This window comes from Prinia subflava, chromosome 3, assembly GCF_021018805.1.
Source record: "Prinia subflava isolate CZ2003 ecotype Zambia chromosome 3, Cam_Psub_1.2, whole genome shotgun sequence".
NCBI classification, from domain to species: domain Eukaryota; kingdom Metazoa; phylum Chordata; class Aves; order Passeriformes; family Cisticolidae; genus Prinia; species Prinia subflava.
In genome coordinates this window covers 23602986-23675074 of record NC_086249.1, presented here as the reverse complement: position 1 = coordinate 23675074, position 72089 = coordinate 23602986, and the positions used below count along the sequence as shown (strand labels likewise).

The 72089-nt window shown below is 37.6% G+C and overlaps 1 long non-coding RNA gene across 2 annotated transcripts; it reads left to right on the top strand.

Annotated features, from left to right (window-relative positions):
• Window positions 1-31209: 31209 nt before the first annotated feature.
• Window positions 31210-56874, top strand: LOC134549032 (uncharacterized). Of its 2 annotated transcripts, XR_010079969.1 has the most exons (4): window positions 31210-31903; window positions 36085-36250; window positions 36892-37065; window positions 54145-56874. It is a non-coding gene; the product is annotated as an uncharacterized LOC134549032 (long non-coding RNA). The 2 variants fall into 2 exon arrangements; XR_010079970.1 differs by lacking the exon at window positions 54145-56874 and having other exon boundaries at window positions 36892-39108.
• Window positions 56875-72089: the final 15215 nt, after the last annotated feature.

The following is a 72089-nucleotide window of genomic DNA, read 5'->3' as shown; positions in this document are numbered from 1 at the left end:
TTGTGCAGTGGTCATCCAGAAAGCCAGAGATGCCCTGACCATGTATCTCACAGGCAAGACTAGCAGACACAGGGCACAATTATTCTTTTTATATTTTAGGTATCTGCAGTGGCTCAGAGGAATGAAGAAGGAAATTCTGGGCAGGATTTACCCTTCAATAGACATCTGAAGTATATTAGACGATTTATACTCTCAGTCTTTGTGAAATGGAACCTAGGGTGACTAGCACAGATACACAGGACAAAACCTAAAATCAAGCAAGTTGTCTCATCCATAATTACGGCAGCATTGGCTGTGGACATTAAATTAGAGATGAGTGCTGGTTATGTGCTTGTATTATTTGGGCATAAAAATTGCTGACCATAAGATCTTTCACCTATTTTTTGAATGAGATGACTGGCAAGTGTGAAACTATATCAGCCATAAATGACAAAGGTTTTTCTGTGAGTAAATTATGTCACCTCTGATATGTATCCCTGTCAGATTTGAGACTGGAGGAAAGTTTGGTCTAAGAAACAGGCTCTTCACTATAAAGTGGGATGTGAATACTTTTGATTTCAATGAATATAATTAAAAAAACACTGCAGAGACTCTAGAGATCTGTGATTCATTTCTGCATGGAATTATGAAATAATATCAGTTCATTTCATCTTTTTCCTTTGAGCAGAGGGACTGGAATAAGTTGTACCCAGGATGCCAGCATTTGTCCCTTTAATTTAAGGCTGGTTTTTAATCTTAAAAAAAGAAAATATGTCTCTGTGTGTGTGTGTGTGTGTGTGTGTATGAGCTTTAATGAAAATGGCTCTCACCTCTACACATAACATTATGAATGCCTCAGACACTAACAGCAAAAATAATCTCTGCCAATAATCACCTTAATAATGATTTTCATTAATCTTTGTTCAGAGCTATTCTGTTTGATTGAGATGAAGAGAAGCAGTAAGCAGTGCAAATTCAGAGCAATGCCAGGTACATTCAGAAGATACTCTAAGGCTTTACATTATGAAAGCCTCTTCTGATCTGCCATGTGTACAGAGAAATTTGCATAGTTCCTCTTAATAAAAGAGTTAACACAAAGAGCTTTTATTGGAATAAAGGCTGTGTTCTTATTAGATATTGCATCATGGCTTCACTTACTATGAGTTTTTTATCTTTTAATTTTCTTTCTGGGTTTTGTGTTCCTGCAAGGTAGAGGAAGAAAATATTCATGAACTGTATGATGGTTTTACCAGGATTTGAACTTCTGACTGCTCTAATGTAAAGCAGGATACTTTTTTCTGCTTCAGAGAGACTGTGAGACTTATGCTGCTGAAGAGGGAAGCCCAAGAACGTCAATCTGAAAGGCAGACTGCAGAGCTGAGGGCTTAGAGGGCTTGCTCTGTGCCTTTATGTTCTTTGGCTTCTCTACCCTGGTTTGGAGTAAAGGCAACTCTTCTTATAGGCACTGTGTGCTTAAGTTGCTTGTCAGTCAGGAGAGCAGACCAAAACCTCAGCTTTCAATCCAATTCCCTCACCAATCAATAAAATTGAGACAAACTCTGGGATCTGGGATTAGACAGTGTTCCTGATCTCTAGACTGGTGCTTAGTAATAATGCCTATACTGTAATAGATTGAACCCAAGTCCTACTGACAAAAATCTGTACAAAGTTCAGTCACATTTATAAGTCTATCTTTCCATACTCTAATTTTCTGAGATTGGCTAGGGCTGGAAACAATGGGAGCGGCCTAGGAACACCAAGGACATGAGTGTGCATACTATTTTTGTTTTTCTATTTTTTTTTTGTCCCCAAGACTTGAAATCCTGTATTCATTTGGAAACTATATATAATCTCTTCCTTCCCTTTTGGAGTTCAGGAGACAAAATCCAAGTGATTCTCTTTAATCTCAGGTTGTGAAAGCAGCATCTAATCTGTATTTCCCATTTTGCTTCATGCTCTTCAGGGACTGTAGCCTAACAGCTATGGCCCCAAATAGCCCCACAGACAGTACTTTCTTGGCTCTGGCACCTGGTGTTTATTCTCAGGTGGTACTGTCAACCATGAGAATCTTGGGAATTACTCAACTATGGCACTGCTATCAATACTTATGTTCATACCAGTAAATTAAAATTTGACAGAAAACATTTCTGTGCACTGAAACTTCAGTTCCCACTATTGAACTCCAGTTTAATAGTCCTCAGCACAGTTTTGGCCAGCAGTTACCCATGACTAGGGAGATTTTTTGAAGGAAAACTTGCTCCCAAAGACCATTCCAAAGAGGGAGTCCACAAGATAGGAATTCTATGCTGAAGAAGCAGAAGCAGAAGCAAGAAGAAGAAGAAGAAGCAGAAGCAAGAAGAAGAAGAAGAAGAAGAAGAAGAAGCAGAAGCAGAAGCAGAAGCAGAAGCAGAAGAAGAAGCAGAAGCAAGAAGAAGAAGAAGAAGAAGAAGAAGAAGAAGAAGAAGAAGAAGAAGAAGAAGAAGAAGAAGAAGAAGAAGAAAGAAGGAAGAAGGAAGAAGGAAGAAGGAAGAAGAAAAAACGTTCTATGCCTGAGAATTTCAGCACCAGGCATATTTGATATATTAGTATAGCTCTTTTTGTTCATAACTTTTCCCGTAACTTACAGTTCTCCAAGTTATTATTTTTAATTATCTGTATTTTATTTTTAAAAAGGTGTTTTCAGCAGAACAGATAATTACTTTGTAGATTTATTAGTTTCTAAAGATAATTTAATTTATTAAGATTCATGCTTACTATTTTAGTACCTCCATCTACCTTTTAATTACTATGAAATTAATTTTTGTCTATTCTTAAGCCATACTTGTGTATCAAACTTGCTAATTTTTGTCTGTACTGTTTAGATGAGTATTTGTTTATTTAAATTAAGAAGTGAAGTACTGTATAAAAATCTTATAAAACAGCCTGTAAGAAGAAGGTAGAGTCAGCAATACATCTGTTCTTCTTGACAGATGTTTGTCTGGCATGTATTTGATATTTTCAGAGATGGGAGTTTTGCAGTCTCCCCAGACAAGTCTTCCCCAGGCTCTGTGTGCTTTATCATATCAAAGCTTTTTGCAGGTCTGACCTAGATCTCTCTGGTGGCTTAAAGCTGCTGCTTTTTGTCTCATCACAGCCCTAATACTTACTGTCTTTTGTCACAGACTATTTCAGACCTCTGATCCTTCCTGTTCCACTTCCTGATCGCTCTCCATATATATCTCTTTGTTTCATTTGATTGATGGATTTCTGTTGTTGTTTTGTGTTTTCCACCCTAGTGTCAGTCATGTCTGGTTAAAAAAGTGCTGAACCTTTGTCACCCACCTTCATGCAACTGTCCACAAAGATAAGATGTGACATAGCTCTCCTCAACATGAATTATGAAGATGGATGTTTTTGTGACACCGTGCCTTCTTCCTTTACTGTATAACTGAGCTGAAATCAGGAGATCAATGGCAAAATTAATGTGGGTTCTTAAGAGGCCAAAGACCTCCTCTGTAAGCTCTGAGGTACACAGCAGTGGGCAAGTGACAAAACAAACTAATTTAGATTGTCCTCTTGCACCAGTCTTGAAAGGCAGATACAGGTGCTGCCACTGTTAAGAAAACACAAATTCCATGAATGTGTGGGTCTGAGTAACAGGACAGATCAACACATTCAAGCACAGAAGCAAACAAGCTGGGAGTACAATTTTAATGATAAATTTCTATGCAGCAAAGATGTTTCTGCTCAATCTTTCGATATTAGCTTGCTTCTGTGGGTGTTCTGCCTTTACCAGTGTTGCAGGAGATCAACAAATGTAGGTCTTGAACAATGTTTCAAAGCTAATGTGCAGAAAAATCAAGGTAACAGGAGAAAATCTTGTAAAAGCTCCTGTAATATTGTTACAGGTTATAATATTATTTCTTTGTTTATATGTATCTTTTTTGTATTCATAGTGTATCTATCAGATGTCTGCAGAACAAGCTCACTACTATGTACATTCTTTACATTAACTTCCACCCTTTTAAACATTAATTACAGTGATATTCTGGAAGTGTTGATCCTGAGAGGATTTGTCTGTGCTTGTATTATACCAGTAAGCTATTTTGGTTTTGCAGCTGTAAGATAAAACATCAGTCATTTAATTTCTTTGCTATACAATCAAACACAGAAAGACTTATCTGCAGTTCCTGCTAATTGGCTCCTGTTAATTCATATAAAGGCCTGTTTGATAACAGCTAACATAAAGACAAGAGAGCAAAAGTTGAAGCTGTGACTCAAAACATTGCTGCGCTAAATGACTCCTCGGATTAGGTGGTGTGTGCATGGAAGTGGAACCAGCTATGTAGGGAATGGGACTGAAGGTTTTATCCCTTTAGAAAATGGCAGTGAATAAACACATAACTCTGGGGACACTCTTCTGCCCCTGAACAATGTTGTGGTCATTTGTGAGCACAGACTGTGCATTTGGTAATAAGGGATTTAGGATCAGAATATAAGCGTAAAGCATAGCTTTCTGTTTGAAATGTACCTATACCTGAACAGTGACTATATACACCTTTGTTATACCAAATTCCATCCGAGTCTGCAATTACTTGTTAGGGCAGAATTTCTTAAATCCTGCTGATCATGTCAGCGTTTTACAATTTTTTTTCCCTGCCAATTTTAAGCACTTTTTGAGCACTGGCTAAAAATCTGTCCTCTTTTAAGCCATAATCCAGCTCTTTGGCTGGCCCTCTTAAAAACTATTGCCCTTAATTGTTTTCCATTAGCAGAAGAACATTAAGGCCCAGCCAGTGATAGCTGCTCATTAGACAAGGACCAACAGAGTGTATGATCTCTGAGCTGTGAAGAAGACAGGGCCTGGATAGACAGTACAGAGTCCTGAAGGTTGTGCACTCTGTGCCTGATCTGCTTTCTGTGCAACTAACACAGACCATGAAAACATTACTGGGGCTTGAGGTGAATCACCTTGAAAAAAAATATTTGTGTAACCATTTTTGAAGTGTAAGAGAAGTTAATAGGGAAGCGTTTTTCCCTCACTAAGTAAATGATGAGTATGTGTAAAGTGCAGCTGGAGCTGAGAATCACACTGGAACCACATGCAGCAGCAATTTGTTAAACTCTGCAACCTGCACACCAGCTTTCTAACAGGTTAAATGTAGCACAGCATGTATAACATTATGGCAATTAGAACATCTCTGCGTTCTATTCCTGATCACAAAGATGGCTGTTGCTGTATATATACCCAGCTGTCATTAATGTTTCCACCCTTGAACTTTCTGTTTGCTTTGTCTATGTCCTGTCAATTAAGTACAGTTACACTTCTGGTCCCTCACTTGGTGAGCTTGCCAATTTATGATTCAGTAGATGAACATGGGGAGGGCAATTGGACCACATTGTTCAAAGAAGAAAAATGCCATGTGAAGCACATAAATCTAGGCAACTTTACTATCCTTAGGACAACAAGGGATGAATAGGAAAATACCAATATTTTAGGGAAAAGGAAGTTGAGCTTCCCTGTGCCCCACTTACAGAGATCTTTTCAAATGCTACTATAAAAGATAAGCCAAAACTCTAGGGCATCCAAGAGCAAGAATTGTGAAGACACACCAGCAGCACACAGAAAAGATAGGATGCTGATAGCCTCATGGTTTTTTTTTGATGTCCCAATGTCAGGAGGAAATACCCATTTAAAACTGAAGGTTTGTGTTTTTTTCAACATTTTTAAAATAAAAAAGCATATTTAAATGGATTTCTTTAATTTTTTTCCAATAAAAGCTCTCTTAGCTGTACAGGAAAGCTGAGTATGGCAGGTCACATTAAGGGAGAAGGAAGGGTGGTTGTAAGACATGGATGAGGAATCGATAGCTGTAGTGTGAGGAAGAGGAGGAGGAACCTAGCTTCTTCTGTGGAGGAGGTGCAGGACAAGAAAAGCACATAGTTACATAAGGATAAAGTGCTGCTGTGTGGCAGGATGATACTAAATATGCATGTGTAATTATCTGTGTGTGTGATCTCCAGCAGCAAGAGTCCCAAGTGTAAATACAGCTGCTACAGGTGCCAAAACAGACATATCCTCTCTCAGTGGCTGTGCAAGTTTGTTTCAAAGAAGTTCTGACTTCCAGATCCTTTAGGGCACCAAATTACATATGCTTCCTCAACCCAGTGATGCATGTCTCTTCACTTTAGAACACTGAGTACAGCCTGCTCTGACAACCCTCAGATCCCTGTAGAGATGTAGGAATAGAACACTCTCCAGCTCTCCTGGGTCTGCAGCAGTCACCTAAAAGAGCTCAGGTGTATTGTGCCTCGTGAGCTCCTCACTCAGCTGATAGCAGACTAAAGAGGGCATGCCACTTGCTAGGAGAGGTGAGGTGAATCCCTCTGTTGAGATCAGCCTTGCTCTCCTAGCAGAGCATACCACAAATACCTCAATTCCAAATCCATGGATGCAATTTTGAAAATGATGAGTCAGGGCTGTTTTCCACCAGGAACCCGTTTCCCCAGATGGGCAATGATAAATACATTACGTTCCTTTACAAAAGTGTTTGGAAGGTATAAATACCTAACAAGTTTTATCATATCCCTTTTGAAGCAAAATCCAAGGCTTATTTTAGTAACCTCCCAAATTTTTTTCTGCTTTTGACTGTTTTCAGGATTACACTCCTGATTTTATTGATATTTCCAGGCTTGCAACCTCAAGCCTGAAAATCGCTGACTGCTTATCTCTTGTCCCTGCAGCCAATAACTCAGCTTCTGCTGTCCCTACTGACACTTGTGGGGAAATGTCAAACAGGCTGTGCTGTTTAAAGAAAAGAGGGAAAAAGTCCAGTTAAACTTGATTCCTGGTGTTACAAACATCAAAAGGCTTGTCTGTTACAAGTTAAGGCCACAGGTACATGTTGTCAGGATGGCTGTCTTAGTCATAATGTTGGTTTTTTTTTTTTAAATTATGAGAATTTCTGCCAGATGTAGTTTTCTGTTTTATCAACATCAGTCCCTGAGGGCTGGACTGTAATCCATAAGTGTTTCAAGTAAAAGGAAACAGATTTTCCTTCTAAAAATCAGAAATTACCAAGCTGTTGTTTGGAGCAAAATCCTGCATTTAAAGCAATCTTCTCCTGACAGTTCGAAAGAGGCTTTTATTTTCTGTGCGTTTTTCTTAATTCCAAGCATCACCTGAGGTCTATCTCCTTGTCTGATAATTGTGGTTTCCTCCATGTCAGTCACTAAGGTGTCAATACTGCACAGTAAGATCATATTAATTTTCTTTCCCAAAATATAAATGTTAGTGTTGTCTAAGCACACAACAATTTTTGTTACAAAAATATGCTACAGTACTTACTGTTTTGTATGACTGAAGACATAAAAGAAAGAGAAGTGCAGACTTGCAGCTCCCCTTTCCCATGAGGAACTCCTTTGAGGAGCTGTCATGTTATGCATGGTGTTGCTGTGTCTTTCAAGAAAGAGGCAGTCAGTAAATCCAATGTGCTAAACAGTGAAGATGTTATACCTGATAAACTCTTGAGCTGGCACTATCCTCCTCTGCTGGAAAAAAAATGTAATAGTTATTCAGCAGCCAACTGTTTCTGAAGAATCTAGGAAAAAACATCTAGGTAATTAGTGTTAACAGCAGCATCAGGAGGAGGCTGATCCTTTTGGAGGTTTCTTGCTGGCATTTCTTATTTTTTTGGTTTTAGATATTCTTTCTAACTTCCATAGGTCATGTATAAACATTAATCATAATACTGGCTCAACTCTGGCAGAAATGTTCTTGGCTGTCTCCATCTGCCAAGGGTTTACAGTCCAGAAATTCCCAGAGTACATCTAAATTCTTAGTTACTAACTGTCATGCTTCCAGGTTGTGTTTACCTGGGAACAGCCAAAGTGCACCGAGAAAAATCCCTTAGCTGAGAAGACTCCGAAAAAACAGAGTATGTGCTCATGAAGCCCAAATCTTCCATTTAAATAGGGATCTAAAAACTGGGAATTAAGGATAATTTGCACTTCGTGTGTTGGATACACTAGAACTCCCTATAAAAAAATGATTCTTTTATATAAAGCATGAAACAAATTTTCTTAAATTTCTATTAATTCCTTCCCTGCAAAATCTTCAATCACTCACTGAAATCAATGAATTATAATTTGTTGGGTCACTGAAATGAAAAAATAAAAAACTGTAGATAATAACAGTATAATGGCCAAAAAAACCAAAGCTGCAAAAAATGAATAAATGTCAGTACAGAGGGTTTGTTTCAGCTGAGAAAAGATATGCTTCAGCTGCTTGTCTAGCATGAAGTGAATGACTGGAGCACTTGTGCTCCCTGTTACAAAGTGATGTGACATCAAATAGTTCTTGTTTAGGTGTAACAACAGATCTTATTAATTCATACTCAGAGCCATGCTAATCCAAGATGATTTATGTTCAGTTTGTGCCTTTTTATTCCTGTACTTGGGCACCGAGTCTGTTGCAGATGCATTAGATAGTTTGTGCCTCGTATACTGAGATTTCTCACTGTAGGTGAACGTATGGTATTTACTGAACAATTAACACCCTCAATATGCAAATGCTATAGCCATTAACTTAATTTGGTTTTTTCCTTATAACTCAGGAGATATAAACCATGTATCTATGCAGCTGTTATAAAGAAGACTGTACTTGCAAGTCTGTAAAAAGTGCAAGTTTCCTGTCAAATATAGCCCTCTTCAGAACAGGTAACAGCCAAGTAGGTATTTTTGATAGAGACCAAGGGATGGAGACCAAGAGCACTAAACCTGAGGACAAGAGAGACTTCTAGCCTGGAGCTGCCTCCAAGAACACGTAGAACTTGGGGCCCTAAACCACTAATCTCTCAAGTTTGACAAGGATTATGGTTGTCTGACTTCAGGAGTCTAAAAGTCAGGCATCTGTTCTGAAGTAGCTGTCTCATTTCCCTTTATGATCAATGGGGGTAGATCAGCAAGGTGATGATTCATTCCGCTTATCTCAGGCTGGCATGAATCATTCTTTCTACTTCTCCTTCTAAATTATTTTCTCTATCCTATGTGTGTCTTCTCTTCTTTCAGTTGCAAAACACTTCCAGCTGTTTTTCTCAAAGCCAGAAAAAAGCCAGGGACTTCTACCAGTGAAGAAATCACACATTTATAGAAAGCCCTCACTCTGCTGCAAATCCAGCTGCATATGCTTCGTTGAGAAGAAAAATAGGGCTGTCCCTGCACCATGCTGTGCATCACACCACATGGTGCCACATAAGGGTCTAGAGGAAGGTCTAGAGGACTCAAAATGGATATTCAGTCAGGAGGAGATGCCAAGGCTTCACCTACTTCCAGAGAAAGCTCAAAGATGAGAGTGCCTGACCTAGAAATTTGTAAACTAAGGGCAATTAGAGCAAGGAAAATAAGAGGTTAAGCATACAATCTGTGCCCTGCTTTAGCATCTTCCTCCAGACCTTCCAGAAAGAGATTTCTATACAAACAACAGATGCTGTTGTCTTAGCCTTTGTCACGAGCCAAAGGATGGTCGTGATGGTTCGTTTTGATTTCAGAGTTACAGCCTTTTCCACAGAATTCCCTTCTCTTGGCTCTCTGTCTCCTCACTGGTTTCTCGCTCCCACAGTGTAGCAACTTTTTTCCCCAGCACACATAAGAAACAATAATCATAACTACAGTATTCACATCTTGTGATATCTACAGTGATTCATGTCAGGTAAAGGACTAATTTTCTTTCTTAATTCCAGTGACTTTTTGAAAGGCTTTCCCCCATCTCCCCACCCCATATCAGCAATCAGAATGCATCCTGTCCTCTCCCTAATTAATGATCATTCCTTTCAGGCATTGCAGATGTCTTCACATATGGCTCATTACCCTTAAGACAGAAACGATGTAAGAGTTAAAGGTTTATTTCACAGGGTGCTTTGGACAACCATGAAGGATGAAGTCATTAAAAATTCTTGTAACTAAAGAGAGTGCTGCTTCCCAGCCTCATGTTATCCTGCTTTCACAATATTATGTGATGGTCGTACCTTTTGGATCAAGGTTTATTAGCTTTTATTGTGGTAAATTTGCCTAGAGCAGAAGGTAATCAGAACAATTGTGATACAACATATATATATACATACTGTCTAGGTTCCAAGGAATTTACTTTTTTTTGGTAAACTTTAAATCAATAAAGTAAATTACTTAGAAATGTGTCATGTGTATTGATGAGCTGGCAGATCTTACATGAGTATTCAGAATTCTGGATTTATAAAAGAACTACTGAAATCAAAAAAAAAGAATAAAGGTTAAAGTTAAAATGGTTAAGTCTCATCGTCATCGTAAGTTTGATCATTGTTTTTACAGAGTTGAATCTCTTGATAGAATGATTGCTTTAAATTTTTACTTCTTATTTGTACATCTGAACTCTGCAGGCCTCGTGCATTGATGGTCATTCAAGGTGACTTAAGTCATCCTACTTTGTGAACTTCTGCAGTGTTTTTCAGTCAGTATCCATCAAAGGTGACTGTGCCTTCTGCTTCGGTGTTTTCAGTCCTTCTAGAGTGGCAGAAAAATGAAATCTGGCATGACACTTTTCTTTTTGAAGATTTTTGGGTTTTTCTACGTGAAATATAGATAAGACTGAAGATTAGTTTATTGTTTCTGTTGATGGTTGCAATATCTGTGATAGTCTTAGTTCTGAATGTTTAAATACAGGCCTCAGAAAGTTTCATGTCCAGTTATATCACATCAGTGGGGTGCCACCAACAAAAAATTAGGGCATTAATAATTGTTGTCTCATCATACAACAAGATCCTCCAGAATGCCCTAGGTAAAAAAAAAAATCTGATAAAAAATAGGTGGAGGCAGTTTTTTAGCACCAATAGTATCAGTCAGGAATCCATGAGACCTATAAGTCTGTCAAAAAATCTGGTGATTTTCAGGTACGTATGTTTAATTTCACAGCCTGTGTTACTGTCATAAGATGCTCACCTTTATCCAACTTCTTGATGGGATTTAGCTTCAGCCAAATGTACATTCCCATTACCTGACCTCACCTAGCAAGGAGTCTTTTTCAGGAATGATTTAGTATATCCTGCGACTGTGAAGTACAGGAGCTACGTGTCTTTGTACAGTTCCTGAACTCAGTCTATACATGGATGTCACTTGAGCTCAAGTTTCCTCAGCAATTAACTTGGCTTTTCCATGTGTGCTTTAAAAAGTATCAAAGAGAAAATTGGACCCTTTCTAACCACTAGGTAGAGGACTCAGGTCTCGCAGGAAAAGACCAAATCTGAAGTGACAAGAAGAGTATGAATATTTTTAGGAATTTTAGCAGATTTGTGCCTTTCACCTCTTTCAGACAAGTCTGAAGTTTCAAAGGTTCCAGAGGTGCCAAGGGAAATGCATTTATGTATGGAAATTATAAAATTTTCCATCTGTGGCTTTAGTTCTGAGTCCTAGTTTGAATCCAAATCATATCAAGCTTAGAACTGAATGTAAATCGGGCTATGGCTATGAATAAATATAACACATCTGGATGTCTTGGGTTTCTTGGATTCTAATATGTTTATAAGGGTTTTTTTTTCCTTCAAATGCTGATCTACTTCTTTCAACTGAAGTTTGCCTTAATTGTTCATAGATCTTGAGTTAAGTGTGAAATAATAAGGTGCAGTTCCTTTTACCAGTCCTTCTGGGTGTTCAGGGTTCCTGACTGTATTGAAGTCTGGACATGGAGCTGTGTTGTGGGCTGACAGTTATAAGCAATGTCCATAAGCAGAGTCATTCTGTGTGGAAAGGCTTTCCAAATATCAATGCTCCTTTTAGTAAAGGACCGTAATTCACCTCAGGAGTTCTCCTGTGCTCTGCAGAGGTTTGTAGGCACTCAGAATTGATGAAGCAACTTAACACCCAAGATAGTTGCTAGCTAACTGCTTGGAGACTCATTTGGCAGCTTCAGCTGGGGCTGACAGGAAGGCTGTGGACAGCCTTCCTGTAATGGAACCTTACTGTTGCTACTTTATAAAATGTATTATGTTTCTTCTGATTTCATCTGGTGTGGCTAACATTTCTGTCCCTTAAGCAAAGGGCTTCAGAAAAATAGTTGATGAAAATAAAGACCTTCTTGGAGAATCAGTATTGGGTGAAGATAAGGATTTACTGTCCTGTTGTGAGAAGAGTATTATCTTTTTGTATGTTGTTGGAATCCATTTCCACCGAACCAGAATAGTTCATCCCTGAGACTGGAAGGTCTCTTGTTGTCATTCAAGACAGTATTTTATGATGTCCTCATATGATGGCTGAGACACAAGCAGTAGGTTACCATTCTATTTAAGCAAACATGTTTGGGTAATTGGAGTGTCTGCAGCCTTACATACATTGAAACCTTTCAGGCTAACTGGAAAAGAATGTGCCACCACTGTGATGAACAAGCCATCAGTATTTTTTTTTAATGTGCCATTTTTCCTAAACAATCTGTAAATAAAGAAAATACCAGTTTTAATAATTGGACTGTCTTAAATTGAACAAGATGTTCTTATCTAGGAGCATTTCTTCACAGTATGTCTGAAGAGTTTTCTTACCATGTGACAACCTTTCATGATGCAGGTAGATGGAAGAAAAGAATTCAGAACTTGCTTCATCTGGTGAAGTATTAGTGGGGAAGACTATACTCGCTGCTTGACCACTGCTGAGATCCTAATGTTTATAGTAGCTCTTCTTACATCTATGACCTGATCATTTATGTGGCATGTGCCTGGTTTGCATGTAGGCCATGGTCTTGTGCAGAGATCAGGTGTTAGATGCCAGTAAACAATAAATAAATGCCAGTGCATTTATTTCAAACTCAGCTGCGTTAGGTGAGGAATGCATAAGAAAACTGGAGATTGTTTTTACTAGACACCCTAACATACAACCCCAATGTCATGAGAGCGCCAGTCTCAGTGCTGGGTTTGTACATTTACTGAGGCTGGGGAGTGGAGGGAGCTAGAATGATGGATTCCTGGAATACCAGTGGCTGATATGAAAGTTGGAAGACCATGATATGGAATTTAACAGGAAGGATGTCACTTGTCTGGAAGGGTTTTTATTGCTGAATATGTGGTAGAGAGTGAAGGAACCAAGGTAATACTTAGTTGTGCATTAATTTCTATGGAAGGCTACCAGAGAAAAAGCACACTGGAAAAATGATCATTGCATACCTGTAAACCTAATGCATTTTTTTTCCTGGGATTTTAATTTTAATTTCTGAGGATTGAGATTTATATTAAATGCTCTGTCCTTGTAAGATGGTTGCCAGGGCTTTTACTATGTCAAAATATGCTCAGAAACGAGGCACACCAGTGAAGCCAAACATGCTGGAATATGGTGTAGTCTAGTCTAATATCTCTCAGGGTTTTGTGAAAAGGTTTATTAAACTTAGAGGCTCATTAACATTTGTTCCTGGATACTGAAAGGGAAAACTTTGGTTATATAAGAGAGTCAGTGGGATTACTGACTACCAAAGTAAGGTCTCCAAGAAATCAATTGCTTTAGTTGATGTCAAGAGTTGGACTGTAATGACCTGAAATACAAGGAATAATCAGAAAATATCTCACTGTTCAAATAAGACTGCAGCAATGTCCAGAGCTAATATTTGTGTATGACCAAGCTAAAGTTTCCTAGAAGACAGCTTAAAGTGTCATGTAGAGGCTCTCTTGAAAGCAGGTCCTTTCATTTCTCACAGCAGGATAATCCATGGCATTCAGTTCAAGAGACATGTTTGAGTTGAGTGGCAGAGAGAAATCAGTGCTTCCCCTCTTAACCTTAGAGTGTATACAGTTTTCAGAAAGAGCTTTGAACTCTGGCCAGAAGCATCAGTCTGGCCAGTTGCAAAAACACCATACAAGCAGTTAGAGAGTAATTTTGCACACCAGAAATTAAACTCTGAGCAATACGGTGTATTTCACATCATGTACTTTAGAACTATCCATCCAGACAATGAAAAGCATGAGGACTACCTGCTAGGTCAAGGTCTATCTGCTCCTGTTTCTTTAGATATACCCATGATCTAATTCGTCATGGCAGGAACTGAAGGGAAAGGATAATGGCAATACCCTCTCAAGCCACCTTCAGAAACAAAGACTTGATGGGACTGTGAGTATAAACAGTGTGCTCTGCTTTGGTGGCTCTGCTTTTGAACAGGAGGTGAGGGTGGTCAGATTGTAGCAATGATTGAACTCAGAAGCAGCTGAGCTGAATGCAAAGTAAAAGTGTGATTATGAAGAAGGTTTTTGGGGTTGAATTGCTTGTGGTTTTTTCTTCTATGTTTTTTGTTTGTTTAGCTGATTTTTTTTTTTTTTTTTTTTTTTTTTTTTTTGTTGTTGTTGTTGTTGTTGTTTTATGTCAGGGAAGTAAATAGAAGAAGAACAGAATGTTATTATAAAGTGAATATCCTTTTTGGAATTCTGAAGGGGCTCTCAGGAGATTATACACAGAAGTAAACCCAGAATAGGTTTTCTTTTAATTGAGTGTTAATAAGAGATGCACCATCCTAATGAGCAGGTGGAGACAGGGATACAGTCTATTTTAATAAATACATTGTAGTTGTGATAATGAGAAGCTATTAGTATTTTTCTTGATAACAATTAGTCTGTTGATTGGTTTCTATTCCCTTTGCACCATCAGCACTTTTATATATCAGCACAATGTTGATTTAACTTTTAGTGTTCCTACATATCCTTTTCAGCTGCTTGGGTGAAAAACAATTGTATCGACTCAGTAATGCTGTGCTTTGCAAGCACACTTACGTATTTACAATTCAGTTTTATTCCTGCACTGTAATAGCACTTGAAGGCTGCGGAACTAAGTGTTCAAAAATTGAGAAGCAAAATTTAACTTTTGAGAGTTAATTCTGCTTGTGAGAACATGCCATGATATTGTGAACTGTAACAGGGACCATACAGAGTATTTGTATCTACAGGAAAAAAAAAGAACAGGCTTCAACACAGCTTTAAACTGGACATTGTCTCTTCAGTTTACCAGGGATGCTGCTGAGAGTTTCCCACAGCACAGTGTGGCACCTAGTGGCTGAAAATACAGTGAAAATAATTCTTTAGGATAGCTCACGTCCTCTGAGCCATGAATTTTCTTTAAATGAATAATCACAGTCCTGTGTAGACCTTAATTAATCAATAGTTGGACTTGATGATCTTAGAGGTCTTTCCCAACCTTGAAGATTCCATGATTCTGTGATTCCAACTTTTGATCCCTACTCAATCAAGCACTCAAAATGAAGATGACAAAACTGCTCCCTACCTTGCCAGCTGATTTGCGACCAGGGCTTAGTGACTAATTATTTTCCTTCCATCTTTCTAGAAACACAGTCCCTCATGAAAAGAAACTACATCTTGGTCAATTTTCACCCAAATATGAATATCTGAAAAACTCAAAAATGCTAAAGAAACTCAGACTAGCAAGAACACTGTTAAGCATCATTGTTACTGAAAACAATCCAAAAGAAACTCTGAAGAAAACTTAGGTGCCGGATTTCCCTTAGTGCATATCTTTGTGGTGCTATTGATTTTGATGGACCTCTTGTCTTTTCCATATTAGAACAAAGCAAACCTTACAGTATTCAACTGTCTTATATGTCTGGTATGATAGTATGAATGCACAAACATTTGGGAAAAGAACATCAGGTATCATTTGGAAGTTAAATGAATTTGAGACTTAGAAATATATCTCTCCTCATGCAGGGGATTGGTTGCCCAAGCTGGAGTAGGGAGAAGTTTGTGATCTTCAGAATTAAATGTTCAGCATCTGGAGTTTTACAGCAGGGTATAGCATGGTACTTACAGATCTTTCATCAGTGCAAGGTTTGAATGTGTCTTGAAGAAATATAGGATAATAATAATACACATCCTAAGTTAAAATTTCCCCTCACCAAGCCCCTGGGTTCAATTCTGCGTTAGAAAGCAGCACTGTTTGCAGGTGATCAGCACTGAGTCGGCTGAGTTGGATTCACTGCTTGTACTCAGCTACATCACATTTTGCTATTTTATTTCTTTTCTGTGTCTGGCTAAGGAGAAATTTATTTGTCATTCAGTTGGATTTCATGTATGGTTTAACCCTTTCTGACTGCTCCTATTGCCCAGTCTGAGCTCAAGACAACCAAAGGAAGCACGGTGGGTTCCAGTGCCCACCCCCTCCCCTCTTCAGAAAAGTGGCCTATGGCAGGATGGACAGTTTCTACAGCACTGACACCTGCTCTGTGCAGGTGCCCAGGCAGTAACCAGCTGTGACATTTACAACCTTTACACAATATTCACACTGCTCTCTGCCATTTCTGCAGCCTGGCTTAGGAAAAGGACACCATCTGCTGTGACAACTCCTTCCCAAGGACTGCTTTAGCACAGGCTGGGTGCAACCTCTGTCTTTTGTTTTAAAAAGACACTGTGGCTCATGATGTTGCATTTTGCATGCCTTTAAGGGCGCTGTATGAAGTAAGGCAGATGTGAAATGTGGTCCTGTTTTTCGACACTCAGTTCCATTGTGGGATTTCCCGTTGGATCACAGTCTCATGCGTGGGAATTCCTGTTGGTTGGCAATCGATGGCACCTGCCTTTCCCAGGCACTGGTGTGAAGTCAGCAATCATGTTAGTCTGTGTTTCCTAAACTTGCAACAGGCTTGGACAATTGGAAGACTCTGATATGGCTGCAACTGTCTGACTCCTGATCATCTGCATATGATTATCTTAAATGGGATTATTTATTTATTTATTTATTCATTCATTCATTTATTCATTTATTAGCGGTAGAAAATTCATACCTTTCACAGGGGATTTTGCAGGCTTAGAAAATCAGAAGTACAATGTCAGATGGGATAACTGCACTCATCATTCCTGTTTCAAGTTCTTCTGCTGATTTTGCTATTTTTCTCGGCACAATTAGGCACACATTTAAATTTACATTTAATTTTAAATCCTTTGTAAAGTCAGTTTGTCCCTTAATAGTTTTTAATCTCTCCTAGAATCATGGACTTCATTGGGGTGGTTCAGCCAGTCCTTATGCATTGGCTGTAATTTTGGGTGTGCTTTCCACAAGCCTGGAATGTCTCCTGAGAGGCCAGCTTAAGAAGGGCTAACACATAATTGTATCAGGAGGTGGTTGTTTTAGATTTTTTTATCAGTCTAAAATGTTCTCTCTAAAAGAAGACTCATCTCACTTATGGGGTGCTTGGGCAAAATGCAATTGCATTGATGTGAGTAATTTGTAATTTGATGAAAAGAGGAGGGGAGGGTTTGTGAGTATTTTATTCAATAGCAGTTCATTCCTATGTAGGAACTTTCTTTACCAATCTTCTGTTCCTCAGAAAGTCCAAAAACTTGTCCAAGTTTGTGTTTTCCTTCTGGAACTGAAGGAGCTCTGAAGGCTGATAGCTCAAACCATCTTTGCTTCTTTTTGGCTTCAGGGCAATCTGTCCTATGAGCAACTGACAGGAAAGTGTTCCCTGTCTAGGTTGGGTTTCATTGTCCACTCTTACATCCCTCTTACATTGGTACAGGGATGGATGCATTTTGGAGCCCTTTAAGGTGTCAAGGGTGTCATTCTGACACAAATACTTGGGTTGAATATTTTACCATCAATGAGCTAAGACTCCGTGGAGGTACTGAGGACAGTAGCACCACATTTAGGATATCTGAATGTGCCTCCTTGCTACTTAAGCAATGAATCACTTTATAAAATCATTAGTATGTAAGAATCCACTCACTCTGGTCAGCATGTATCCACACAGATCAATGAAATTGTTGATGGAAAATTATTCACTGAAAGCAGTAAGAGGCTGTCGGTTGAGTGCTAAATGTACGGAATTTAATTTTGAAAGAAAAGGATCAGGAAGACATCTGTGTTATAAAAACAGATCACATTTTATAATGAACAGTGAAACCACACACTAGACCTAATCAAAGTAATTAGACAGCAGTGAGGAAGACAAATACCAATTCTGAATACTTATTTTAGTCTAATAGCAAAGATATGTCCTTGTTATATCATGCTGAGATTTTTGTGCTGTATCAGAAAAAGGACAACTCCTGTAAAATTTTGCAAGATCCCAAAATCATTAAAGGAATGTGACAGAAAATGAAATTCAAATACGAAGAACTTTGCATGACTTGACACAAAAGCATCCACTAGTAAATGAAAATCAAATGCCATCTAACAAGAAGGTTATAAAAAATACCCCTGCTCTGTAAAGTTTAGAAAGATATTCTCTAACTGCGGAGACTGAATCAGTATTTCTTTTGTGAAGAATAAGGCAATTAGGACCCTATCCAGCTGCCTTTGTCAAGAGGATGGAGACAGGCTCTTGGCTGAGCAATAGCACGAGAAGCAATGGGCAGAAACTGATGCACAGAAGTTCCACCTGAACATGAGGAATAACTTCTGTACTGAAGATGACAGGAACAGGTTGCCCAGAGAAGTTATGAGTCTTTTTCCCTGGAAATACTCAAAACCTCACTGGAAACAATCCTCAGTAATGTGCTCTAAAAAACCCTTCCTGAGCAGGGACAAGATGATCTCCAGTGGTCCCTTCCAACCTTAACCATTCTGTGATTCTATCATTTTAGCTTGCAGAAGAAAAGTGAAGCTCCAAGAAAGCTGTCAGGTCATGGCTGGAGTTTGGGAGAAGAAAAGCAGAGCCACCAGCAGAGATATTCCAGTAAAATTTCAGAAGTCTGAAGAATATATGGAGGTATTGTCTTTATCTGTAATGAATGGCCCAGGCTCACAGGCCAGGAATGTGATGCAAAGAATGAAAGAGTGCCCCTAATTCAGTGTTTAACCTTGCCTGACTTCAGGGCTCAGGGATTTTGAGTGTTCTGGCCTCAGGTCATCCTGCATCTGTAAAACTCGCTTGATAGCTGTGCTGCTGGTCTATGAGCACTCAGTCATCTGTAACCTAAGGAACTCATTTCCCACAGCCTAAATGCGTATTTCTTCAGTGCTTAACCTCAAACATCCAATTTTAAAAACACTTGAGTCTGATCTTTTTTTTTCCTGCAGGCTGCTCCATTTGCTGTTTTGGTTATACTCTCTGGCAGTATTTCTTTCACTGCAAGGAAATATTTAGTACATGGACAGATGCAGACAAATGTCTTCTTTGGCTATGGCTCTCAGGTGACTCTTGACTGTAGCATGTAATCGCAGATGTGACATGCTATCAGCTATTTTATTTTTCTCCTCTGAAAAATATAATCTAATTGAAATATGTGTAATGTATGCCTGTTAAATAAAAAAGCGAGAATAAGACCGAAGGTGAATCAAATGCTCATGCCAAATTCTAAGAGAACCAAAATTTTGCAACTGTCATTATCTGCAGAAAGGTATTGATACAGTTTTTTTGTTTTCATCTTCACCTTTTCCTAACTTTAGATCTCTCTCTTTTAATGTACATATGAAAGAGACATCTGAAATCTGCAGAATGTGCAGGCTGTAAGTAGTAAAACTTTGGTTTGTTTTGAACCTGTGCAGTAATCTAAGCATGTTTCTTTACAAGGTTTCTTTACAGTCAAACTATTAACTTATGCTGTAGTTGCAGAAACAGATAATACATTTTTATTAGTAATTATTAATATGCTGTTCTGCATTATTTTGAAACAGCAGGAAACTTCTTTGAGAAACTTATTTGAAAAATGAATCAGAGAAGGAAAACATTTTTCATCAGCTTCTTTTCTTATTGCTCATCAAAGAAAAACATTTTTTTGTGAAAAAAATAAGTCATCACTTTCTAGTCACTCAGGCAAGGGTAATATTTTTTCTTATCTTTTTTTTTCCTCTTATTCCAATTAATTTTATAGTTCCAATATTCCTGGATAACAATTACCTACCAAGATGGGCAAAAATGGGGTTTCTTGAAATACCATCTACATAAAGATAATATTTGACCATAGTTTTATGGGTTTTTTAAATAGTCCTGCCATTTCCATAGTACAGAAATTAATCAGTTGTAATCTCATCCCTTCTGTTGCTGAGCTAGCTATTATGTTTATAGAGAATGGAAAAGAATCTTCCCTCTTGCCCTCCAATATACTCAAAAGCTTTGTGTCATTTAAGTGGAAATAATATTTGTACTGTGAATGACCCTAGCAGCAAGATCATAGAAAAGGACTGTGCAAAAATAAACACCAGATTAAAAAAAATACAAAACAGCAAAACCAGTCTGGTTTCCTCAACAGAATTTTGTTTTTCAGAGAAACCTTGAGAAGCTGCTTACTGCTCAGCTTTCCAATATTTATTGCTGAATATATTATTTTACACAGGATGCACACATCACTTCCTGATGCCCATGTAGCAACCCTTAAATCCAGCAGAGTTTTATCAATGGTAACACAGAAGCCAGCCATGTGACTCTCTTTGGGTTTCCTACCAATATTAAGGGATGCTATAAAAGGATTATACAGGAAAGAAATACAAATAGAAATGGACTAAAGAATAAGATTTTCTCTCCAACTTGCAGGATGACCAGCACAGAAGCATACTCTAGGTGTGCAAAGTTGAAAGATGAATTTTGATTTCAAAGAAAACCCTTTGTCTTGGTAATGAATGATGGCTCTTGCAGAATGAAACTGCAAAGTGAATCTTCTAAAACATTGAAATGCAATGATCCATTAGATAGCCCCCAACTTTACAAATACTTAAAACATATGAACTGCTATAAATGACAGCATCTAAGTGGTTTGTACTTACTGTTCTGTGGGATGACAAAAGCAACCCCATGTTGGATGTGTGAACTCAAGCTATTAATCCTGTTCTGACAAAAATTATAACTGGCCTGCTTGATCCCCTGAAACTGAGCAAAGGGTAAAAGGTGAAAATGAGGAAACATGGCTTTTGTGCATTCATTTGCATATTGCTAATTGAGAATTTCCACCCTGCAAGCAGCCATGTAACCTGCCGGACCCAATTCCCCAAGTACTAATTAAATCAAACATGAGCAACATGATCTTTTAAATTTTCTGCTGTGTATAACAATGAGAAGTGCAAAAATAAATATACATGGTTAACCAAAGTATCAGCTTGCAAGGGTTTTAAAACTATACTCAGAACAAAATTTTCCGGTTACTGGGAAGAAAATTCAGCCTGTGCTGGAAAGAACCTCTCAGTTCTCCTGACCACCCAGCATTGACCTGGAAGAGTGCAAGGTGAACAAGATGTCATGCAGTTCCTTTGGTACAATAATGATCAGAGAAGCATTTTGTGGGATAGCCATCCTTTCTGTGAAGGGCATTAAGGACCTTCCAAGGTGTCCTAGATTCATGTCCTTATGTCCCGTCCATGTTCTCCATCTGCCACCTTTTTTATTCCTGTTGTCACTGCTGTTGATACACTTGAAACATCCTTTATACAAGAGTTTGCTTCTCCAGCCTTACATATCATGCCTAGTTCCTAAGGGACATGGTATGTGAACTGTGTCTACTGAGCTCAGGAGTGATGGGTGCAAGTTTAAATAACATTTGTATCTCTTTCCATAATTTTGGTGGGTTCTTTGGCTCTTTCTGTTATCTTTCTAAAACAAAGGAACACAGAACATTAGAAGCAACTTGAATATGTAGAATTTGCACTTTCATATTTGTTTATTTTTGTAGATGTGTTTATTAGAGATCTAGCTATATGCTTGTAACACATACCTATGCAAAAAGAGGAAAAAAAACCCAACAAAAACCCCCAGAAAACGGATAACTTTGGGTTTCCTTATCCATGTCCCTGATTTTGTTTGACCTTATTGACTCTGGATAGCAGAAAAAAAAATCAAAGAATTACAGAATGCCCTGGGTTGGAAGGGATTTAAAGACCATCTGGTTCCAACCCACGTGCCATGGGCAGAGAGACCCCTCACTAGACCAGGCTGCTCAGAGCTCCATCCAAACTAGTCTTAAATGCCTCCCAGGATGGGGCATCTACAACTTTTTTGCAACCTGTTCTGGTGCCTCATTATCCTCAAAGTAAAGAATTTCATCCTATTATCTAATATAAACCTACTGTCTTTCAATTTGAAGCCATTCCCCCTCATTCTGTCACTACGTGCTCTTGGAAACAGTCTGTCTTTCTTGCAGGCTCCCCTCAGGTACTGGAAGGCTTTAATTAGGTTATGCTGAAGCCTTCTCTTCTCCAGGCTGAACAATCCCAATCCTCTTAGCCTTTCAGTCAATATTCTTAGCTTTTTAACACAGTTGAGTTGTCCAATGAAGATGACAGTAGTTTTCTTACAACATTTCAAGGTGGATTTCTTTCAGGATACTTCTGCTTGCATTTTAAAGATGTTTCTGCTCTGTACAAGCTGTGTTGAACCCAAATGTCACTGGTAGTTTTAATGAGCACTATTTTTCCTTGGTGGTTGTGAAAATACATTTTAAGAGTGAATGGTTTGAGCTTTTCCTTATAAATGATCACTTGAAAGCCATTTCTCTAGTGTGATTAGTTAAATTGTTGTTTTTACTGGTTCAAAAAAATGGAAGAAACTTCTAGTGTCTGACTGTTCTTGTAAATGGTCAGTTTCTCTGTGGTGCAACATAGCTATCATCATAGGTATGAAATACAAAATGTACATTTAAAATAAAAAAAAAGCCAATTTGATCATAAATAAAGCACAGAGTAATTTTCATTTCTACAAGAAAGACAAAGGTAGAACAGCAAACGATTTCATGACCACCTTATGCAACCTGTGAGGCTCTGACCTCATTGACTGATTGTTGCTCAATCTTACACCAGATTCTGAAATAACACCACTTTTGGATTACAAGTAGCCAACCACACAGCCCTCCACAGTTAACACATTAGGAGGCAGTACAGGGTTTGTTTGCGAATAAAAAGGAATTCAGCATAGAAGACAGTCTTCCTGATGATATAATGTAGAAGTCAGTAAGAGTGTGCTGCAACAGGGCCAGTACTAAGAATCAGTATGCAGCAGATAACCAGAAAGAACCCACAGAGTTTAAAATAAACATGCAAAAGTTATATTAGTGTGTGGCCAAGGAGCACAGGCAGCCTTGAGAGCCTTGTTGCACTGCATCCAGGTGACTGTGGGGACAACAAACATTAGAGGGAAGAAAAGAGTAATTTCTCTTGCTTCTCCCTTCTGCTCTTGGAGAAAAAAAATGAATGTAAATTGTATTAAATAATTGAATTGCTGCTGAAATCCTTTCCCAATTAAATGAAGACATTCAAACAACCTCCATCTCCCAAATGGCCAAACATCCCCTTTTTAAATCTTTGTGAATACATTGTGCATATGCCTATGTCCCCATTTTTGGTTCGTTTCTCTGTCTGCATGCATCTGTTTTTATAAGAAAGGATTTAGGTGGTTGAATAAGAACAAATTTTTGTTTGTTCGTTTTTAGTGTTTTCCACCTACAGCCTATCCTTCACGTCCTTCAGAAAAGAAGGTTGCATATTTATGTGTAGTGCTTAATGAGAAAATACATCCTTGCATATGATATGCTCTGCTTCCTGTCATGTACTCATTATTCTCTTGGAGTTTACCAGTGTTTTTTGGTTTATAGATTCATGATTAATTTATTCTCAATCTACAAGAGAGCCCTTTTAATTCCAAGAAGTGGGCTAGATGAATTACCAGACACTACTTTATTTGGCCTGTTTATCTACTGGAATGATTTGCAATTATCATCCCTTGCCTTTCTTGAGTGGAAAAGAAATCAGTTGTTGATGGATTTAGTGAGAGACAGGGAATGTTTTGCAGATTTCAGGATTTCTAGCAGGATGGAGTCCCAGTCAGCAAAGGATATGTCAGGAGGGAAACTGTCCTGGATTGGTGTTGGAATTCTGGAAACTTAGATTTTAAGATTTTAGTATATAGTAATATATGTGAGTCAAGTTGGAGGGTTTTGGGCATTGTCTAAGTCTTTCTTCTTCACCTTCTTCTTCCTTCTTCACCTTCTTCTTCCTTCTTCACCTTCTTCTTCCTTCTTCTTCATGGAAGTAGGTGGTTTACTGTAACTGGGTGAAAAAGGTCTGCTTTGCTGGCCTTGGATGGTCATTATTGGCTCAAAAGTATAAATAATATAGGTGTCATCTTGTTATTGGGTAATTAGAGTTTAAATAACCTTGGAAAGAGTCAGAGGTACTCCATTTCATCTTATTTCTCTTACTTGTCAGTTAGAGTTCACGCCTCGTGAGTCTGTAAACAGATAAGAAATAATAAACATCCAAGTCCAAACTCAAAACCATGTTTCCCGTGTCTTAATCTCAACCTTGGCAGAATGAAAAAGAAGCCAGAACTGTAACAGATTGGCACTGCTGCTGCTTTGAGAGTAAATGGAAGAAGATAGACAGTCTGTGCTCCCATCAAAACATACAAGGACACCGTGCAAGGCCCAGCTCGTGCAGTCTGCCATGCCCTGGGGAGCCCATGGCTACAGGCAGCCCCAGCTGTGAATGGGGTGGACATGCAGGTGTCCAGAGTACACCAGTGGGGACCTGGGCTGCCAGCAGGAACTGCTGGTACTCATCTGCTTCTTAACTGAAAGAAGCTTTCACACTGCACAGATTCTGACTGCCTTGGTGCTTACTCTCAATGGATTCATAAACCTTTATGTCTGTTGGATGGAACTTCAGATGCTGTGCAGGTGCTGATCAGGTGAGGAGGCGAAGTCCAAACCTCAGCAAAATGGATCAGAGTGTGCTGTGCCATTCAGAAGCTGAATCTGCTAGGAAAACATTACCAAACATGTTTTGGTGGCTTCAGATGTAAGTATAATGACAACTGTGAGTCAATCATTTATGAGCAAAAAGGGCACTGAGTGAGAATTTGGGACACCTGTGATCTATTCCCACCTACTTCCTGTTCTTTGCTACAAAGTTTTGTCTGTATAGCTTGTAATATGTTCCTGCATGTTTCTACAGTGCCTGAAAAGGCACTTCAGTTTTGGTGTGGTGCTCTCCAGTGCTTCTGTAAATAATCTTGCTGAGTTATATGAGCATGCAGAGCAGAGGACTGTGGACTTAGGAAGGGTAGGAAGCAAATGTGAAGACTTTACATTTCCAGTATACAGTTGCATGTGAGTGAGTAGAAAATGTATCCTTGTGTGACTTTGTGCTTCCAAAACCCAGTGCTGTCAGCTGAAGGGAAAAACGTTGTTGTAGTCAGTGTAATTTGCCACGAAATGTTTGTATGAGTCACACACACAGAGAAAGAAGCATATGACATATGCTTAGGAGTACATGTTTCCTTTGGGAAATTTCAGTCCTATTAAAAATTTTGAGGTCATATAATGTTAGAGCTGCATTAAGAATTCATGGTTGGATGAAAGAAAATAGGTATCTTGCCTGGATTTGTAGTACCCTAAAAACCAAGAGATACTTCATTTATTCATCTCTATGAAAATGAAAATAAGCCTGCCTCTTTTTTACCGCAAAGATAAATTGATAGCATCTTTAAACTACTACCAGTGAGAACAAGGGAGTACTAGAACCAGGTCTAAAACTTTAAAACTGAGAAAAGCATTTAACAGTCACACTCATCTGCTGGAGGCAGGTGTAGCTAATAAGGAGTAAAGGAAGGAACAGCTGTATCCTGGATAAAGGCTCCTTGGCCACAGGAAGATAAATAGCTAACAGCTGGTTTCCCACAAGGGGTAACTTTGCTCTAATGCCCCTATTTCTGCTCCCTTGCTTAGATGAATCCTCTCTTAGGCCAAAGGGGAGGACGTGTTTATACATCATGGAGACAGATGCTTTCATCCTTGAAGATGATAATTTATCCTGGCCGTGGAAAATTAGTTCTCATTGGTAACACTGGGAGTGGACACAGATGTTGTGTATTATGGTGTTCAAAGTCACACTACCTATTAGGGTAGCAATGCAGCACAGCTTTTCTAGACATGAAAACTATTGAGTAGGGAATACACTTCTTTATGGAGTTAAATTCTGGATTATAGTATAACTTATGAAGGTTTGTAAGATTGTTTTTTAAGGGAGTATGAGGAGAGAGGGTTTCCCTGGATGCTTTACTATTCTTCCCAATTTTGCAGCTGATATCCTGACATGAGCACAATAGGCTAAACACAGTAGGGCTAAAATTACAAATGTAAGGTATTTCAGCTAAATGGAAAGGACAGTTTCTCACTCAGAAGGCACTGATGAGGACCTCAAAGGGGATGATAATCTCTGCAGAGGACTCATCTTCCTGTCTTCTCAGTCTCTGTGATGGTGAGGATATGTGATAGTGCATATCCAAGAGCAACTGAGTCCTCTTCTGCTGATTTGTGTTGCAAGAGCTGGGTTCTGTCATCAAACCTGCAAATAAACTCTAGTTTCATTTTCGAGAAAACAGTCTAAATATGGTCATTTAGTAGAGTTTTCAGGGCATAATATTGGGGTTTTTATGCCTCCTTCCCCTTATGGAAAATGCTAAAAGGTCCAGTCCAAATTTTATCTTGTGTTGCTCTTTCTTTTCTGCCTGATATTTACTGGTTTTGGAACTTGAATGAGGTATTTTCCTGTCTCTGGAGAGAACCTGGAAAAAATTTGTTCTTCTGGGTACATTATTTACATACCCTGCAGATCTCAGAACTGCTTCTAGGATTGATGCTTTTCTTAAAAGCTATTTGAAATGGAACACTTGCTGTTTTTCTTCCCCAGCATGCCCAGTAAAGCAGTCCCACATCCTTGTGGGACTGCTTCACATACACTAAGTCTTGAGACCTTTTCAGAGTCATCATTTTGCATTTATTTTGATAATTATTACAACAAGCTTATTAAGATAGATATAGAGATGTTGACATACATGGTCACTGATATATTTGGTTTGTAGCACCTATACAAACACATTGTGAGCACATTTATTTCCAAATTTTAATTGAAAATCTAATTATGTAATTATGAAGTGATAGATACATGCAAATCTGATACAACGTAAGTTTTACCAACAGAACTTTCTATGACAAAGGAACATGCAAGAGCTCAAGAGACTTTCTGGTAAATCTTTCCAGTGTACTTATTTTTCAGGAGCTCTGCTGCAGAGAAAATATAGGCCTTCTCCTAGAGTATCATCTGAGGTTTGCCAAGAAGAATTGGCAATTTTTATATGAAAATTGCGAGACAGAGAGAATTTTCATTGCACCTATCAATCTGAAATCTTTCATGAACTTTCATTTTTATGGAAAATTAATATACTTTCTTGCTGCATTTCAGATTTCATATAAGTTTATTTAAGCAAAAATTTACACTGAATTGTAAATGTTGGGCCCTTATTTTTTTAGGCAATTTTTCTTAATTTTTCATTCTGTTAGCTAGCTTGTATCTACACATTAAAACCTAAATTTACCAGACAGGTAGCTTTAAGTCCCAAATAGTGGAATCCTATTATCTACTCTGCTTTATCTTCCATCCTAGTCCTTCTTATTCCTGAATATACAGAAGGTTTTCTAACAATGGGAACAGAGACTCTAAGTGATGCCAACGTGGACCTGACAGATTCCGTGCAATATGACTGTTGCTGAGTCAGAACATAATGTACGTAACAAAGCTAATATAAAGAGAAGTCGTTTTGAAAAAAACCACATTTTATATGAAAAGTAAATTTCCAGCTTTTTCTTGGTACAAAGTTTTATTTTTTTCATAAATATTGGCTTGCATTTCTCGTACATACTTCTCTTGTTTGCGTGGTTTAACCTCAGCTGGCAACTCATCCCCACAATCATTCATTCTCTCCTGGTGAGATGGGGGAAAGAATTGGAAGGGCAAAACTGGGGAAACTGATAGGTTGAGATAAAGACAGTTTAATAGGGAAAACTAAAGCTATGCAAGCAATCAGAACAAGGCAAGAATTAACTTGCCACTTCCCATGGACAAGCAGACATTCAGCCATCTCCAGGACAGAAAGGCTCCATGGTGCACGACAGTGGCTTAGGAAGGTAAATGTCATCGTTTTAAACCACCCCCTCTTCCTTCTTCCCTGCAGTTTCTTTGCTGAGCATGAGACCTTATGATCTGGAACAGCCCTTGGGTCAGCTGGGGTCAGCTGTCCTGCCTGTGTCCCCTCCCAGCTCCTTGTGCACCCCCAGCACCCTCGCTGGTGGGGTGGGTGAGGAGCTCAGAAGGCCTTGGCTCTGTGTGAGCTCTGCTCAGCAGCAGTGAAACCACCCCTGTGCTATCAACGCTGGTTTTGGACACAACTCCAGAACACAGACCCCTAGCAGCTACTGTGAAGAACCTTAACTCTATCAGGGCCAAAACAGGCACTTCTATTGAAAGGGCATTTTCTAACCGAGAGCTCTTTCAATTAAGGTTTTCCAACAAAGTTTGAAGTACAGACTTCATAGATCTTTAAACATTGTGAGATTCTTTTTACTTGTTTCTTTTAGTCTGTTTTGAAGGAATTTATTAAAAAGGGTCAAGTTGTGCAGGGTAACAGGGGTATTAAATAGGACTTTTGCAAACTTAGAACTTTTTTTCCTATGGAGAAAAATCAAAAGCAAGAAGAGAGAAATTAATCTTTTTATTAAAGGTTTGAATTGTATTTGTTTGAGTTAATTAAATCCTATCACATTCATATGCACTTTCTAATTAACAATTAGCCGTGTTTTCTTTGTAATAAATGAGAAATCTTTCAGGAACATGAGAATGGATAAAAGCATGCAGCAGCTTAATGAATCTCTATTTTATCTCTGGAGAGCTAAGTTATATTTAGCAATAGACAAACAAAACTCTACATTGGTTTACAGTTTCAAATGTGACAATTTCTTTATGAAATCAACTATCTGCAATAACAAAAGGTTCCAAAAATAGTATTCAGTACATAGTCTGAATATTCCAAATGAAAGTGAAGAGAGTAAACTTGTTTTAAATGATCTACTAAGACTATTAAGAAGAAATACTGCATTTAACAAGACATTTTAATGTGCAAGGAATATAGGCAGTTGAAAACACCCACATTTGTCCTAAGTTTTTAAAAGGTCATCCCTTCAAAAGACTTGATCTTTAGTAGGGAAAAAATTGTTACTTCCTCTGTTCTCCTAGACCTAATGGAAGGTGGTTTACTAAGTTAACAAGCAAAGGCAAACTGCAGATTTCCACAAAGTTGTCATCCTGACCAGGTAGCTCATGTTAAAATTAGAGTCTGCTCTGTCTACAGCAGCTTTAGCTGTATGTGAGTTGGTGTGTTTGCTTTATCTGGCATCTTTTAGAAACATCCTTTTTCTTCTTTTAAATCATAAGACCTTAAAAATTTAAGCAGTACTTCCACGAAATGATTTAAAGCAGCATTGACTCTGTCTAAAGCTAGGTCTCCTACTGGCAAGTGAGAGAAACAAACCCTGCATGTCATCCCAGCTGCTCTCCCAGGTTTGCCTACTGGGCTTATTTCACTTTGTGCAAATCACACAATCATTGGGTCAAAGACAGACCAAATCTATAGCTCTGCAGTTAATACCTGTGAAAAATTAACCATGTTCTGATCAAAGCTAGGACACCAATGCATTGAATTCCTTGGTTATTTTGGGGTTGAAGAATCCATCTCAGCTTTTTAATGACATTTTGAAAACACTGTTTTTGGAGAATGAAGATAGATTCTCCTAATCATACAAATATTTTTCAGATGAGAGAAAATCTCCTCGTCCTTTACTGATCTTAAACACTCATCATATAATTTTTGTTTATGAGTTCTCCCTTGGTGTTTGCTTAGTGAGAGATTCTTGGACTAATGCCATTTTCTCTGGGAAGAGCCTCTCTTTTGACACAAATTTTGAACAGTAGATGGTGTGTGATGAATGTACATTTCTGACCACTTTGAGAAAAGACCATCAGCTCTGTGCCTTAATTCTAAACCTGGCCAACTTTGTGTCTGATGGTTCTTGAATAGTTAGTTGGGAAATCTGACTTCCAGAACTGTTTCCTGCAAAAGGACTTCAGCACATGGTGATTGATACAGCCAAAATGAACATTTGGAGGTGCACAGGCCAATTGCTGGCTCTGTGTGTCAGCATTAATGATCTCTCTCAAGTCAGTCCCTTTGAATATGTACTGTCAGAGATGCTGTTGACATTTTTTCATGGACTGCTTGGTTGCAAAAATTGAATTCCTTTTGAGTACCATTGACATCAATGGAAATTAGGAATACTCCACTCCTGGGAGGATTTAAAGCAGAATAAAGCTGGTTGTGGAGTGTTTCTTCTGGTGGTTTTGTTTGTTTGTTTTTTCTTGCTTCTTTTTTGTTTTTGTTTGTTGGTTTGGGTCTTTTGTGTTTGGGTTTTTTGTTTGTTTGTTTGTTTTAATTAGTTACATATCCATGGAGAATACAGTGCTTTAATTTCAAGTATTTGGAATTAGGAGTAGGAAACGATGGGGCAAAAGCCTACATAAAATTGTTATGGCCCTGTAGTGATGTATCACCGATGTGAAAAACAAATGAGAAGTTATTTTCCACCAAAAAAGCTTTTCTTCTGTTGTGTGTTAGTTCACTTTTTCCTGTGACCAATCCTACATGCTTTATGCTGCAAATACCTGCTTACTTGTAAATGGAAACTGTATTCCTTTGATCTTCTGCATTCAATGAGATGGACAAAGTTTTCTAATTCCAAAACCAGAGGCTTCTTCATAAGACTTGAACACTGTACAGTGTCAATCTTAGGATCCAAAAGCATCTTGTTGATTGATAGTTATGTCACGCCCCAAGGCCTCAGCTCTACTGCACGAGGTAAGTTGCAGACTTTTAATGGTGATTAAGGATGTGCTTGGATGGCAAAAGTCAGAAGACAGCCACAGAAAAATGTGTCTCAGAGGTGAGGAGTAAAGGCACCTAGTGCTAAACATTTTAAAATATTCTTAGAATTGACTTGTGTAGAAAAGCCATTTTATCCAGATCTTTCCTCAGTACTCTCATCTTCTCATACTTAATGGAAATGTCACTAAGTGCAGGAAAAACAGGTGAATGATTGTGATCAGAGCTTTTAACTGACTAAAGCCTGTGAATGTACCAACATTCTGGTTATCTGACTTTTATCATCTTCTTGACCTTAAAAACCCAGGTTATTTTTTTTTACAAATTAACTGATTTGGATAATCATCAAAATATAAATAGTAATAACAACAATGATAACAGTAGCAGCTACTTCTAGACAGTTTCTCTTATCCAAGCACCTGGAATTGCTTTAAGAAATTAGCTTCTCAAACCTTATAAGTATGCTACATAATATTATACCCCTCAGTGTTCTACAACACTATGAAGGGGTGAGTCAAATATTTCATTGAGACATCTGTAGAAAGCTAGAAGAGAATTTTATGTCAGCTTTTCTTTCTCAAACATCAAAGTTATCTAGGGTTTTATAGTCACTTAAGGTATTTTTCTTCTTGCATAAAGTTCTTCTTTCCACAATTTTATTTGAAAGTACCAAAGAGCAGCTGAGCTGGGGTTCTGCTCTTTCCCTTCTTGTAACCAAAATGATGGTATGCTACGTTATTTTCTTTGATGTGCCCAGACTCAAGATCCCAGTCAGCTTCTTCAGGGTCTTAAAAAAGGTCTGTATCTAGTTTCTTGTTATAAAGCATGTGAAGAATGGCACACAATAGACATGAGAACCATAACAAGGTAGTAGGTAAGATTTACAGAATTGCAACCTTTCCAGCATTTGTTTTCACCAATATACTCTTTATATTTTCATAGATTTAAAGTCTAAACCGTCATAACCCATCTTTGCTAACACTTTTCCAGTCTGCACTTTTTGCCTTTCTCATAGGAAAATATGCAAGCCTGTTACCATGTGTCCTATCTGCTGAGAATCTTCATCTGTGGCAATATACAGAACCATCATTAACAGGGGAGAAGCTGCCGAGTGAGACCCGTGGTTGCTTCTGTTGAACAAGCTGATCGTGGTGATCTTGGGAACATACAACTAATCCATATGTATTTTTTTACCCTTATGCCAAAATGATCATGTTTTCAACATCAGCTGATAAAATCTCTCTCTTAAAGGTATTTTTAGTTTTATTTTTGGGAAATGTTTTCTTTTGCTTACAATGAATAATCTTTTACTATGTCAGAACTAGTTAGGTTTTGAAGATTAATTACTGTAAAACTTTTGCTAAGAAAAAGGGAAAATTTACTTCAGTTGTTTGAAAGTGATGTTATAATGAAAAAGTTTTCCACGAGCAAAAATGTTATGTCAAGTTCAGATTGTAGAAGATGTTTCTCAAAACACTAAACTTAATTTAGGTCTAAAATCTCCTCGTACATTATTGATTATTCCATTGACTGGACATGGAAACAGACCTGCAATTAGATTTTGAGGTTTTTCTATCTCTTTCCTAAAACCTTGGACAAACTACTCAAATTTCAATGAGAAGAAAAAAAATTGGGGGAGTACTTTTCTCCTAGATATCTTCATGGCAATTTCTTAGTTACTTAGCAGTATTACAGGGTTATCAAGTCCAGAAAGCATGCCAGAAGCACTATGGTTCTTATTTTAGTAAATAGTGTCCTGTAATACATTTTCTTTTTGTAAATAGCAATTTATCCTTATACCAGAATTCAAGCCAGGATTATATCTGCATGTATATTACATTGTAGATTCTCTGTGTCAGATTCACACAGAATATAATTCTTTTCAGACTCAGCCTGGAGCTATTGTTTCCTTCTATAGGAGATTAAGTTTGCTTGTTTGCCGTCTTTTATCTCAAAAGATTTCTGTGTTTACAGACAAAGAAAAACTGGTTAGAATGGGAAGGCTGGGGGCAGATTTGACTGCTGTGACTATGGAATGGTGAGGGTTGGGATCCTGAGAGAGCCAGGGAAATGACAGGATCACAACCCTAGGCCTCAGAGGAGCAGATTTTGGACTGTTCAGGAATTGCTTGGAAGACTATCATGGGTTACTGCCCCAGAGAGGAGAGGAAGATCAGAGAGTCAGTGAATTTTCAGTGATCACCTCCTCCAAGTTCAAGACTTGCTGATCTTTTTTAGTAGGAAGTCGTGCAAAGGTGGCTGGACATCCTGTGAGAAACAAGGAACTCCTGGCAAAACTGGAGCATAAAAATAAGGTGTACAAGAGGTGCAGGCAGGGACAAGTGCCCCAGGATAAACAGAGATAATTTTTCAAAGTGTGCAGGAGTGCACTTAGGAAAGTCAATTTGATCTGGCAAGGGACATGAAGGGCAACAAAGAGGATTTCTGCAGGCATAGCAGCAGCACAAGGAAGACCCCAGAAAATGTGGCACAGCTGCTCAGTTGGTCAGAGGACCTTGTGACAAAGGACATGCAATACCTTCTTTTCCTTGGTCTTTGCTAGTGTGGTTCACTTTCACAAACCCACAGTCTCTGGGGCATCTGTGTCTGGCCTCAGTCAGCAGCTGGTAAGCAATTGCATTGGATTTGATTTACCATTCCTCCCATGGGAAAGATGCAAGCACAGACTAGCCAGGAATCTGTCCAGTTACAGGACAAGAGATGATGCACACAAGCTGAAATACAGGAAATATCATTTAAGCTTAGGGGAAAAGGCTTTTAGACTACGTGTGGTCAGACACTGGAATAGGCTGCCCAGGAGGGTTGTGGAGTCTCCTTCAGTGGAGGCATTCAAAACTTGACTAGACACAGTCCTCATCAGCCTTCTCTAGCTGATCCTGATGATTTCCAGAGATCCTTTCCATCTCATAATGACCTAGAAGCTGTGACTTACTGCTCCATATGCTGCTCCATGTTCCTGGGTAAGGATCACATCAGCTTACTTCTCATGGGGAACAATTCTTCATGACTTGTCACATGTAATTACCCTGAGAATCTGGTGTCACTTTATGAAAGGTTCTGCACAAAATTTGTAACTTCAACTTTTGCTGCCATGAAGAAAGTACAGCCTAAATATGGAGTTGAAACAGGTGTGCACAAGACATTGTAATGATTAGAACATTAATAACAACTTGAGAGTCACAAACACCTTCTTATTTAGTACCACAGGTACCAGAGCAGAGAAGGTTGGGGGTTATTGATTAAGAAAGCTTTGTAAATGTTTAATTGCCCCTTCCTTCCATATGTGAAAAGTGATACTGTCATAAGCTGCATAAATAGCTATTTGTTTTATAACAAATGTTCTATCTCAAAAGCAGTATGCTTACAGTTGCCCTCTTTAAACGGGAAGTATATTTCTTTGGTTTTAAAACATATAACAAAATACAGTTTTTGAACATCTGTTTATAGCAGTTGAGGGAGCTGTGTAAATCTTTAATATTGTATGCTTGTTCTCTTGGCTTCTGTCATGATCCATAATTTAAAACAACTAAATCCTGAATTTAGAAAGGTTCACCATTTATCTAGATCCAGGGGCAACACACAGCATGCCTGTTTTTTTCCTTAGGGTGTTAAGAAAGAAGCTTGGTGTTTTGATGAGAGGATAAGACACAAGGATAGTTACAGAAATGTGGAAGGGCCACTAGATGCATCAGGGGTAGCACCACAGCCTCCTGTGTGGCCAGCAGCTATGAACTTCAGCAGAATGTTCAATGGAGAGTAAAATTTAATTAGAAGGGAATTGTGCCAGGATCTTCTGCCTTCATTCTAAGGATGATAAGACTTGACAGCACCTCTGTCCATTCAGGGTGAAATTTATAGAGACTTCACTATTGTACATCAACTTTGCGGAATTAAAAGCAGTCAGGTAAAATGCTAGTAAAGAAAGCATCTAACAATTCAGGGTTAAAAATGTCAGCCTTCAATTCTTGCACCTTTACTAGAAGTACAATTTTGTAGAGTGGTCAAGAGTTATGTCAGCAATTGCAGGTTTGTGCTGTGATAAAAAGGGACTGCTGCTTTAAATCACTTGCCCTTACATAGTAAAACCTTTTTTTTTTTCTTTTTAATTAGAATAGCAAATGACCATGTTAAGAGAAAAATTTCTTTAATTAGGGTTCTGTAACTTGCATCTTCTTTCCACTGAAAGTTTAAATCAAAGGCAGAAGAAAAGAACACAGGACAACAATGTGTTACTTGAATCTACTTGGAAGTAAAATTTACTGTCTCAGTAAGAATTAAGAGATTCTTCCAGGATTAAAATGGTCTAGTACACTTTTTGAGATTCAAGATCTGACAAACATTTAGCATTTTAAATATATTGAGAAAATGGTTTATTAAAGAGATCCTCAGATGTATCACAAAATGAGAAATTTAAGGGGCCCATGTCTCTTCAGAATCGAGATGATAGAAAAAATAAAATTGTAAGTCAAAAAAACCCAATTGAAAGACTAGTTTAGATTACAGGTTAAATTAAGTTTAAATTAAAATGAAACATAACATTCTGACCAGAAGGGAACATCATAGATGTCTATTAATTACACAAGGTTTGTATCTCAGAAAGGCTTCCTTAGAAGCAATGGCTATCAGTAAGCAGTTTCTTACTAGAAAATACTAATTTGTGTTTTTTTACTTACAGGGAATTGATGATGGTTCTATATACATTATGAGCACAGCCTGTATCAGTGTAGTTTTGGGATGTGTATGCAGATCTTCTGACTCTCCTGCATTCTTTACCAGATTACTCAATTTCTCTACTTCAACTGATCAGCCCATGGTGTTTGTACTGTTGATACTCACTGCATCCTTTCTCCACAGCTGTGACTCAGAGGTCATGGTGTATCTCAGTGGCTTACAGGTTACACAGAGCTGCTGTCTGCCTTTCATTTGCTTCTGACCTGTGGGGGCTTGAAATGGAAGAGAAACTACTCAGCCATGCTGTGGCTGAGGTCTCATACTTAGCAGGGCCAGGTATACACAGGGGTGCCAATGCCCACACACAGAGAGGGAGGCCAGTGCACCCTTTGGGAAAGGGAGTTGCCTTGCACATGCTGTGCCATGCTCCAAAACAGGTGTCAGGCAAGTCCTCTGCGTAATTTTGGCCCTGATGTTATTGCAGCAAACTGAAAAATGTCCACCCCACTTCATTATAAAACTTAGTGCTTTCTTTGATAATCGCTGTACAGTTATTAATTTTAATAAAATGATTAAAATGAAAATGAAAAATGATAAAGATTTTGGGGTATGATATATTTCTGGTCTGATGTAAGTTATGTGTGAATAAACTCTATCTTGCCCACATTATAAATGGGTGGTATACTGGCTTGCTCTCAAACCACACCATTATCAATATCTCCATGTTTTCTTGTTTGCAGCTCTTACAGAAAGCCATGGATGTACCCATCTTCGCTAAGTAGTGTATTTAAGATGTTTCCAAAATCTAGAGGTAACACAAGATGAAATATATAAATTCTGAGAATTTCTCCTTGATTATTTGTGGAACTTGAAAATGGCATTGACAATCAGCTGGTGGTAAGCAGGGTAAGTACAATGGGAATCAGCCACTGGCATGAAGAAAGCGATGTCACTGAGAAGTGGTGTGCCCTTCTGCTAGATATAGTTATCACTTATAGGAACCTTGTAATGAGGTGAACATGTTCTGACTCTTTTTGAGTATTCAGTTATCTGAGGGGGGGAGATTAAACTGTGTACATTAAATTGTGTGTGTGCATATATATGTGTGTGTGTGTGTATTTTTCATCTGAAGGGATGGATAGCCAGTGGATAGCTGGGGTTCACCAAACGTCTCCTGAAGCATTAAAAGGTTGCACCTGTACTAATGCAGTAGCATTGAGAGTGCACAAGGTTTGCATGACATCCGTATGTCCTGTTTGCCTGGCCTGGCTTTGCTGAGGGTCATCTCTCTCAAGCAGCTCTCAGGCACAGTTTGAGGGTCAGAAGAGGCTCTGGTCCCTTTCCACAGTCAGTCTGGATTTTGTATTTCTGTGCTGGAAATATAAGGAGCTTTATTTATTACTATTGCTATTGCTATTGCTATTGCTATTGCTATTGCTATTGCTATTGCTATTGCTATTGCTATTGCTATTGCTATTGCTATTGCTATTGCTATTGCTATTGCTATTACTATTAATTACTATTACTATTACTTATTATTATTTTAGGCAAGGTGTCCTGAAACAATTGGCCTATGCCTCAGAGCATAGAATCTGATCATTTGAGCATACACAGCCAATAATAGCAACATGGATTTGTTCACGTGGGAAGCAGGATTGTGGAATGTGAACTGGAGGAGTGCCTGTTTTGCAGTAATTAATTACTGCATACCATAAATCCTGGTGAGTGCAAACTGTATTGCAGAAAGAATTTACTCCTGTCCAAAAAGTGTTAAATACTTTAACGTCAGGGCTGTGAATGATGGTTTCATGGATTGAGCTGATGTGCACGTTTCAAATATGCTAAGCACACCAGGCCCTGTAGAAAAAGATGCTGATTATTTTAGTGCCAGGTGGCCAAATTGCAGCTGTTCTGCCCCAGAGGTGCTTCTTAGGCAGGCCTGCTGCTTCATGAAAGTCCCAAGTTTCCCTCCATCTGTGTGCAGGGAAGGTGCCTCCCAAATCCTGAACTGTAGAATGGTCTCAGCTGAGCCTTGTAGCTTTCCTCTTACACTGATGCTGGTAGTGCTAGATGTGATAGCATAGGACACAGGTGTCCCCTCTCAGATCTGAATGTAGGAAGTACAGGTTTCCATGCTTCTTGTCCTTTCTAGAAGGAGGGAACCATGGTAGAGGAACTATGGTCATTTTAGTTGAAGAAATGCATCTGAATGATCTGTCAGCTTATTCACCATCCTCTTTCATGCATTCTTTCTCAGTAGCCATGCTTTATAAGAATAAATTATATTTGCCCAGGACTTGTCTCAGAAACTGAGCCCAGCTGACAAACTGGTGTGGTTTATTCATACTATTAAACATATAAGAGAGCATCCAAAAGAGGGCCAGAAAGATGGTGAAGGGCCTTGGGGGGAAGCCACAGGAAGAGTGTCTGAAATCAGTTTTTCTGTTCAGTCTGGGGAAGAGGAGATTGAGACTCATTGCTGTCTAGAGCTTCTACTCTTTCACTTTGAACAACGCATTACTCCTTGTTTTATCACTACAGATTCTGACAAGGCATCTCTCTCTGACTCCCCTATAGGCCCTCTTAAGGAAATGGAAGTTTGCCAGGAGGTTGCTCAATGCTCTGGTTTGAGAGCTAAAGGCATAACTTATCTTTGGAAAACTCTGTTTCATAGATAAGCATTACTCCAGAAAAACTTAGTTGTGTGGGATTTGTCTGCAGGGAGAATATTTACTTAATCTCCTTCATCTCCCCTCCTAAAACTGAAAACACTAGCAGAATTTAAATTAATTTCATGAAAAAAAATGCATAACATGAAAGGAAGTGCTTAAAAGTCTGAAAATAAAATGAAAAAAAAAAAAGTAAAGAAAATATGATGAAATAGAATGCAAGAGAAAAAAAAGAAAATTTGGAAATGAAGTGAATAAAATGAAATGCACCCGGAAAAAATGAGGTGCAATGAAAAGGACCAATGCAAGAACTATATTCATTGAAATGCCAAATAAAGGAAAAGAAGAGACAGGAATATAAATGAAGGAAATGAGATGCTTCTAAAAAAAAGAAAAAATTAAGACTATGAAATGAAGAGAAAACTATATCATGGGACACCATGAAGTAAAAAAAAAAAGACCAAATATTATGATTTGAAATGCTTAAAAAAAAAAAAAAGTGCTCCAAAGTAAAAACAATCAAAAGGCAATGGGATGACCTGAAGTGCAAGGAAATGAATCAAACCTTGCTCAATTGATCCTCATTGAATTTGCAATATTTCATTTCCTTTCATAAAAAGAAAATGAAATCTTGAAATTAGAAGAGAAATTATAACAACCCCTCTGGAAAGCATATCTGATAAAAAAAGAAAACTTAAAAAAAGAAACTTTGCAAATGGAGTGACTACAAACAAATGGATTGGGATGAAATGAGGTGCAGTCAAAAGGAGTAAAACTTGCCAAAATTATACCCATTGAAATCTTGAAATCAGGGAAGAAAAGCAAAGGAAAAGACAGGAGAAGTAATGGATGAATTAAAATGATAAAAAAAAAAAAAAAAAAAAGCCTAACCAAAGTGAAAACAATCAAATCAAAAAAGCAATGGGATGACATGAAGTGCAGGGAAAGGGACAAAACCTTGGTGAATTGATCCTCATTGAATTTGCAAGATTTCATTTCCTTTCATGAAATGAGGACTTTCCTTTCATAAAAGGAAATGAAATCAGAGAACACAGTGAAAGAAACTCACTATAATGGACATATGATGCAACCAAATGCAAGTTAAAAACAAAAAGAAAATTTGGAAATGGAGTGAATTGAATGACAAGGATTGGGATGAAATGAGGTGCAGTGCAAAGAGGACCAAACGACACTACTATGTTCCCAAACTGATTGTATGAAGTTTCCCACCTTGGTGTTAAGTCCTGTGCTAACTGTATGTATCACTGCCACTATTATCTCTGGTTCTGCTCATCTTGTTTGTTGTTATCACAGCTGAAGAAAGGAGATTAATAAAATATCCCCCCATACTGATGGGGCTTCTCAGAGTGTGTCAAACTTCAAGTTAATGAAACTTCTGTATGGATTTTAGATTTCAACTATAGCAAGACAGAGATAAGTAAAGAAAATGAGGCATGCTGGAAGATGAAAATGATGTCAAAGAAAATATGAAGGGCAAATATTAAATACACATCTGAATTTTATATCTCATGACAGAATTATGACATGTTTTCAAAATTTCCAGATTAATTTACTTTTATGAACTCTGAAAATCCCTAAGGTGAAACAAAATAAGTCAAAATTCAGACAAACACTTTCCTGCAAGGGGCTAATTTGACCAGGTTTGAGCCAAAGGTAGTGTCTACAGTACTCTCCAGAGTGTCAAGGCCATTTTTAGGCCAACAGAAGTACTTATCCTCTTTGTCTACTCATAAAAGAACCCTTGTTGCTCTTCTTCCTTGGAAGATCACTTGATCATGCTCAAGTGCAGAGTGCCTCAATTTTTTGTGAGCCTCCAGCAACTCTGTTAGGCCTTGCATTGACGGGGCCTGGCAGGAACGTGATCATGAATCTTGTTTTGAGATAACCTTCTTGGACAGGCTGCTTTCCTGGCAAAATATAGATCAGACATGTTAGGACTGCCCTTGATTTCAAAACATAACCAACTGGACTTCTGTTAAGGACTTTGACATAATCCTCCAAAAGATCCACCTCTCTAAGCTAAGGAGATATGGATTTGATGCTGGTAGAATAGCACAGAAATCATGCACTGATGGGGCTAGAAAGAGGGACTCAGAGCTTTGTTATGTAGCCCTGAGACACAGACTCTTTTGAAGACTTGGTCAGTACTAGATTTGGATTCCAGACCCTATATTCAGTGATGTGTAGGAGTTTTATTCAATGTAACTTGAATGCAAACGTTAACCAAAGCCCAGAAACAAAAAGGCAGCAGTGTCTAAGTAAGTATCTTTGAGGTTAGGAATGCAAAGGTCATGAATATATAGATTCTCTTACATAATCAAGATGTGTTTAATGTTCAGGTTCTCTCTCAGGTTCTCAGCCAAAGCATGGATAGAGGCTATACAGAAGGGTGCTTATACAAGTAGCTAAAGTGCAGGTGTAAATTCCACACTTGTTTCCAGAAGGACACAATATTACAATATAAGAGAAATAAATGCTTAAACAGCTCTAGATTACAATCTGAGGAATAAGTAAAGTCTTTTTCTACAGTGAAAACCTTTTAAATAATTTGACGCTACTTTTCAATTTATGATTGTTGCAACTATTTTCTTGACAAAAAAAAAAAAAAAAGAGAAAAAACATGGTCAGGAGAAGAACAGGTTAAAATAAAGTCAGTTCTCAGCAAGCATTGAATTATTTAGAGACTTTATTAGTACTACTAGTTTTAAGCCTTACCTTCTTCTTCAGCTTATTTAAAATAGCAAAACAACCCACCCCACCACCAACAAAATTATATGGGAAGCTTGCAGGCAGAAATGTGACTTATTATTGTAATACTGTGTGATGAGTGTCCATTGAGTGACCCCCCCCATCAGTCCATTCTAACATATAAACCTTTAATATATAGTTCTGGTGATTTATATTCTAATATAGCAGACAAAGACATCTATCATTTAATTTGAAAAGGTAAAAGTTCAAGGACAGAAATACCAGACAGTATACCTGGTTTCTTTAGAGGACACAGACAGCTCATAGCTGTGTAGTCATGCTCTCTTCTTTATTTTAATACAAACTTCAGAAACATTGTGTATGGAGTCCTCTATCTCCATGTACAACAAAAAGCTCCTGAAAACACAATAACATAATCTTCATTCAGAAAGGAGTATTGTATTCCAGATGACACAGCAAGCAAAAGGCTGTCCTAACTATTCCTAAACCTTTCACAGAATCACAGAATATCCTGAGTCAGAGGGGCCCCACAAAGGTCATTGAAGTCCAACTCCTGCACAGGACACCCCAAGAGTCACACAATGTGCCTGAGAGCATTGTACAAATGCTTCTAGAAATCTGTCAGGCTTTGTATTGTGACCACTTCCCTGGGCAACATGTCTCAGTGCCCAGCCACGCTCTGGGTGAAGAACCTTTTTGTAATATCCAACTAAAACCTCCCCTGTCTCATCTTCTCTAGGCTGAACGAGACAAGGGACCTCAACCCCATGTGGTTTCCACTCTAGACCCATCACCATCTTTGTAGCCCTCTTTTGGACATTCTCTAATAATTTTAAGTCCTTCTTATATTGTGATGCCCAAAACGGCACACAGAACTAGAGATAAATTGTTATACCTGAATGTAAGTTGTCTGAAAGTCCCTTTCCTCTATTTTGTAAGGCATCTGGGTGTTTTTTATAGATGTAAAAGCAAGCAGCACATTCTTAATGATCTACGGCTTGAGGGTGATCCTTCAATATGCAGTGCAACACTTTTCTGGAAGAGGTTGTTGAAGTGTTGCTAGATCTTCCCTAGTGGAAATTTATTCAAAGAAAATAAACATTTATCATTAGTGGGCTTCTGCTCCCATTTCATCCCGCTAATGAATCCCTTCTACAAGGATTAGATGTTGATTAGATATAATGGCTGTTAATGATCTTATCTACTAAATTAAGGCAGATGTTAAGGGATTTATACTTAAAAATACCTCATGTGGTAAATCTCAGGAGTGTGCAGAGGAAAGACAATGCTGTCTCCATTCATAGTGATAATAAATTAACCATGACCTGAAGAGGTCAGCAAGTGTTCATATTATTTGATTAGAAAAAGTACAAGCAAAATTCCTACTTCCACATGAGCATTTTTGAAGACAATGGAATGAAAAAGAATTTTCTAAAAAGACTCTGAACCTGAAAGCAATTTAAAAAATGTCATTTATCTGTAACCTGTGAAAATGATTCCTGCTAGAGAAACTCAGTCTTGCCTGGTGAGAGGGAAAATCTGATTTTTATTTATGCCTCAATATATGTTATACATGAGGTCAAAAACTACTCTAGGGGCTGTACACATGGTGGGAGCCCTGTCCTCAGGGAGGCTTCATCTGCCAGCCGATCAGGGGAGAGAAAGCTCTCTTCTTCCCTCTCTGCTCCCTTTGCTATGTGCCTTCACTAGGAACACTTATCTTTCATTATCAATAAACTGATACAATATTGCTGTGCTTACACTCTATTTTTGTCTAAGAAATCCGTCAAAAAGAATCCACCCCCCTCCCTCTTTTACTGTGGGATGGGACACATGGGTTACACTGTGATGAAATCTTGGCTTTTTTCCCCTTGCTATTAGAAGCTGGTAAGAAGTAATTTTTAGTGTAGCAGATCTTACTAGACTGGGTGGTAGTAAATTCCAGGAAATAAGCAAATAGCTCCTTTGTGAATGAGAGCAGGGCTGTAAAATGAAAATGAGAGAAGGAAGGTCGCTGGCTGAACATGTGAGTGAAAAAGAGACGTGTGTGATCAGGGCATACTTGAGGAATAACCCATGAAACTGTCCCCTAGGAAGAGGATGAAAGTATGCACCACCTCTAGATCTACTAAAGATGTTTTATGCTTATGTGGATCTCTGTTTTTCAGTTTTTCTTTTAGCAATGCCAATGTTCATAGTATTAGAATATCTACAGGGAAGGATAAAGCATTCTAAGGCCTTTGACTTGATGGAATGCTCAAGGTTGGCTATTTAAGAGGAGAATTCTTGGATTATGGCCCTCTTAGCTGAATTTAATATTCTTTCAGTAGTTTTACAATAATTTGAGTATCAAAATATGCTCTTTGGGAGACTCTTCCATTATTGCCTTTTAATAACCAAGATCCTCTGAGTACTACTGTAGGACAGCAAAATATTCTATCATGCTCACTATTACAAGCAAGCTGGCATTCATGTTCTTATTTTTTGGCTCATATGTTTAATTTTATAAAGCCCTGATGTGATTATTAAGAATAAGAGTCATTGATAAAATTGCATTGATGGATGAAATTTATCTTGTACAGAATGGCAGCATGAGGCCAAACAAAGATGTATGTGGGATATTAGCCTCTGATGGTTCTCTGCTAAGGAAGAATTTAATTAACAATAAATTTAATTATTTTATTTTGATATGCAGGATTTTGCAGGCTTTCCTGAGTTGGTCATCATGGTTGAGAATCTAGGGGATGAAATGAGGGTCAGATTTTTAAAAGCAGCTGATAATTTTCGCTAGCTTTTTTTGTTGTTGTTGTTGAAGATCTTTGGAAGGAGAGACAGATTCTGATATAAAATGTGAGACTCCTTCAAAGAAATTTATTTTAGAAAGCTTGGAGAATTTAATTATTAAAACCCAGATAATGGGAAAAGAGTCTCCAGGTGAATTCCCAAAGATATTAGCATTTCATGGGCACTTCTTGGCATGGATTTTTGAGCCTTGTGTGCGAAGTTCAGAGGCTCCCTAAACTGAGTTTTAAATGTTGCTGTGAGGAGCCAGTTTAATTTTGGTTTCTGCCTTAACACTATTGTCAGAGGGATGTGGGAGAGGGGCTGCACGTGTGCCACCTGCAGGAGGCCACTGGGAGGAGACAGGAGGGGACCCCGTTTCTGGGTCATTCTGCTCCTCCTGCCCGAGCGCCCACTCAGCTTGTGTCCAGCCACCCAGCCAGTGCCTCCAGAAAACCCCTTCTGCAGACAGCCAAACATCTCCCCGTGTGCTCAGCACTGATTTCAGAGCAGTCTCTGTTGCTGTTGAGAGAAACAGGTTGGTCCAGAGATGCAGCTGCACATAGGCTCGTGTCTGCTTCAGCACCGAGCCAGAAGCTGTTGGCTATGAAATGGTTCGGAGACAGGAACATTTACCACAAAAAAGGAGTCTGAGTGAGCCGGCATTATTTAGTTTGGAGAAGGCTCAGGGAAGATCTGATCAGTGTATATAAATTCCTGACAAGACACAGCACAGAAAGAAGACCTAAAGTTTTCTCACCTGTAGTCAGTGTAATGAAAGGGGCGTTAAATACAAATGGAAATATGGAAAATTCCATTTACTTGGTCTCTCCAAAAGTCAGCTGAAAATCACTTTTTCATTGTTCCCTGAAGCAATTTCCTGACTAACATCTGAGTCTTGGTCTACAGGAGGCTTCTTTCCATGGGCCACAGATTCATCTAGAAGCCTGCCTCAGTGTGATCTCTGTACAGTCTGCAGTTTCCTTCAGGGCATGTCACCTTTGCTGGCCTTGGGTCCCTCATGTGCTGCACTGTGGATGTCTGCTCCTGCCTGTACCTTTGTGGGCTGCAGGGGAACAAACCTGCTTCCCATAGTTTTCACTGCAGGAAAATCTCTCTGGTGCCTGGAGAACTTCCTTCTCCACTCACTGGTGAACACAGGGCTGTTTTCTCCCTGTTTTTTATTTAGTCCATATCTCTCTCAGATGTTACACAGCATTTTTCACCCTTTCCTCAATATATTATAGCAGAGAAAGAACCAGCTTGACTGATGGGTCCTGCATTTTTTCTCCAGAAGAAGGTCCATTTTGGAGCCAGGTAGAACAGGCTCGATTCATCATGGGCGCAGTCCCTGATCTCTTCTCAGGCACTCCTGCAGCCTTCTCCACTGATAAAACCTTGCCACACAAAGAAAATAAAGGCATTTATGAGACTAGCACAGGAAGGTGACATCCAATTTTGATCATAAAAAGAGTATCAGAAAAAAAGGAATTCAAGAGTAGACCAACAAAGACAATTTATACTTGTGCGAGCACCCTGTAAGGGCTGCTGGTACCTAGCAAAATTGTGGAGAAGATTATTCTGGAAATTATTAATAAACTTATTTATTTCCCCTTTTCTAATAAATGAATTGTAAACTGCTTTCAAAGAGTTTACCTTTACTGCAACTGTTTTGTATAAATACTATAAAAATATAAAATTTGTTGCAACTTTAAGTCATATAAAGAACCACTTGCAAAACAAGACTAGAACAATTATGCTAAAATAGTAATCTTGTTAAAGGGAGGTTATAAGAAAAGCTCTCCAAGTCTCCTTTTTTTCCCTAGTGATATGACTGCAATATGCCAGAATTACATTAATTCTGTCATCAGAATCAGTTGATGACAAACTGAACTTGTTGCTTTCTACAGCTTTCTCTTGAGAGGGAATAGAGAAGGTGCTGATCTCCTCTCTCTGATGAACACTGATAGGGCACATGGAAATGGTGTCAAGCTGCACTGGGGGCATTGGATACTAGGAAAAGTTAATCCCTGAGAGGGTAGTCAAGTACTCTAAGAAGCTTCTCAAGGAACTGGTCATGGCACCAGACCTATCAGTGTTCAAGAAGCATTTGGATAGTGCTCTTAAATAAACAGTTTAGCTCTTAGATTGCACCGGGTAGAGTCAGAGTCTGGACTCAGTGATTCTCTTGGATCACTTCCAACTCAGTGTATTCTATGATTCTATTGCTATTGATGCACTTAGAAATGATTCACACTGGAAAAAAAAAAGTAATGACAATAAATAATAATGGGAAAGTGTTATCACAAGATGTTTTCCACTCATCATCACTTTAAACGCCTAAATCGAGATTAGCCTTCTTTTTACATAAATGGAAGAAAAATTCATTGAATATTCATATAATATCAGGCAGAAATTTGGTAGAAGTTTGGGATCATAAAATATGTCCCCAGTTAGATGCAAACTACCTTTTTATATCAAGAAGTCATATTCTTTAGAGAGTAGTTGTGAAGAACAGATAACATTTAGGTCCAAATGAAGTCACAATCATTTTTGTGGCATCTACCTGTTTACAGTCCTGATTTCCATCAAACAGAAATTGGTAGAAAAGGAACAGCCAGATGGTTTTCATGTAAGTTCTCTGTTGGCTAACAAGATGAGAATTTTACTTGTAGGTCCCCATAGAACTATTTGTTACTAAATGTCATAGTTTCAACTCTTATTCTACTGGATTCTGAAACAGTTAAAAGCAGCAAGTAACTGTCAAGTAATGAAAAAGATGAACACTGAAAATGTGGATGTCAGTTGGCTGCTGACTTGTCTTCCTATTTTATTATCTGTGTATTTTTCTTTTTCTATTGGTTGTTCAACCCCCAACTCCCCAGAAAAACCCAAACCAAATCAAACTGTGTTATGAAAAACTGTACCAAAGTAAGATCTTCCTGTATATGTAAATCAAGTTTTGGCAAACAGCTACTGATTCTGGCACAGGTATTTGTCTGTAGTGTGGGACCATGTAAGAAAAATCCACCATTAAAATAAGGGGAGGATGAAATGATAACTGGTTTCAAACATATTAAAACAAGAAGGTGGTTTGAAAAATCAACATGAGTTTATGAAGGGGAAATACTTGGTCAAGCTGATAGCCCTCTGTGATGAGATTACAAACTCAGCAGATGTAATAAAACAATCTATCCACCTTTCTGCCTCATGATCTTGCATATGCCCTATAGCACATGTACAACACTCACAAAAATAGTGAAACCTCCCTAAAGCATTAACCACTAAGGTACTGCCTTCTTGCACCAAGGAAAACGTTTTTGATTGTTAGAGGATAATTAGTTCAAAAAAAGTGAATTCTTGACTTCTCTTCCATGACTCTACTACTATGAGCATGGCTGCTCCGTAGTTTTGAGGGCTTAGTTGTTTTTCCATGCATATCACAGGGAATTGCAACCTTTTGAAAAATAATTCTGAACAACTATGAGGTAGAGTGTGTTTTACTTTTTTCCCTAGCGATTCCTAAAGCCTGCCATGTCCTTAAATGGAAGTTCCTTTCTGTAAGTCTAATTAATTTTCTGGATGTTGTTCAGGTCAATATCAAACTATAAAAAATTTTAATCAACAGGGAAACACAAATAAGAAATATGAACATTCCATCCTAAGCCAATAAAAAACAATTCAGAATGTAACAGGCTGCCCTTAGCAGCAATTGCAGTACTTCAAAGTAAACACTGTAATAATGTGTAAAGATGTTTCCGTAGACCTCAGAAATATGATCTAATATTAGTTATCAAAATCATTAACAACTCTGCTGGTGTTGGTCAATAAAAAATCATGTCAAAAATCCCAAGGTACTCTTGACAGCATTATCCAATATAATCTTCTGCTCTAAGTGTGAAAGAGATTTCAAAGTATTTGTTTTCACAGCTGACAAGATACATAAATATGAAACTGAAACTGGCAAGTAGGAAGCAGCTGTTGATAGGAGGTAATATATAGCATGTGAATTGTGGTGCACAATTCAGTACAATTGTTTAAAGTAAAACTGGCAGAATGAGAAGAAAATAAGATTTATGGTATGTGAGAGTTGAGAAATATTGCCTACACTGAAAGGAAAAATTTATTGTCTGTGGAACAATGCAGTGAAGATGTTACAAAGAGAGCTTAACCATAAGTGATTAGTTTACATAAAAAAGCCTGATTTTGCTTATTAAGTTTCATTGAATTCCAAAGCATGTACAACAGCTTACTGTATTTAAATATATTCTGCTATTAATTAGCTACTGAACCTGAATAGGAACACATTTTTGCTGTGAGCCTAACTGGAAAGAAGATTTTATTCTTTCTCTGGTACACATTCACAGCTCCATTAAATTTCAGTCATGTATTGCCAAAGGAAGTAGTAGGCATATGCAGACTTACTGGGTAAGGGATCTCTGTAAACTTGACTTAGGAACAGGCTGCTCTCACAAAGGAGGAGACTTCATCCTCTTCCATGTGCTGCAGCTTGTTTTAGTTAGAGAAAAAAGATCTTTTTTATGGATCCAGACCCAGAGAATGGCACATTGACTTGACCAAAATTTTATCAGAAATGGAAACACAAATGCCAATGCCTCATGACAATAAACAGATGACATTTTTTGGAGATCCTGAGTATGTATGGAGTTAATGGTTGAAAGTGTGCTAAAACCTCTTGGGGGACTGGAATAGTCTAGTGAAAAGGAGGGGAATAGGAACTTTATGATTTTTAAGGTCCATTTGAGTTGTTCTATGATCCTCTGAATTTGACCAGGAGTGGTTTATAGTCTATGGGGAAGTCCTGGGTATGCAGTGGTGCTGGTGTTCAGTTTACCTTTTTCCTGGGCTCATAATTTCACAGATACATCTGAATTTAAAGAACTGATTTCTACCTTTCCTGTGGATCTTCATGTGACGTATGAAGTTAGATCTCCTCCTTTTACAAGAAGAAATAAAAAGCAGCTGATATTGACCTTCATACTGATAGAGCACAGGAACTCTGCATAGCAGCCAGGGACAAGAAGAGTGCCAATTCCAGTTTCAGTACAGAATAAGAAGTAAAAGACCAAATGTGAATTTGCACAAAATACTTAGAATTGTTACCCACATTTTTTTTTCACTTTGGGATACAAAGAATAGAAATCAGCTCTCAGCTTTTCTACTGATATATAGATTAGCTTCTGGTGAATTGGTCTGGGGTGAGTTTCCTTTTGATATTTTTAGACTGAGAAACAAATTTAGGGATGGCTGATGTCTTTAGCAAGCAGGTGTGATTTAACTCTCTCTTAAACCAAACTTTCTCTGAAGTAGAAGTTACAAAACCGCAGTAAATAAGATAATTCTAAACAGGTTTTTAGATCAGACTTAGTACTGTGGTGGTGTGGCGGTCTGGCTTTCTGGCAGCTCAAAACACTGGATAAGAAAGTCAAAATTAAAACAAATATCAAAGATATGCTTAGATATCACTGATCACAGGGATTTAGCTATTCACTCCTGGAGTCTCAGCAGCAGAAAAGAAGGTATGAATGGAAGCACAAACTGTCCATACATGGATTTTGTCACTTTGCAAAACTGCGTTGTGCAGACCTTGTAGACATAATCACTCCTGGACTAAATGCTGTGACTCCCCCTTTGGAAACAAGCAGCTGTATCAGTTGACTGTAAAGAGCTTAGACCTCTCACTCATGGGCTGTGAATTTACCCAGACGTGTCCTGTTTGATACAAGGTCAGACAAGGAAATTTCACAGTAATTTAAAATGAGCAAAACCAGCTTCCAGATTTATATGGTTTAAGGCTCCAAGTGTTTTAGCTGATTTTTCCAAATGCTTTTCAGGCTACCATGACATTCAGGAAATGGAGCTATAGGCTATCAATGAGACTCCAAAGGGAAAGGAGGCTGTAGTGAGGAGAGAAAACCCTTTCTCCAATGTTTTCACAGTATTTTTCTGGGGTTGCTTTATCCAATGTTAGAATACAATGTTAGAGGGTTCATTTATTGTTAGCATACTAAAATTGGATCATGTTTAGACCATTTTTACCTCCATGACAAAAGGGAATGTAGTGGAAGGGTACCAGGATGTGCCTCTTGAGGTAGACATGAGTAACCACACTCAAATCTATTTCCCATGACAGGTCACATTATGTAGGCAGTTCTGTGCAATCTACCTGGACATAGAAGAATGTATAAGATTTTGAGTGGGGGTGTTGAGAGATATGGGATGACTTATGTACAAAGAGCAGGGGAATTATCCAAGACTCATCTGGGAGCAGAAATAACCAAAGAGGAGGGTGTGGTAGAGAAGACAGTTCATGAATGGCAGAAAGCCCCCAGCAAACATAGCGTAGGTATAAATTGATTGTTCATTCCTTCTTCTAACAAAAGGGGCAATCCAATGGACTTAGTGAACCAGGCTCAACACATGTAGAAAGAGGTGGCTCTTTGTGTGAAAGACGTGTTTCTGTGAGAACAAATGCTCTCATCTTTCTATATGGATAAGTACTTCTAGGCCACAAATCTTCCCATGCTCTCTTTTCCAGAGCCTTTCATAAATCTTTGCCAGGGATATGATGACTGATAAAAAATTTTGTTGGTGGTAGGAAAAACTGCACAAGTTCATGAAAGAGAAATCCTTTGAGTGTTACTAAATACACAGAAATTAAAGTTGGCTGAAGAAGTTCATAGGCAGGTGAGGGGAATTTTAAAAAGTAAAATCCACATTCACTCTATTCTTACTCATCTGCGTCTGCTATTGACCAGGTTTGAGAACATGAACCCTGGAACCTGATTATGATATGGTATGATATCTAATAATTTGGACAGTTGACATTATAAGAGCTCTTTGTGCCCCAGAAGTATTCCCATTTCAAATTTATTCTGTGATATAACAGTGATACCCTTCGGGAGGCTTTTGCATCTGTTAAATATTTTTCAGAACTTTCTTTGTCACCTTCTCGAAAGCATGTATCCTGTCTCTTATGACTATTGGTTATACAAAAGATTTGGTACTTGGATAGGAGGATCAGTAAGAGTGAATACCCTTGAAGTACTCAGAATAGTACATGTATTGTCAGTACTACTTTTTTTGCATGTTTCAAGTTCTCCTTGACAGCCATAGAGAGCCAAAGAAGGCTGTTGTCTGAGGGGTCAGTTATCTCTGAAACTTAGCAATATTCTATTTCTCATGAGAATATTTTCACCGGAGAGGAAGAAGGGTTAAAGAGCCTAAGAAAATCAATAGGATGCTTGACAGGAAAGTTATGTTCCATAGGAGATGCATAATTTACAGACCTTAATCCTCTGTAAATATTTATTTAATTGATTTTTCTCCCACACCCTTTATAGTTTCTTTACATATGCCTATCAGAGACCACACTTATAGGCATCATAAGTGAAAAAATGGAGTAATAACTGACAATTTTCATGCCAGAATACCACTAATTAGAGCAATATGACTATATATAATTTCACAAATAACACCAAACACAAACATTTTCATAGCCACATGTGATCTAAAAATCTTTCTTAAATTTTATTATTTTTCTTTCAATGATACAAAGAAAAATATGACATGAAAACATAATCACATCTAGTATTCATCCTCTATTATTGGAAAATAGTGTGACTTAATTGAGATGGAATATATAAAGTCGATTGACCTCCATCTCACTTCAGTTTGTGGCTTCAGGCACTATTGAATCAGAACCAGACATATATAAAATAGGTTGCATATAATGTCTGTAAAAATAGTACTGAGATTGACACATCAAGGTCTCAGAAGTTAGGATACTGAATAAGGTTGCTTGGCCAATTAATTTTGCCTTCTTTTCTCTACTCATTCTTGTACAACAATGCTATTTTTCTCCTAAAGATTCCTCCTTTATTCAGTGCACAGGAATGGACAAAGCACACTTGAAATACTACAGTTCATTAAGAGAGCATCTTGTACCTGGACTGTGTAAAGGCAGGGGAGAGAAGTAATGGGAAGCCATTGTAAGAGAAGTGTTCCTGAGCTTAGCCATTGTGTGGGAACACAAGGGACACAGAATTTAGTCATTGGTTGGTAGTGTCAGATGTCTGAGCAGGTCCCAAAGATTCTGCACCTCCATAAAATACACCTGCAGGCAGAGGGAATCGAACCATAATAAATACAATACATCTGGCTTTGACAAATGTAAGGTAGTTATAACCTGTTAGAAAGAGGTTCTTCTAAAGAGAAGTGCTAGGCTGTCTTTATAACAGAGTACTATCAATCTTGCTCTACATGCTATTATATTTATGTCTCTTTTATTTCTACAGTGCAGATAAATCTATAGCATCAGATAGTGGGGTTCCACCACTGTACAAACTGCAGGACTATTTACCCTGAAAAAACTTGTCTGAGTACACACAAAGAAATATATAGTATGACTTTGGCTAATGAAGGGAGATATTGATGGTCAGCATCAGATGAACTTTGCTCCAAACTGCTTGATTGTAGTTATTGCCCTTTTTGACTAAAAGAAGAAAGAAGACCATAGTTTGTGTGAGAGCTACAAATAATGAAGTGTTAGGTGAGGCATCTGCTGCTCTTTGTCCAATCAATTCTCCTGAGCACAAACACAATACCTAAAGTCTTTGAACTGTGGCATGTGTGGGGTGACCACAGAAACCCGAAGAAACAGTTTTTGAGAGCCATCAGAGATACACAGCTTCTTGGCTCGTAATTAGCGGGAATGGCATAGTTAAGTATTTCCAAATAGGATAAAAGATTTTTAACTGCCCCCCGCCCTTTTTTTTTTTTAAAGAAACTTGCTAATTGAAAGCTAATTTACGGCAAAGGAGTAGCAACAGAATCCATTTGTCTCCTTCTATATAAATGTACAAATAAAGATACCTGTAGGTACAGAATGAGTAGAAAGATTTTGAAAAGCAAGTTGAGGTTTGCAGTGCCACTTTTGTAGCACCCTGAAAAGAGAGCTTTCAGAAAATGCTGACCATTTTTCTTCCTCTAGTGGTTCCCTTCAAGGCATCTCTTGCTAGGTCCACAGGGAAAAATAAACTTTAAATCATTACTCACTCAGGAAAGTGTTGGTCATCATTCTTTTCTTGATTAAAGCCTCAAAACTGCATGTTAGACCTTAAAGATTTCTCTTTGTCCTCTCGGATGAATTTATGTCAAAATTATATTATCAAACATTTCCCTGACAAAACAGGGTTTTGATCAATACAATGAATGTCAGATCTGCAATGCTAAGCTTAGGCAGATTTTTTTTTTCACATAGTCCTTTTTTCCCCATAATATAAATGTATTTTTAATGAGTTTGTGTGGTGTTTTTTCTGTAAACTTTTCTGTGTTATTTACGTTCAGATTTCCCCCGAGTCAGGGTTTTTTTTTTTAGCACTGCCTATAAAGATTACTTCATTTTTGATTTATTCATGGCCACAGCAAAACCATCTCACTTATGGGAAATACACTTCTGAGGAAATAATTTACATTATAGAAATTAATGAATTCCACTGCGGGGTTTAACTTCATAAATTGCTAAATCGGCAAATGCTCAAAAGTGCCAGGCAGCCCAGCTCTGTGCTGCCTGACCAGAGATGCATTTTGCACTGCTTTTCACATGTTCCAATATAACCTCGTGTTTAGTTCTCCAAGATACTCCGCATCTGAGTTGTTCTGCTCATTGTTGTGTGGCTTTGGGGAAGAAAACACTGCTAGGTGTAGGTTTATAATTCCTGTTGTCTCTCACTGAAAAAAATTGGAGTTGTCTCCTGGATTGTTTGACCTTTATGTACAGAGTGTGGAGAGGATTAATTATGTCAGGGAGTTATTAACAATATCCAGTATATTGTCCAGACACCTGAACTTAGCAGTTTAAAAGGATATTTATCTTGAAGACTCCCTTCTTTAGAAGCAAGGAAGTTTTCTACATTCTTACTTAAATTTGTTTTGCATAAAAGAGACACTAGCCAAAAGGATACTCTTAGAAATGGGTATCAAACCATAGGATCCTTCCTCTGCTCTGGGAAGTATCTCAGTGCACATGGCAAAATTAAGAATAAATCTACCTATCTAACAATTAGCTCTGAGTCAATATTAGTAATTTCTTTTTTAATTTTGAATTGTGTTATAGTAGCAAGAGCTCAATAAATGCATCAACTCTATGTCATTAATGATTATGCAATTAATCCTGTATCTTGTTTTTTTTATCCCACCAATGAAAATGGACCAAATAAAAGCATAGTCAAGAAAATACAGGTGAAAACCAGCTTCTGATGAAAAAGAAAAGTGCTGTGGAAATCTGTAGTCCTGAGATTTATGAAATTAGGAATAATGTAGAGATGGTATATTTCATCACACATAATACTAGAAGACATGATTAAAATATCAGGAAATAAGGATTGTATTTGCTTGTTTGAGTTTTTGTTTATTTATTTTTAATTTTATTTTTCACATAGATGAGAAATAACTGAATTGTGTGATCATTTGAAGAAGTTCTGTACATCCCCAAAATTGGGAAATTGTTGGATAAGGAATAATAGATATTACTGGTGGTAAGCAGGAAGACAGCATCTAGAATCCCCTTGTATGTGATTGATTTCTAATATTTCACAGAAGGAACTCTGCAGACACCAAGGTCAATGAAGAAGGAGGGAGAGGAGGTGCTCCAGGCAAAGATTTCCTGCAGTTTGTGGAGAAGACCCAGCCATGGAGCAGATATCTGCTCTACAGCCTGTGGATGACCCCATGCCAGAGCAGGTGGATGTGCCCTGCAGGGAGCAACGCTGTGTAGGCATCCCTGGAGTACAATCCTGTGAGGAACTCTGAGGGACCCACATGCAAAGAGTCTTTTCCAGAAGTGCATTCCATGGAAGGGAACTGCACTGGAGCAGTATGTGAAGAACTGTAGCCCTTGGTAAGGATTCATGTAGGAGAATTTTGTGAAGGACTGTATCCTGGAGAAGAGGAAGAGCTTGAGGGAGGAGGGGCAGAAATGAAGGATTATGAAGTGCTGCAAATCCCATTCCCCATCACTTTGGACTTTTCAGGGGGAGGAGCTAAAGAATTTGGGAGTGATGTTTAGCCTGAGAAGAAAGAAAGGGTGGGGTGAAGGTGTTTTTACATTTTTCATTGTTTCTCATATCCCTCTCTCTTATTAATTGTCAATACATTAAATTAATTCACCAACTTGAACTTGTTTTACCCTTGACAGGAACTTATGAGTGATCATCCTGTCTTTACCTCAACTCAGGAATTTTTGTTGTATTTTCTCCCTCTGTCCTGTTCAGGAGGGCAAGTGATGGAGTGGCTTAGTGGGCAGCTGGCAGCCAGTTAAGGTCAACCCACCACAGTAGTAAAGGACAATATTTCAGGGAAATCCTAGGTGACTACCATGAAAGATGTCTCTGCCAATGGTTTTAAGCTCAAGTCAACTTTGTTGAAAAAATGAATTGTAGAATGTGGAAATTCCTTGTCTTATAATTGCAGTTATATGTGAATGCACGTATATGCTAAACAAATCTTGTAAGAATAGAAAAGCTATTAAGAAGTGACTGAGATCTGTGGTATGGTCACAGAAAGATGCTGCAAGACCATTTAATTGAATTCTGAAAAGCCTAGGTATATTGCTGTTGCATATTCTATTAATTTTATAATTTTGTCCATTTTTCTTGATCAAATTGGTGCAATGTTGCCGATTTGGCATATGCTGACAATAGTTGCGTGTATTATAAATGTATTGTACTGGAATAGCTTAGAAAATCAATGCTAATATTATATTAGCAAACTACTAGCTGCTGACTCATGACATGACAGAGCAATGCTGCATATTTTTGTGTATATTAGGGTATTCTGTCTGAAACCAGCTGCCACTAAGATGTCAAGCCTGAAAGATGTGGAGGTATGTTTATTGGTATAAAAATTAAATGCTGTAACATCAAACAGAAAAATTTCTAAATAGTTACTCATCCTGAATAGGAACTTCCCCATAGCAGTAGTCCCTAAACTGGGCAATCCCTCATAAGGAAGGAAAGGAAAAAAAAGAAAGAAAAAGAAAAAGAAAAAGAAAAAGAAAAAAAAGAAAAAGAAAAAGAAAAAGAAAAGAAAAAGAAAAAGAAAAAGAAAAAGAAAAAGAAAAAGAAAAAGAAAAAGAAAAAGAAAAAGAAAAAGAAAAAGAAAAAGAAAAAGAAAAAGAAAAAGAAAAAGAAAGAAAAAAAGAAAAAGAAAAAGAAAAAGAAAAAGAAAAAGAAAAAGAAAAAGAAAAAGAAAAAGAAAAAGAAAAAGAAAAAGAAAAAGAAAAAGAAAAAGAAAAAGAAAAAGAAAAAGAAAAAGAAAAAAAAAGGAAAACCTTCTGTGGTCTGGTGTTCCTGCCACAGTACAGGCCGAGGGCCCCCAGACATAGTCCTGGTGTTCCTGGACTGAGCAAAGGCTGAACAGTTCCAAAAAACCCCTTCTGGCCTCAGCTATGGACAGAAAAAACAGGGAAAACAGCAAGGGAAAACCCCCCGTCTGTCGGCAGAGTGGGGAACTCCTAGAGCACTGCTTATCTCTGTGTTTTGAACACATACATGAAAAAAACTCCACCACTTTTCCTTCTCCCGCTCTTTGCTCTCAGACCTAGTTTTATAGGTGCAGAACTCAATATCCAGCATAAACAGAACTGATGACTGGGGATACAAGCATCATGAAGTCACCTTAGGACATTAACTTAAATGCTTCTTTAGTTTAAGTTATTGAATCTGGGTTCTGATTCTCTATTGTTGCCATCAAGGCAACTTCCCTACCAAATGCAGTCCTTTAAAAAACCCAAACAAGGGGATTATCATTGGTGCCTCTGGTTTTCCATTGTGACAAATTCTCTGTTCTATACTATTTAAAATGGAGTTGGATGCAGTTCTGTAATGACAAACAACACAAATGTATAGCTTTACACAGGTTTTAAGGATGCAATCAAATTTTACTCAGCATGAGTAACATATTAGACATTATTGCTTATTACAGGCGGTGCCATTCAGAAAAATACCAGATCATTCTGGCCTGTGATTTAGACATTGCAATATATGTTTAGAACAATTCAAATAAAATCTGTATTAGCCTAAGGATTATAAGGTGGCAATATTCAGCTTGTGGTGAAAAAAAGATATTAGTAGGTGGCATTACATGTCTACCTGTTCACTTTTATGTATGATTGATTTTAGAAGATCAGGGCAAGATCACGAAATATCCTGTAAAGACATTATAGTGTCATTAAAGTGACTTTTTTTTGGTAATGACATATTGTTTCTGAAGTGGTAATTTTAAAAGGGAATTGACTCATTCATACACGTGTAGGATATTCTAAAGAGTCCTAAATATTTCAAAGCCAAAAATGCATGCCTTTCTGTAGATACATATAGGCACATCTATTTCATAAATGAAACACAAAGAAGAAAATAAATTTATTCCTTTTAAAGGCATGTGTGTTTGTATATATATATATAAATATATATACACACACACATATATATATATAGTCTTCACTCCATATATATGTGTACAAATGAACAAAGCTTTGCTTTCAGTGTCTTGGTTATTTTTATTAGTAGTGTTCACCAAGTCCTCCAACATCTCAAGGACTGAAGCAGAATATTTACACTAAAACTGGATTTCTCAGTTTTCCACTGCTGATCCTTTGGGTCAGCTTTCCAAATGCCCATGTCCATACATCCTGTTTTGTGGCTGATGACTTTACAAAACCATTACAAGTTAGATCTTTTGTGTTTCAGTTCTGCCCCAGAAGTTTGGATATCTGTAAAAAACAAATGAGGCCTTAACGTTTATTTTAGCATTTAATTATAGTTTTAAATAGAAGAGATGTTCTAGCTGACATATGTAAGAGGGGTTCTGTTTCCACTTCCATTTCCATCATGGTTGTTATAAATGCCAATACAATATTCCAATTAAAATAATAATTTGGTTTATTAATAAAGATCGAATTACAGAATTTCGATAAACCCAACAAAAGCAGAAACACTTGACAGTCTTTTTCCTGGGAAATGCCAAGGGTGAACCGTGAGATACAGGGTCTGGCTGTCTGCTGTCTCCCCCAACGGTTCACAAATTAGCCCGGTTCAGGGCTTAGTTTTTATACACTTTATTCTGCCCTCGGCAATATTTCCCCATATTTCCCTTTGTTTTCCGGCTAGCTATTCAAACCCAAGGGTGTCTCTGACCAGGCTGGAAAGAGTTCTTTTCTCAGTTCAAATGTTAATGTCCAGTTTCTATAGATCCTTATGGCTGATGAATGGTCGAGATATGGATGATGATGCCTGATGATCTGTGAGGGTGTCAGCAGAGGTGTGGATCGCTGGGCCACCTTATCTTGATGGGTCTGGTCCCGGTGCTTGAGAAGGCTGAGGGTTTTCCAGTAAACCTTTTGTTTCTTTCTGAATGGTGGCACCTGCTTTTTCAACATTTTTAGTTTCACCATCTGCTACAAGGTCTCCTAAAACATATACTTTATATAATACACATTTATACAATTTTATAGTTTTTCAATTAACTATCAGAACATGAATTAATCATTTCATATTTTTCACAATGGTCAACATTTTAAATTTGTATTAATACAGAGCTTTCTTGTGTAAAGGATCTTAAATCTCTCTTTGTGAATTATCTTAAAAATATTTTCATTTTACATTTGCACGTAGATAGCATATGAAGATTTAAAGGGCATTCCTAAAAAATTAAACCCGTCAGGTAAGTCTTTTTAAAAGAGGCTTTTACAGGGGAATTTTGTATTACTGAAAAATTAAAACCAAAGGATACCTAAGATGGATTCTTGTCTGTAGCATTTAGAAGCGAAAGGAAGAATCTCACACAATTTTTGTATGAAACTTCTGAGGCATAACCTGTTTTTAGAAAGTTTCCAAATTGTACAGAATCCTTTCTGGCTCATTATAAGGATCTCTCTCTTTTTTTTTTTTTTTTTTTTTTTTTCTTTTTTTTTCTTTTTTTCCCCTTTCTCTTTGTTTGTTTGTGCTTTTTAAAAATTAGTTAATTCCACTGATTACTTAAAAACCGCATCTTCTTTGTAGTCTGTGGTTTTCTGCCTTTCAGTCTTGGGGTTCATTTGTACTTTTCATCTTCTAGATTAAAGAAGTATTTGCAATCAAAGAGAGCTCTCCTGTATGACAAAGACAGGCCTTAAAAAGGCCATCTCTTGCACATTTCTTGTCAAAAGTGCTTCTTTAATCTTTCACTACAGATCATGACTTCTAGGCCACAAAGCTTTCCATCCTTGCTTTTCCAGAGTCTTTCCAATTAGCAATACTCGGTCCACTTGGGATTCTGATCCTCTGGTGTAATTGAGCACCCAGCTGTTCTTTCAGTCTTGATTTTCTGTATCTCCACTCTCCTTCAGTGGAGTTGTCTTTTCTCTTAGCTAGCCATAGTCAATTGTTCTTAGACAAGAGATATTTATTAACCATAGTTACTTTCAGAAAGAGTTTCCCTGCACAATTTTATTGTTCCATAGATAAGCCATAGACGATGAAAATTTATTAGTAATAAAATGTAGTTTGAGTTTATAACACAAATAAAATTTTGAAGACAGTTACTCTTTTGATTCTAAAAGTTAATTTATCAGTTTAAGTATTTCATTTATTACTTGCTACTTTTATATTTTAATATAGCAATGTATTATACATCCACATGATACTCTATTTTAGAACGAATTGCTTAGATATTCTTATGGTGAGCACAATAAAAGAAGTGACTGATTTTTAAATAACTGGGTAGTGCATTTATCAAACTAACATTTCAGATAGTCTAAAACTAGAGTAAAGAGGTCACTGAATATTTTTATCTAGGACTACAACTCAAAAAACTAGTTACAAAGAATTTTGAATAATAAGAACTGATTTGGTTTCTTGCACAGGTTTCAAAAACTCAGATTCAATCCTGTCTTTATGAAAATATATTTAAGCATCTCACTTCTCAGAACATTTGTAGTATAATATTCTGATTTTCTGTTTCTTTGAGACACAATGTTTTGTTCCACTCAATGCAACCAAAGTCTTTCCCGTGTCTTTAAATTTTTATTGCCATCAGAAAATCAAAACATGAAGTTATTACATTACTGAAGATAGTAATATCTATTTATAGATAAAAAGAAACCTGATACTCTCAAAAAGGGAACCTTAAAACACATTGAATTGTCTGAGGTTCAATTAATTTGCATTGAACCTAATTTTACTTTTTGGGGTTATTTGGGGTGAAAGGAAAAGAAGAATATTGAAGAAGAAGGACATTTTGAAGAACAAGCAAGTCACTACAAATGGGGAAAATTCAGAACATGAGATTAATTTGGTTTTTCTGTTTGCCAGAACTTCTTGTCCTGCAAGAAACATTGAGGCTTTGGAATGTAACACTTTTTAGTCAATAAAGCAATGCACCACTGAGTTAAGAACAAGATTTCTTTTAAAAAGGCTTTGTACTATGTTTCTTAGCTATTTATTTTGTCAACAAACCAAATTAATGGGCAAAGGTAATGATGGAAATCATGGGAGCACGTTACTTTAACGCAGCTATACTGTGAAAAACGTGAGATGATTAATTCATGTTCTTATGGTAAATTGGAAAATTATGAAGCTGTATAAATTTATATCAGGTAAAAGTCTATGTTTTAGGAAGTTTCTCCATTCAGAAAGGAACAAAAGACTTTGCAGCCTTCTCAAGTATTGGGAGGGGACCTGTTGAGATGAGCAGATATCAGCAACTCACACCTCGGGAGCCACTTTCACAGACCATCAAGCAATATCACCCATATCTCAAACATTCATCAACTATAAGGATCCATAGAAACTGAACATTAACACATGGACTTGGGAGGGGAGCTCTTTTCAATCTGACCAGAGACGAATTTGGGTTTGAATAGCTAACCAAGAAACAAAGGGAAATATGGGGAAATATTGCCAGAGGCAGAATAAAGAGTATAAAAGCCAAGCCTCGAACATGGCAAATTCGTGTACCCAGCTAGAGACACAGACAGCCAGGGTCTGTGTCTAAGGGTCACCCTTGGCTCTCTTTTTCCCGGGAGAAACTCTGTCAAGTAAGTGTCGCTGTTTGTGGGGGGGTTTTTCTATTGCTTAAAATTCTGTAATTTGATTCCAAATTTTGTGATTTGAATTTTTAATAAACGAAATTATGGAATTTGGTAATAAATTGTCCTGGCATTTATAACATATACGTTTGGTGTATCATGTATACCCTTGAGACAAAAGGAGACACAATTCACTGAGACACTTCAGGTTGGAATACTGGAATGCTGAGTGTTTAAGCTCGAGCAAATACATCCCATCTCCTTGATTCTGGCTGTAAGCATGGATCTGAAAAAGTCAACAGACACATGAAAAGTGAATAACTAGAGAATTAGGTGTCCCCGCTAGAGAAAGTAGGTAGGAGCATGTAGCCATGGATATGGGTTGTCTGTTGAATAAGCAGCCAGATAAGAATGGATTCTTAGTCAGATATATCTCTGAATATATGAATATATATCTGAAAAACATGAAAAGCAAGCTGCATTATTTTGGATGTGTTGGTATAGAGGGAAGAAATAGGATATAAAATTGAACTCATAACTAGTCCTGAATGGACTGAGGCTATGCAGAAGACTGTAAAAACAAACAAATTTTTTCCTCTAAGGACAGTCAGAAAATAAAATCTTAGGGATTGTGACATTAGATGGCAGTTCTGTAAAATATGTCACTCACTTATGTCAAATCTTGAAAGACTCCATTTGGTGTTGTAAGTTTCTATCTCTTTCTGCTCTGGTCCTAGTTAAGTTATCTACAGAAAAATTGGTTTTGGCCATTAAAGTGTTTTTATTTTTTGTATTTGGTCTTAATGTCATTTCTTGAATTGCTTTTCTTACTTGCTTATTGCTTTCGGAGTTAAAAAAAATTTTTTAAAATAATATTTTTCTCACTAGAAGTATAGAAAATACACTTTATCTTCTTAAGTTCAAGTGTTTAGAGTGTTCTTACAGAATTTATGGAGACTCCAACTAGTTATCTTTAACATAATTTGTGGATCTGTCACTGTACATATGTGGAAATTTGCCTTTATAAAGGCACTGGTGGAATAGGAGGTGTTTTATTGAGTTTCAGCCATTTACACTTTGGTCCACTAGTGACTGTTTTTAGTGACTTATTTGCTCTTTGTTCTTTCACACACCCATTCAATATCACCTTGAACAGATTAATTGGTGAACATGGATAATAAATATTTTGCTCCAGATGATTAATCCCGAAGAAATCTAACTTTCCCAATTGTGTTCCCCTCTACTCTATTAGTAGATTCCTATACATTGCAAAAAAGTTGATTTTCAGGCTTTTAAATGTGATCGAGTACAACTATTTGGTCAAACTGTTTCACATAGTTAGTATACTGTGGTTACTTTTACCTTTTCTGTGGTGTGCTTTCAGCCTGCATCCGGTAAATTTTCTTCCATTTTGGTTTGCAGAACTACATCATCAGTTTGAGGTCTGGTCAGCTCAGTCTGCTAAAGTGTGAACAGCTCCTTGATTGAACTGAATATGATGTCCATGTACATTTTTTTCAAAATTATTAATTTAATACCTATATTAACAGTAAGGGAAGTTGAGTTTAAAAGGATAAGAATTTGGCTTAAGCTGATCTTGAGGAAGAAAAAATGTTTTAAGTATTTCTTTAAATACTTGTCTTTTCTTTTTCTCAATACCAAAATCAATAATTAAATATTTTGCTAAAAATAATTCAATTAAGAGAAAAACATCCTGAATTGAGACTGTTTTGCCCATAAAAGTCATATAAATAAAATCACACAGAAATAGCTCGATTTGGCTATATTCAGATTTAAATAAATGACTCTTTCCTTATGCTCTATTGTTGTATTAGAAAATAAACTAATTACAGTTCAGACACCTAAGAATGGATGTAATTTCAGCATTTTGGGATGCATGGGAAGAAAGTCTCTGTAGGAAGGAGAGAAAGGTTGCACGGTGAGTGCCCTGCTAGAAGTTACATGTTATCCTGGATGTGAATTTATGATACCAGAGGTGCTACGAACCACTGATTAGCATTCTTCATGATAAATCTGCCCTGAAAGCTAAATCCTAGTACTTTGCTACTTGTTCTAAGGACAGTGACAAACTTCAGGTGATTTTATGTTTTTGGGCCATGTGCTCTGTGATTTTTTTCCTCAGCCCCTCTGCAAGGTAGAATATTCCTATTTTTAAATTCTCTGATGTGCAGAACATGAGGCCAGGCTGCTTTAGCTCTAGAGTGCAAGTGAACTAATGAAACCACAGCCTCTGTTCTTCTGTGTTTATTCAGGCATGTGTCATTGGTATGTCTAGGCAAACAGATATGTATGATTCTGTCTTTGAGGAGGCTCAGTTAGTCACAGAATTCTCTGGATACACTCAGCTCTGCTCTAGGGTTATGGGTATTTTGTTCAAGCTGTTACTCTCTTGTATATTCTTTATCAACATTGACTCCTCTGTTTGTATCTCCTTTAAATGATATTTTGTATAAGTAAGAATAAAAGAAAAAACATTCTCAGTTCTGGAGACCCCTTAGAAATGCAACCAGACTTTAATTTAGAAATTTCCTCTGAGCTGTTTCCACGTGAGCTATCCAATGATCTCTGCTTTCAGCTGCACTTAAAACCTTTTGATAATGATTTGTCCTGCCCCAGCTCAGTGCTGTTACCTGCATGTATTTGTTTCCTTCAGATCCTTTGCAGCAAAGGTGGTCTGTGTGGTACTGGACAAGCCAACCATTCCAGATTGGAATGACTGTGTCAAAGCCTATGCCACTCTGATGACAGTGCATTCTTTAAGTGTGTATGAATATAATGCATTTCTTCCCAGCAGAACAGAGGAAATCTCTAGATGACATGAATCTGTATTGTATGCAGTACCGTATGTCTTTCTCTCTACTAGATGTAGTATCAGATGTTCAGAGAATCATAGACATTCTATCCAGGGTTGGAAGGCACTAACAAGAATCACCAGTGTCCAGCTCCTGGCCCTGCACAGAACTACTCCAAGAGTCACACCACGTGCCTGAGAGCATTGTCGAAATTCTTCTAGAGCTCTGTCAGGCTTTGTGCTGTGACCACTTCCCTGGGGAGCCTGCTCCAGTGCCCAATGACTCTCTGGGTGAAGAAACTTTTCATAATATCCAACCTAAACCTCTCCTGACACAATTTCAGGCCATTCCCTCAGGTCCTGTTACTGGTCACCAGAGACAAGAGATTGGTGCTTGTCCCCCTGCCTAGCCTCGTGAAGAAGCTGCACACAATGATGAGTTCTGAGTTTCCTCCCCTCAGCAGTTCCTTATATGCCTTCCCCTCTAGATCCTTCACCATCTTTTTAGCATGAAGTTTGTCTGATTTTTTAACTTCAGTCGGGTGACCATTGATGATGGCAATGAATTGTTTTTGTAAAAAGTTCTATTGTTTTGTCATTTTTACCACAAGTTGGAAAATGTCAATCCTCACCTTCCAGACACTGCTATGTTTTTATTTTAGCTGTAAATTTAAACCCAATAATTTCTAATTGGAGAATTTTTACTTCAGCATATTTTGCTGAAATTCCTCATTCTATTAGCATGTTAGGCACTTTAGTGAATCAAATAAAAACTGTATTAACAAATCTTATTATTGGTTCAGCAAACCAGATTTTATTTAGCAGCTGTACTGGATATAAGGTAATACAACCAGGTGTGGGGGAGAGATAAATCTCCAAGTATGTGAATCTGTTGTCCACTCCCTGTAACAAATTCATCGCAGAAAATAATCATATGCAGATCAGCATCATTTTGCTGCAATTCACTCCTGGCTCCTGAGATCTTCAAAACCAGTGTGTGATGACCAGCTATCAGCACAGGAATGGTTTCCTCTGTGTTCAGATTATCTGTTAATTGCTGCTAATTGTCTGAGACTATGTACCAGTGTGCTTCTTGCACTTTGTATTAATTCAACAGATCCTGGCCATATTTTCTGTGATCATAGCTTCTTACCTTGGACCTAATTCTATGCTTTTACCTTCTTTTTTTTTCTGTGCTATCAGCATCATTGAATACATCTTCTTCAAGGCCAGTGATTTTTTTTCTCATCTTTGTATATCGTATTAAGAGTCCTGGCCTGCCCTAAGACAAGTGGCTCTGTGAGAGATCTGCCAGTAAGTTAGGGAAGAAGGCATCTATCCCTTGCTATCTGCATTTCAGACAGAGCCAGTACTGATGATGCACAACAGATCTGTTTCCTGGCTTGTTCCTTCTCCTCCAGAATTAGGTTTTGTGCCCTTTGTAAGACCATCCAGTGGAGTTAAATAATTCAGAGATGAAATTTGTTTGTGGATTGGTTCTGACCTAATTATCAAGACTGATTCATAATTTCAATTCTTTTTCAGCTTCCTGAATTTTTTGATTTCACAGAGTAGCTATGAGGACATTAAAAATATTCTTCTGGTGTGTCTACATAAATTAACTAATCTAAGAAAAAATACTGAGGCTCTAATGGTAAACACATAGTATAGCATAATCTGGACCAAACCATCTGTGACTGACACAGTGACTGGACAAGCTCAGAAATCAAAAAATAGTCTCCAAAGCTGTTCTGGTGTTTGAAATGAAAAGTTAAATATTTTTGAGTACAAAGGTGCAGCCTAAGTTGTTCCTGTGCTATTTATCTATATGGATATAGCTGTAGACATGCAGGAAGTTGCCCAGCTGGTGGCTGGAAATGGTGCAGGAGATTTTCATAGTTCACAGAATAGATTATATTGTAACATATGAAATATAAATGTGTAATTGTATATATTTCTAATGCACATAATAATCAGCTCCTATTTTGATTTATAGTAGACTTGCTATATTAACAGATATTAGAATGAGTAAAGAGATTTAGAAATGTTCAAGAACAAATAGTAATTACAGTAAGGGTATTTGTATTGTAAAACTAATGCTCCATGAACATCTTGGCTAAGTCCTTGTACAGTTGGGCTATCATTATTACTTAATTTTGAATAAATTTCTTACAATTCTGTGTAATAATATTTTAAATAATATTTTGTAAAAAGGCACAAAAAAAAGACTTCTCATCCACAAAGCTTGAAAAGTTTTTTATGTACAGACTCATATTAAACTGGAAAAACAAGGTCTAGCATTTTTAATAATGTTTATGAAATAGAGGCAAGAATTCTTAAAGTTGTAAAAAACTAATCAATTGATAAGAAAATAAATATTTTTTCAGGTAATTCCATAGACTGCAAGGTCCTAAGAAGTGCCTAGTGACAGAACAGTGCTAGAAATCATTACTATTAATAAATTCTAAGGAATGTGTTATTATTTTATTGTGAATACACAGAAGAAATAATCCTGGTTTTCTGCTTCTTCCTGTTCAACCGTACAATGGTTATAAGACAACATTCAGCAAATTGCATAGCTCTAATTGAATGATCCACATATTAATTACCTCTATTCTGCATGGTGTATGGTGGATATTACTAAAAGAGTAATAAAAACAGAGGAAGAATCAGTAAAATGGATTAAAATGATAGTTGGTTGGTCTGAGATGATGTGCTGGGGAAGCCTCTTAAAATTTATTATAATTTTTTAAAAGAAGCTGAGGTGCAAAGGTAGAAAGGAACACACAGTGGAAGATGTTTAAGTATTAAAATAGCATTAATATTTATCAATGAAGTTCAGGAAATATAAGGAGAAAAAATAGCAGAGGTACTTCTGTAGACTTCATATTTTTATGGAACTCATTATCATAGTGTCCAAGGACCTCACAATCATGATTCATTTATTCCTATGTATATTTAAGATCAGACTTAACACATCTTTAGGGATGGTAATTGAGCTCTAAAGAAATGAAGATCAAGAGATTTAAACATTCCTGGGTTCCAGTGTCTGAAGGTGAGCAATGAGCTCTGTAAACTCTACAGCAAGATGACAGATGGAGTTCTCTCTCCCACATTTGGTTGGTGACCCAATTCTTTGGGCAAACACTTTCTCTTTTGATCACTGTCTAATCTTGGTTTCAATCAAAGGAGGAGGAGAAGCTGTATATAATTTTTCTGCTTTTTAAAGAATTTGTTAGTGATTTAGGTTCAAGGCAGTACTACCTTGAATTAAAAGAAAGCAAGTGCACCTACCTCTCTTCCTCTAGTGCATCCTGCATGTTACATGGCTCCCTATTAACTGTCAATTCTCCACATTTTAAAAAAGCATTTAGCTTACTGTGCACTTTATATATTCATAGAATTTAGACATGCCCGGAACATCTTTAAATGTTTTGAATTTCAAGTCCTTTGGATTTTGTTAAACATACCATTAAGTGAAGTGTTAATGGTAACATTAGCCACCATGTTGAGTATTCAGATGGATGTTTTATTTACTGTGGAAAACTCAAGCAGTTTGATTTTCTTTAGCCTGAGACAAATCCAGCTGAAATTTCCCCAAAGCTTTTGACCCAAATACTTTCAGAAGCAGATAGTATTTTTCCTGAGAAAATTTAAGAAATTATCAAAGTGTTCACTGCTTTTTTCTTGGTGCTTCTGATTTATGACTAAATTTCAGAAGGGTGGAAATACAGAGAGGAAGTCAATGAATACAAAACCAGTGAATATATCAAGCAGTTTCAAATAAGTCTGCTGATTTTCTTTATAAATATCACCAATTATGGTTACAGAGTGAAAAAAATGTATAGCAAGTTAGGGTCTGATTCAATCTAGCACAGCTGTACAAAACATTTCTATATCAATTATTTGAACTAGATTAAGTAGGGCTGATGAAATCTTCCATTGCAACAGTTTCCGTAGTAAAGGCTGATGCAAAAAAGACTAAACATTTTCCCAGAGCAATAATTTCACAAAAAATCTCACGAAACACATTGCTAAAGAACAGCTGAAGAAACAGAGAAGTTTAAATTCAATGTTGAGAAGACTGATGCAAGTAAATTGTGAGATGATGTGAACTGGGTCCTTGTCTTCTCAGACAGAAGAACCTTCACCTTTCCCCTGGAGTGACCCTATATAACAATTACAGTGGGAATCTGGGAATAAAGAATGAAGAGCATGTAAGAAACAGACAGGGCACATGAGAAATCAACCATGCAGCTTGACCCAAACACCCACCAGTATTAGTACCAATGTCACCAGAAAAGGATGTAAATTATTGGTGGTAATTGAGACTCCTTCCTGACAGGTAACAAACCCCTGTTTGTTATACAGACAATTTCTCTAGAAAATTTGCAGCCTACTATGAGCTTTTATTCAGGGTCACACCAAGAGGCTGCCAAGCCTGGTGAAGCCTACAGATTGCAGCCTACAGATACAGCCTACCTGTTCCTACTGTTCCACATAGGGTCTAGTAATATTGTGATGAGGCAATTTAGAACAATCAAAAGATTGTTCTATATGATATTATTCTATATGATAAGTCCATCAGAGCTGTCTTAAAGCAACCTGGAGCACAGGCAGCTCTCCTCTATTCTCCCAGTCAGAGGAGAGGATTTATGAAGAAGGTGGTGAAGAGGTTAATACCTGGCTGCATCACTGGTCACATACTCAAGGTTTTGACTTCCACAGCAGTCAAAGATCTACCTTTGAGAAGTCAGGCCTGTTGAGATTTGATGGGATTCACCCAAAGAATGGAGAGAGTCTTTCATAAAAAGCTGATTCCACTTTTAAAGAGAAATTTAAACCAGAATTACAAGGAGAAGGGGATAGAATTTTGAGCAACAGAGAACTAGGGGCTGTTGATGTTTTAGAAACCAACAGATAGATGCCTGTGAAAAGCCTCAAAATAATTAGGGTGTGATCCTCTTAAAAGGTGTTAATTGCCTGGCTGAAATGCCTCTGGGCCAATGCACACAGCCTGGGAAACAAACAGAAGAAGCTGAAAGCCACTGTCCAAGGACTGTCCATAGAAATCTGTGATCTAATCACTGTTACTTGTATGTGGTAGGATGAATCAGGCTAGTGGAGTGGTGATATTGAAGGATATAAACTATTTGGAAGAGATAAGCAAGAAAGGTAGAGGTGGGGCCAGAAGGGTTGCCCTTCATATATATAAAAAAATGGATTGATTGACTACACAAAATTGTCTTTGAAAACAAGGGATTAACACATTAGGAGCTATAGGTAAAAATTAGCTGCCAAACCAGCAAAAGAAAACTCAGGATTGCTGTTTACTGCAGGCCAATGAAGACTAGGTTTAAGATCACCTGAGAAACCTGAGCAATAAACAAGTGCATGGGACACAATGAGATTCACCACAGGTTCCTGTGGGAAATAGTGAATGTTACTGCCAAGTCACTCTCCATCACATTTCAAAAGTCATGGCAGTCAGGCAAAGTCCCCATAGAGTGGAAAAAGGGAAACATGATGCCAATTTTCTACAAGTCTAAAAAGAAGGACCCTGGGAGCTACTTGACCAGTCAGCTTCACCTCTGTGCCCAGTAAGATCATGGAACAGATTCTCCTGGAAAATATCTCAAGCCATATGGAGGACAAGGAGGCGACTGGAGACAGCCAGCATGGCCTCACCAAGGGCAGATTATTTCTGACTAATTCAGTGCCCTTCTAAGTGTGTCAGTGGATAAGGGAAGAGCCACAGAAGTCATCCACCCGGATTACCGTAAGGCTTTTGGAATGGTCTCCCACAACATTTTGTCCTCTAAATAGGAAACATTAATGTTTGGTGGATGGACTGTTAGAAGGTTGAGGCTGCTAGAAGTCTGCATCTTAACAGTTATGGTCAATAGCTCAGTTCCCAAGTGGATACCAGCAAGGGGTAGGGTTCCTTAAGGGAGTGTACAGAGACAAATACTGTAGTTACATCAATAGCACAGACAGTGGGATTGAGTGCACCCACAGCACCAATCTGCCCTTCAAGACTGTCAAGATCCTTCTGGATGACATCCCTTCCCTCTGGTGTTATCAGCTGTACTGCACAGCTTACTGACATCTTCAAACTCTCTGTGGGTGCCCCAACGTCAGATGGAATCTCAAAGTATGGAACTTGCTGTGCTGCAGGAACACGGTTATTTCCTGGAAATCAGGATGCAGCCAAGTGCAGAGGCTGCTTTTCCTCCCCTCGTCTATCTGTTGGTAATTTCTTCAATCTTTTTCTTAGTCTCTGCTTCTGACTAGAATCAAAAACAGAATTCTTGGTTATGTTGATTTTAGGTGTGTTTTACTTTGCAGTCTTACATTATTACAGACTCTTCATGGCACTATCTAGCCTAAACTAATAGATAACACTGTCGAATATCTAATCAAGCTCTCCTTATTTGATTAAAAGGTGTTTTTTTCCTCCAACCTTGCAAATTGGAAGGATAATTATTCTTAAATTATCTATTAATCCCTCAAGGACAGGATTCTGTCACCTTCTTGTTTCATTGGAATGTGTTTAATATCAACAGTACAGTCTGGAATCCCTAACAGTTGCACTGCAAAGTAACACTAAACCCATTTAATCTCTTTCATCAGTTTTGACGTCCTCAAGTTTCCTTTGAGGAAGAAAGACGGGGAGAATTTGAAGAGAAAATTATCTTCAGGTTTAGTTCCATATATATATGTCAGTTTCTGCAATGAAATGGGGTGGGATTTTTAGTCCTCTGAAAGTGTCATTAATATGTGTGAAAATATAAACCCTGGAAAACCTCCTCATGCAAGCATTCCCTATTCATGTGCATAAGACCTCCTTAGAAGGTCTTAGTAGAAGTGTAGAAAGACGTTTTCTACACTTTTTCTACTGCTACAAATGTTTTCAAACTCAAGTTCCAGACTACTACAACAAAATATTCAAACAGGTGGACATCTAATACTCTGATTCTGCCAGTGGAAATATTAGTGGGTTCAAATTAATGCTCAGACTTTTCTGAAGTCCTTAATTCATTGGATACTGAATTTCACCTTTAAACTTCTCTCCTCTTTCTACTATTGACAAGAAAACCCCCATTTTTTATTAATGACATAGTTTTTCTTTTTCAGATATTTGCAGTCTAAGAGGGCAAAAAGTCTCCAAAATGAAAGTTTAAAAACTACTTTAGACTCATGGAAAAAAAAAATCAAAAATTAATAAAAGTTTTGCTCTTCCTATGACCATGAATTCTTGACTTATCAATGTCTTTCAGGGCATAATAGAGTTACATTGTGAAACTCCATTTTTGAACATGAATAAATCAGATGTAAATGGAAGTTCAAAAAGTTTGTGGTGTGTTTGTTATGTGAAATTGATTATTTAGATAGAAACAATGTTGACTATTTGACATAAATTTTACTGGAGATTTCCCTTTTTTTAAATTTATTGAATCAGTAGTTTTAATCCAAAGTCAAGTAATTTGGTGAATATTTGTAACTCTGTTAATATAAAGTACCTACCACAGATTACATGATTTCTTCCTAGGACTTTAAAAATAATTTTGAAATCTCTAACTTTGAAAGAAGTCACTGAAATAATGAAAGCATTTTTGCACTGATATGTAGTTGAATCACGTTATTGATATGTTCTAGGTTAATGGAATGCAGAAGAATTCAATCAATTTTCTTATGAGCAGAACATCTCCAGAGGTCCTCTATTCACTCTTAATTACAACATCTGAAAACTGTATTTAAAAATTACCCTTAATTATGTAGAGCCAGCTCAAGTGTAGAAGTTAGATTAGTCTCACCACAGGTGCATGAATACATGTGTGAGAGAAGCAGTGTCAGCCTCCATGATTTATAGTAGCTTAGTTCACTACGCTTGAGAGAACTAACATGATTCTGCAACCCTGTATAATTGTTTATGCCTCAATGTAGTTCTGTAATGAAAGTTTTTATCTTTAGAACAAAAAAGTCACTGGCTAAGGAAACACTGATAAAATGTTGATCTCCTACATGGTGTGACACTAGGTAGTTAGCTGCCTGAGAAACAGGATCAAACTCCTCAGTGAAAGAAAAGGATTTGGTTTTGCACTTGAAAGGGGCTTGCTCTAAATAATGAAATAGAGCATAAAGAGCAGTTTCAAATAAAGAAATGAAATCTTTCTCTGCCTATTCAAGGAAAAGAGCTTAGATATTTTGTTTAGGGAAAGAATTCAGGATGGTTAGTCCTAAGTAATGCATCTCTCAAACTGACTTTGGATTTGAGGTTTATTCTTTTATAACCAAAGTTTAAGTGGTTCATAGTCTATGACTGGTTCATGCATGTCCTGTTCTATGATGAACTAATCTCTCCAGGTTTTTTAGGGAAAATCTCTGCTAAACTATTCATGAGTTTACATTCCAGTACATTCAGAGTCAGCACTGAAAATTTGGCATCTGAGACTATCAATCTCTTTTTCATTCTATCCATTGGGCTCTGAAAAAAATCTTGTCTTAGAGTGCCTCAGTCTTAGAGTGCTAGAAATTAGAGGCTGCTATAAACACTATAGCATCAGATTTACAAACAATTTGTGATATGTTTAGACATGCAAAGTAGTTTTTATATTTCATACTGATTTATTTATGCTTTATTTATATTTTATTAATGAAATTCTT